The sequence below is a fragment of the Lactuca saligna genome, chromosome 3 (genome assembly GCF_052625555.1).
Source record: "Lactuca saligna cultivar CGN05327 chromosome 3, ASM5262555v1, whole genome shotgun sequence".
Taxonomy (NCBI): domain Eukaryota; kingdom Viridiplantae; phylum Streptophyta; class Magnoliopsida; order Asterales; family Asteraceae; genus Lactuca; species Lactuca saligna.
Genome location: NC_136419.1, coordinates 103885523 through 103947500, shown reverse-complemented (window position 1 = coordinate 103947500; position 61978 = coordinate 103885523). Strand labels below are relative to the sequence as shown.

The 61978-nt window shown below is 38.5% G+C and overlaps 1 protein-coding gene across 1 annotated transcript; it reads right to left on the bottom strand.

The window, feature by feature from the left end:
• Positions 1-20191: 20191 nt before the first annotated feature.
• LOC145037084 (Protein kinase superfamily protein) lies at positions 20192-24565 on the bottom strand. Its single transcript, XM_078985652.1, has 3 exons — positions 23296-24565; positions 21757-21831; positions 20192-21543 (listed from the first exon to the last, which is right to left on the bottom strand). The coding sequence occupies exons 1-3, from the start codon at positions 24032-24034 to the stop codon at positions 20243-20245; spliced, it is 2115 nt and encodes a 704-aa protein (XP_078841778.1). The 5' UTR covers positions 24035-24565; the 3' UTR covers positions 20192-20242.
• Between the last annotated feature and the right edge of the window lie 37413 nt (positions 24566-61978).

Here is a 61978-nt window from a genome sequence, read left to right as displayed (position 1 = left end):
GTTTGGATTTTGGACTAAGAGCTCTAGGTAATGATGATGATGTACGTAACCTATCAAAATATGTGAGTGAGAACAAACTGATAAAAGTGTACACAAAGCATGGAGAAATAACGTTAGTTACATATTTCATGTCCCCAAATGGTCCTAGAAGGGTTATAATAGAAGCGATAGAATATGAGGAACCACCTCAGTCAATATCCTCTACTCTTGGTCCTCACTTGGTGGAATCTGAAGTTTGTAAGGGTAAAGTAGGGTTGACCTTGGCAAGGTATGGGTCTTTCACACCTGATTTGAGTAGGGGCAGAGGTTGGAAACCTACCCAAGGTAGCTCATCATGTAGTAAAAAGCTTTGCTTGGATTGGGTAGACAAATGAGGAATAGGTGTAGTTGAAGGTGGTGAAGTTGACCTTGTGACTACTAATTATGATGTAGAAATGGTTGAAAACTTAGTTAATGAGGGTGTAGAGGAGGGACATCCTACTGCAAATGAGGTTGTAGAGGAGGGGCATACTATTACAAATAAGGGTGTAGAAGAGGGGTGTACTGCTGTGAATAAGCAACAAAAACAACTATAGTGTAGAAGAGGAAATGTTAGAAGATTTTGACCCTTTCTATGGGGTTGAATATAATGAAAGTATTCCAAAAAAATCATCCAACATAGCTGATGTAGATGCAAGTAGTGATGATGATTCAGACAGTAGTGAAGACAGCAGTTAAGATACTGACTTTATGGTTGATGAAGATAACCTAATTCCAGATATTGAAGCAGACATGGAGAATTTTCACACGAGTATAGACAAAGATGCAGAGTACTTAAGGAGTGAGTATAAGTTTCATGAGTGTAATGATGTTGAAGAGGAAATAGAGGATGTAGAGGTTATTAACAATGATGAATGGGATTCTCTGGGTGACAGACAATGATAGGAAAAGAAGGGAAATCATCAAACAGTTAGGCAAGGAGAGAATGTGTTCTCATGGTGAAGTGCACAAGGTGGCCTTCTATGTATGATAGAAATATAACTCAAAAAAAGAACTAAAGGAAAAATTGATATGCATGCATTGGAGACTAGAATAAATATTTATTTTACAAAAAATGACAAAAATAGGTTGACAACTATTTGTAAGGAAACTGTGGTAGTCGATGCAAGTGGGGTTGGTGGACCTACCAGAAAAAAGGTAAAGGGAAATGAAGTAATTGAAGAAAAGGCCAAGTGTACTTGGAGACTCCATGCATCCAGGACAAATGATAATGTGTACTGGGTTGTAAAGACATATAATCGCAATGACATCTGCCTTCAGTCCCTAAAAATCAAATCTTGCACTGCGACCTTCATTTTGAAACAGATTATGGATCAGATTGAATAAAATCCTGGATTGCCAATTCGTGCAATTCAAGAGGAGCTACAGAGGAAGTATGAGGTTAGTATTTCGGGTGACAAGGTTTTTAGGGCTAAAGCTCTCGCAACAAAAATGGTGGTTGGGTTACAAGCAACAAATGTGGATACAACTGTAAAAATTCAAGTGGAGTCTGAGCCTAACTGTGATAACCCAACCAGGCAATTCAAAAGGATGTATGTGTGCTTAGAGATGACTTGGACATGCATGCTAACTCAAACTTCACATTTATCAGTGACAAACAAAAGGTATTTTTGCGGTTAACATATTTTATTAGACAAATAACTTATACTTACATACTAATTTAACTATTTACTTCATGTGAACAGGGTCTCATACATGCTATTACACACATATTTTCTTATGCTGAACATAGATATTGTCTAAGGCATATCTATGAGAATATGAGAAAATTATGGAGGACTACAGATTAGAAGGAACCTTTGTGGAATTGTGTTGAAGCCACAACCATCCGAGAGTTTGAAACACTAATGAGAGAGTTCAGATCCTATGGTGTGGAAGCGTATGATTGGCTTATGAAAATCCCTCCCCGTTATGGGGCTAGAAGCCATTTCTCAGGTAATTACTTATTTGTATAATTTTAAATATTTACATTATTTCCTATTGATTTTACTTACCAATATGTACTATATAATAACAGGTAGGGCAATGTTAGATATGTTGTTGAATAATTTGTGTGAAGTTTTCAACATTAAGCTCCTAAATGGGAGGGATAAATCAATAATATCCTGTTTGGAGCTCATAAGGGAATATCTTATGAAAATAGTATGTAATGTGATGAAGGTGATAAACAAGTGCACAGGTCCACTCACACCTATTGGTGAAAGGCTATTACAGGCAAACATATCAAGTGCTTCACAATACACTACAATATGGAATGGAGTGAGTAAGTACCACGTTAAAGGTCCATGGCATGATTAACATGTTGTGGGCATGTGGCAGATGACTTGCAGCTGTAGGAAATATGAATTGATAGGCATGCCCTGCAAGCATGCAATTGCAACAATCAATGAAATGGCAGACAATAGTGAGAAAGTAGGAGAACTGTACACCTATGTGCATAAGGTGTATTAGCTAGAAACATGGAAAAGCATGTACTCTTTCACAGTCGACCCTATCAAAGGAAGGAGCATGTGGCCTAAGAGTGATTTTCCAACAACCCTTACCCCTCCACCACACCACAAGCAGCCAAGAAGACTAAAAAAGAAACGGAGGCAGACTGTGATGAGAAGAGTGTAAGCTAAAGTCAGAAAGAGAACCCATAACAAGGTCAATGTGAAAGTCAAAAGCTAACTAGGAGATTTGTGAGTGTGACATGTAGTAAGTGTAAGAACAAGGGCCATAATGCCAGGACATGCAAGGGGAAGGGGAAATGGAGGTACCAGTTAAGCAAATGAAGTTTGAACTGTTGCAAGGGTAGGCTACTAGATTTTGTGTTTTATTTGTGGTTGTAATAGTTAGTATTGTTTTAAACCTCTAGTTATTAAGTAATATTTATGCCCTTTTGAACTTGGTTATGTATTATTTATGCACTTTCACCATTACACCATACACCATTATCATAACCATTTCAACTGAGACAATTTAAAACAAAAACTACTGTGACAATTTATAAAAAAAAAAAAAAACGAACACTTTCATTAAAACAAGTTACCATTAACAACATCATTAACTTAAACTACAACATTACTACATTCTTTGATTAATCCTTCCAAATTAGCTTACAAAAACCAAGACCAAAACATAACATTACAACAATCTTCCAAAAACTACACCCTAACATGTAATCCCTAATTCCTAAAGTAGATAACCAAAAGAAGTAGAACCCAACTTATAACCAAATGCATCTTTATTTTTTTGATTCACGTTGCATATTTCCCAAATCCAGCTCATTCCTGTTGATTAATATCATCAATCCTGATATTATAGTTGTCAATCGTGGACACATGGGTGGGGGGGGGGGGGGATCAACCCACCAATAAATCTACATTTTGAATACTACAATTATACAGAAAAATAAATGGATTATTAAATCAAAACCATTGACCTAATTTTGCACAATGTTACCTCTTTAGGGCATGCAAAGAAATGACGACCAAGGTTTAAATTTGTCCAGGAGGTTCGCACAACAACATCTCTTCCACAAAAACATAGTTGTTGCACCATTGTGAGTGAAAAAAGAAATCGATCAAACGAGAAAGAGTAAGAGAGAAAGAGATGTTGTCTCAATGAAGATGAAAGAGAAGAGAGACGTTGAAGGTTGGGTCTTAAAGGAGTTTTCAAACCACAGGGACCAATAGATGAAAATATGAAATTACCCTCACATGGAGGGCACGTGCTACACTAAACAGAAAGAAATAGACGAGAGTTAAGTCCAGGGACTAAAATCATAAGAAATTTCATATTTTGGACCAACCATGCAACTTGAAAACATTTTGGACCTTATCCACAATTTTTGGATAACCAAAGGGACCAAAAACGCAGTTTTGTCTTTATGAAAAGACCAATAGTTTTTAATTGTACTAAATTATTACTTGCAAACAAAACAATTGAAAATCATTATTTGGAATAAACAATTACATCAATACAATTTCAACATCATTTTAAATATGATCCTATTAACACATCAATAATTACCTTATGTATATTAATATAATATGTTTCATATTGTGGATCAAACAAATTATAGCAAGAAAATTAATTATTGGCGTCTGTTTATTTCAAAAGATGATCCTACTATAACTAAGTTCAAAGTCTTGCTGGAGTTACAAGTTTATGAATCACATGGTTTTTTTCATTTAACCTATATGGCACTTTGCAAGTTGATTGAGAGTAGGAGTCTCGTTTGGATAGATCGGTTCTGATCGGATCAAATGAATCTAAATTGATTTCGATTTTCAAAATATGATTCGATTTTGTTAATTTGGTTTTCGTTTGTCAAGATATTTTTAAAAATATATAAATTGAATATCAATAAACTCTATAAAAGAAACTAACACAAATTATATATTTGTTAACTGAAATCTGTAAACCAACTAAGGAACTTATATTATAATTTAGTATTTCTTCAAAAAAAATACTTTTAAGAAGAAATACATGGTAATGTATTATATTGGATGAAACTATCTAATCTATTAAAAAATCATTTAGTAAATTTATAAAATAATGATATATATATATATATATATATATATATATATATATATATATATATATATTAAAGATAAATAATACACATAAAATACTTGGTTCTTGTATTATAAACCAAAAATCCAAAATAATAATTCGTTTTTTTTGAAAACCAATCCAAAATTTTGAATATCATAACCAAATAGTGTGATCCAAATTGTGCAATTGACCAATTCGGTATTATCTAAATATTGAACACTAATTGAGATCACCGTTATGGGTGCTTTGAGGCCCCTAACTTTTGTACGCCTCAATAATGGTTTTTGTGGTTTAAATTTCAATCATGATTAGTCCCTCGTCCATATAAAAGAAATTTATATCATTTATATTTTATTTTAACTAATTTTTTATAACAAATCTTAATAAATGGTTCTTGGGGATTCCTAGAAGGATATATATGATATTTTCAAATTTATGAAAGGTAAATATGATATTTAAAAATTATATTGAGCAAATATGATATTTTGATATTCAAGAAAGACATATACGAAATTCTACCTTAAAAATAAAAAAGAAATTAAAACCCATTTTATATTTACTGCCTCCTTCTTGCCCTCATTATAAGATGAAATGTCGATCAGTTACCCTTCCTTCCTCGTCGAAAGGTACTTCCTTTTCCAGTTTCCCCCCTCTTCGACAAATGAAAAAACACCACAAAAGTTCCCCGTTTCTCAAAGCTTGTGGAGATCAAGACTATAGCTGAGAGACTAGAGTAAGATGGAGATCGACATCGTGAAGGGGTTTTATTATTCAGATGGAGATCGACATCGGGAAGCCGACCTCCATGGATAGGTCTTGTTGTCTTGTATGCTTGCATCGCCTCCGAAAACGCTTATTCTTTCCCTTTATACTCACACAGTTTGTAATTTGTAGTGGGTCTTTCTCAGCAAAAACTTACGATTCTCGGCGTCGTTAACGATTTTGGGGATGGTCTGAAATATAATATGGATACTCCCCCATCGAAAGTCGATTTCTTGATGTCAAAAACAATTTCCCAAGTCTCGTCTCTCGTCTACTTTCAGTTACCCGCACCTTGATATGTATTCCAATTTCCACTTACAACTTTATGTTTTTTGAGTACTTCATGCCTGCTTATTTTCTCCTGATCGCTCCGCCAATGATAAGACTAAACGTTGTTGGCAACGCCCACATTCATTTTTGTGACGTGGCACGGGCATAACGTCATAGTCACAACTAAACACCCCCCCTCCCATTTCCATTTCGTCCGTTACCGTCCGTTTCGTTTCCCTTTGTTGCCCCTATAACGATCCATAACGTGTAAAACGGTTATTTTTTTACCGTTGCCAAACAGCCAATATCTAAAAAAATTAACTTTTATTATTTTAAATATAAATACACATACAAACATAATTTTAACCACACAATCTTCTCTCATCTACATACCATTTTCAACTTAAAAAACATATATTGAACTTCCAATAGTTTAAGTCTAAATAGCAATCCATGATATTTAGTTCGCTTAAACTACTGCTCTGATAGCATTAATTTGAAAGACCCACACTTTTATACTTGAGACATTGTTACTCCATATTACACCAAAACATGCTACATGCATATTCATAAATAATATTTTACATTGATAATTTGATTACAAAAGACTAGATACAAACCGACTATTTAGACTATTACAAAGTGTTATATATTACAGAACTACCCAGGATATTATAGTTTTGGCAAATTAATTTGAAGGAAGGAGTGTAAGACCTTCCTTCGGAACTTGGATGTGAAGACCGGGTCTTCGTGATGGCTTCGGGGGTTAAAACGCAGAGTTTTGGCAAGAGAGAGAAGATAATTGAGCACCTATACCCGAAACCATTGGTTTCTATTTATAGGGTTGAATTTAGAGAGTTCATGTCGTGAGCATGTGTGGCTCACGTCGGGAGCTCAACCTGGTCTTCCCTTGTAAACTTGACAACTCGTTGATATGCTCTGGAACCCATCAGTCATAGGTCCACGTCGTGAACTTCTGGCTCACATCGTGAGCTGCCGGACAGCCTCGAGTTTTATGTCTCAAACTTGTAAAATTTGTAACTTCCGCGTACGAGCTCCGTTTTCAATGTTCTTATATCCATGCGTAGGTGAGATTATGCTCTACAACTTTCTTTTAGACTCCGTCGGCTAATTTTGAATTTATTTTTAATATTATATTTTTAACAGGTCGGGACAGGAAAAGTCCGTTAAAAATCCATAACTTCTTCATCTGGTGTCCCTTATCGTCAGACTTTTTACCATTGCGCTACTATTGTTGAGATCTTTGATTCCCATTTAGGTTGTTTCGGCCAAAAATCCATCGATCTCTATTTTGAGTTTTTAGCTGTCTACCGTTATCCCGAAACTTAGAAAAATCATAACTTCCTCATACGAAGTCGGATTTTGACGTTATTTTTATGCATGTTCACGGTTTAGTATAATCTACGACCTTAGTTTAGATACCTAAGGCTAGAAAGTATTTTATTGAAATTTCCATTTTTACGTTTGTCAGTGTTTTACTGGTTTTGACACGAATTTTCGATTGGTCATAACTTCTTCGTTATAACTTAGATTTTAGTGTTCTTTATATTTCTGAAAACCTTGACATGATAACTATCGTTTTAGGAAACCCAATAGAGAATTTGTAACATTTTATTTTTGATGCTAATTTCATTATATCAAAAGAGATTACAATTCTTGACTTTTTAGCTCATTACATTGATTCGAAATATCGGGTTGTCACATCATCCCCCCGTTAGAGGGAATTTCGTCCCGAAATTTAATGTAAGATAAGTGTTTGTGGATTAGGGAAAGAGATGCGGATACTTTTGTTTCATTTGATCTTCGCGCTCCCAAGTGTATTCAGGTGCCAGTTTTGCATTCCAGCGGGCCTTCACAATGGGTATGCAACTTTTTTTGTTCTTTTAATTTCCTTATCCATGACCTCAATTGGTTCCTCTATAAAATGGAGACTCTTGTTGATTTCGATTTCGTCTAGAGGGACTACAAGGGTCTCATCGGACAAACATTTCTTCAAGTTTGACACATGAAAGGTAGGATGTACGTTATTGAGTTCCTACGGTAGTCAAAGTTTGTATGCTACCGGGCCGATCCTTGCAAGGATCTCGAATGGTCTGATATACCTTGGGTTTAGTTTCCCACGTTTTTTGAAACGTATTAACCCCTTCCAGGTCGAGACCTTCAATAGCACTCGATCCCCAACCTGAAACTTCAAGGGCTTCCGTCTTTTGTCCGCATAACTTTTTTATCTGTCTCTTGAAGCCTTTAGTCGTTCCCGAATTTGTACAATATTCTCAGTTGTCTCTCTTATAATTTCCGGGCCTGTGAGAGGATTGTTGGGTACTTGCCCCTTGGCTAGTTGCGTGTCACCTACTTCAGCCCAACACAGTGGTGATCTGCACTTGCGGCCATAGAGAGCTTCGAATGGAGCAACTTTATTGCTAGAGTGATAGCTATTGTTATACGAGAATTCGACTAGTGGTAAATGAGTATCCCATGATTTACCATAGTCGATTACACAAGCTCTTAGTATATTTTCCAAGATTTGTATAGTCCTCTCACTTTGACCGTCGGTTTGTGGATGGTAAGCGGTACTCATGTCTAGTCTCTTTCTTAGAGATTTCTGCAGCGACTGCCAGAATCGCGAGGTGAATATACTATCTTTGTCGGAGATAATGGATATTGGTACACCATGTAGTCGTACAATCTCTCGGATGTATGTTCGAGATAGCTTCTCCATCTTGTCGGTTTCCTTTATTGGTAGAAAGTGTGCGGATTTTGTCAAACTATCGACGATCACCCAGATGGTGTCAAGCCCACCCGCTGTCTTGGGTAATTTGGTTATGAAATCCATGGTTATCTGGTCCTACTTCCACTCGGGTATTTCAGGCTGTTGTAGTAAGCCTTAGGGCTTTTGGTACTCTACCTTGACTTTGGCGCAAGTCTGACACTTGCCTACATAGGTAGCGATCTCTGCTTTCATGTTCGGCCACCAATACGGTTTCTTAAGGTCCAGATACATCTTGTCTGAACCTGTATGCACTGAGTATCGAGTTTTATGAGCTTCGTTCATGACAGTGTCTCCGAATCCACCAAACTTCAGTGTCCAGATTGGATCCACGAAGTAACGAACTCCATCACCCATGACTTCAAGATTTTTGTCCATTCCTCTTAAGGCTTCACCCGCCACATTCTCTTTTTTCAAGGCTTCCTTCTGAGCTTCCTTGATTTGTGTGGACAGGTGTGAATGGATCGTCATGGTTAAGGATTTCACCCGGCGGACCGAGTATTACTTTCGACTAAGAGCATCAGCTACCGCATTCGCTTTTCCTGGATGATAACGAATTTCGCATTCGTAGTCATTTAATAGTTCAACCCATCGTCTCTATCTCATGTTTAGTTATGTTTGGCTAAGAATGTGCTGAAGGCTCTTATGATCGGTGAAGATTGTGCATTTCGTGCCATAGAGATAGTGTCTCCAGATTTTTAACGCGAAAACGACTGCTCCTAGTTCAAGATCGTGTGTAGTGTAGTTGACCTCGTGCGTCTTGATTTGTCTCGAGGCGTAAGCGATGAAATTTACTCGTTGCATTAACACACATCCAAGACCTTGATTAGATGCATCACAGTAGACCACGAAGTCTTCTGTTCCTTCTTGCAAGGACAATATAGGTGCGCTGCATAGTGCTTGCTTCAGTGTTTGGAATGCAACGTCTTGTTTTTCCTCTTAATTGAAAGTTACACCCTTCTGGGTCAAGGTGGTAAGTGGTTTATCAATCTTTGAGAAGTTTTGTATAAATCTTCGCTAATAGCCAGCAAGGCCCAAGAATTGTCGGATTTCCGTTGGGGTTCTTGGAGCTGACTAGTTCTCGATTGCCTTGATTTTGGAAGGGTCCACGTGTATCCCTTCTTTGCTAACCACGTGACCTAGAAAATATACTTTCCAAATCCAAAATTCGCACTTTGAGAACTTTGCGTATAATTTCTCTTTTCTTAGTGTTTCCAAGATTTATCGGAGGTGTTGAATATGTTCCTCTTTACTCTTCGAATAGATGAGTATATCATCTATGAACACAATCACAAATTTATCCAGAAATGAATGACATACTCGGTTCAATAAATCCATGAACACCGCCGGTGCATTTGTTAATCCAAAGGGCATTACTACAAACTCGTAGTGACCATAACGAGTTCGAAAGGTTGTTTTGGGAACATCTCCTTCCAAGACTCGCCACTGATGATACCTGGATCTCAAATAAATCTTTGAAAAATAACTTGCTCCTTGGAGTTGGTCGAACAAGTCGTCAATGCGTGGTAGGGGATATTGGTTCTTGATAGTGAGCTTGTTGAGTTCCTGGTAATCGATGCACATGCGGAAAGATCCATCCTTCTTCTTTACGAACAGGAATGGTGCTCGCCAAGGTGAGAAGCTCGGTCTATGAATCCTTTGTTGAGTAGTTCATTTAATTGGATGGATAATTCATGCATCTCAGTTGGCGCTAGACGACACGGCAACTTAGCTACTGGGGTAGCTCCGGGAATTAAATTGATTCTTAACTCGACTTGTCGTTCTGGTGGAAATCCTGGAAGATCTTCAGGGAAGACATTGGGAAAATCGTAGACTTTAGGAATGTCTTTGATGTCTTTCATTTCTTACTCTTTATCTACCACGTAGGCTAAGAAGGCATGGTACTCCTTACGTAGGTATTTCTGGGCTTTGACGCAAGAGATGATTTGTAAATTGGCACCGGTTTTGTCACCATAAATGACAAGAGTTTCGCCATTTGGCAAATTTAGACGAGCGACCCTTTCATGACAAAATATCTCGGCATGGTGTAGGCTTAACCAATCCATACCGATGATGACATCAAAGCTCTTTACGATGATCGACATTAGATCGATTTGAAATGAATGTTCGTTTAGAATTAGCGTGCAACCTATGTACATATCGTTTTTGCTTTTTGTTCTACCGTTTGACATTTCTACTGTAAATATATTATTGAGTGATTGAGGGTTCTGTTTTAGTACGTGCTTGAATTTATGACTCACGAAACTCCTCTCCGCACCACAATCAAAGAGTATGCATGTATAAGCATTATTGAGGAGAAACGTACCCGTAACCACCGTGGGATCAACTATTGCTTTGTTCTGATCTATTGCTAGCACTCTTCCTATACCGTCGGCATTCCTCACCTTAGGGCAGTCTCTCTTGTAGTGTCCAGCCTCACCACACCCATAACACGCCTAACCCACACCGATTCCAGGGACTTGGGTGATTGGTCGTGCGGGTGCCCTACAGAAACGGGCAGTGTGTCCTTTCCTGTTGCAGTTGTTGCAGTGCATCTCTCGACAATTTCCATTGTGATGGAGATTGCATTTGTTGCATTTCGATAGGTTCCCAACATATTTCTTTGCTGGTAACAGGAGCAACAACGGGGGTAGTTGCAGCATGGACTGCCATTATTTGTTGTTTCTTGGGAGGTTCTTGTGAAAAATGACTCTTCCTCTTGTTCCAAAATTTGTTGTTGTTGTTGTTGTTGTTGTTTCCTAGGTTTGCTCCGAGGCAGCAGTTGCGAAGCCTTGGCAGATTCCATGGTCAACGAGAGCTTGTGCCAACTATTTGGCACTATCGAAAGTGACTGGTTTGGACGCTAGTACACTTCCTCGAATCTGGGGTGACAGTCCCCAGATGTACCTCTCGATCTTCTTGCTCTCTAGAGCAACCATCCCTGCGTAAAGGATTGCCAAATCACTAAACCTATTGGTATAGGTTGTGATGTCCGAGCCTACCATAGTGAGGCCCCAAAGTTCCTGCTCTAGCTTTTGTACTTCGCCCCTTGGACAATACTCTTGTATTAACATTTGCTTTAGATTCTCCCAGCCCATAGAATTTCCCCACTACCAGAGTTAGTGATGTGACATGGCCATTCCACCACGTCGGACCTCTCTCGGAGAATGTACAAGCAGCAAACTTTACCATGCTCCCTTCCAGACATGCACAGATCTCGAAAACCGCTTCTGTTTTCTCTATCAATTGTGATAGAGACGTTATCCCCCCGGATCCATTAAAAGATATGGGCTTGCTATTGGTGAAGTCCTTGAAAGTGCAATCCCCTGAACGACCCTTGTGTTGGCCATTCGTAGAGCTATATACTCCCCCTCCGGACCCATTATTACTCATCTGTGCCATTGCTGCTGTCATTGCAGCTGTTACATCAGCTATCAAGGCGGCATTATCCGTTGATGGAGGTGGTGGTGGTGGTGGTGTTATGTTGTTGCCACGACGTGGAGATATACGAGGCGGCATTGTGCTGCTAAAGAAATAACATTGAGAGACCATAAGTCTTTGATGATCGAAATCCGAATGTTAAAGGGTTAGCTATTTTCAGTTATTCATGATTTAGGTTAGCTAACACAAGGTTTCGATTTTGAGTCATATTTAGACTCTGTATAATAATAGATAAACTCATGAATTGTAGTGATATGCAAAGGATACTCTAAAGGAATATTTCATTATATATTAAACTTATGCTTGGATTACATTCGAAGTTTAGGAAAAATTGACCTTTCTAATGGTCTCCGATTACAAGAAAGTTAAAGAAAAGTAAGACTTTTAGCCAATAACCTATCCTATATCAAAATTTGGGAGTTTAGCAAGTACTACATGTGATGAGGGTTACGCTTGGAGCTTGACTCTGCATCCGATTGCTTTGCTCCCATAAGACGCCTGTCAAAGGCGGCTTGCTGCTCCTTCATCTATCTTATCTCAAAGAGAGCTGCAGTCAACTGCTCCTGGAGGGTGTCGGTGTGGAGTTGACCATTTTCCTGTAACATGTCTAGGCAACAGATGTTAGCAGTGTTACCTTGAACCTCCACGTTGACTTCGCAAATCCAGTTTGCTTGAACTCCGGATTTGTAGGACTGGTTAGCTAGTTTGCCTACCACTACCGGGAGTGATCTATTAGCTAAACTTCCTCCACTGACCTCATAGAAATCCCGACACATACCGTAGGGAGGACGTAATCCTTGCTGCCGACTCCAATGGTGAATGTGACTTCCCCAGACAGGAGTTGGTCCCTGAAAGTTTCCCCTAAGTGCGGGAGGTTAGGCGACTGGTGGGTTGATTACTTCTGGCTCTGAGTCTGTCCCAGAGTATTCTCCTTCCTCCTCCTCCATGGGTTCCTCATCTTCTTCGGGGTCCTCCTCTACCCATCCTCCATTGCCCTGGTTTAGGTAGTAGGGATCCCCGGGTGGATAGAATCCAACCATTTCGACTATACGAGAATAGGGTTATAAGATTTGTACAAAATTTGAAACATGTAAGTCTAAATATGTAGGTTAAACTATTGCATTTACCAAATACTCTATATTATTTAAATTTGTGTGTTCGATACTAGTGTTATTTTGTTAATTTTTGACTTGTTGCTCACTACGACCATTCCTTGACGTACATTAGTCCAATGTCGGATAAATATAGTTGATCAGGCTATATTCGTCCCAAATCCAATTACATATTTCGAGGACTAGTCGTAGTGTCCAACTTGTCCTAATACTTATTGTATAGTTCTAACTATGAAAATGCCTCGTTGTATGTATGTATTTGTGCTTTTACGACCCAAATCATTTAAGCTAAATGCAACACGGTTTAGGTGTAAAAACGTTTTGTCAAAGAGTTTTAGTCCCAATGCATTTATTGTTTGTATATCTTATGTGGTTCGATATACTTAGTTCACTATAAACAATGATCTGATACCAATCTGTCACACCCCCAAACCAGAACGACGAAATCGTTCGAGGGCGGATGACTTCATGTAGTATCGTAACAGTTGAATACATAGTAAAGAAAGTAAACAACCATCATATATATAATTTAAAAGTTACATTGTCGATTGATAACTGTTCAAAACAAATTACAATATGATGGCAAAATGAGTTTTAAACTAACACCTTAGCGTTGCTTCTCCAAAAGCTAAGGTTTACCTATATTACTAAATTCCTGAGAAATACAAGTAGTTTTGAAAGGGTGTCAACAATTAAGTTGGTGAGTTCATAAGCGTTTATGTATAAAATTTGTAATTGGATATAAAATCACTGAGTTTACTTCTGAAAAATCCAATATTTTCCATGAGTGTGTGGTAGTTTAAAAGTTCCAAAACTGTAATGCATTAGTAGTTGTCATGCCTAGAATAATATATTTATGCATGTATAAAATCACTAAGACATTTGATAACCCCGTAAATCGTTGTGTTTTTAATACTCCATGTGAGTTTTGTAACTATGCTATTGACCTAGGCTACCTGTAACAACGTTCTTCAGGCGTTGGAATGTTATGACCTTTGTCACCCCAGACCTGCTGGTCTAACTATAGCTAACTATTTAGGTGCGAGATTGTCAATCCCGTATAGATCTATACACAAGTATCACGCTCTCCCTACAAGAGATTATGGTATATAATACAGGACTTTAACTGCATACTTGAAAGTACGTGAAGTTGAATGTCTCACAAAACTTAGTATCAAATAGATTTAAGTATGAAAAGTCCATTTGTTCTTGTACACGAAAGTATTTCCTCGATATAGTACTTATAGTATGTAAAATCTCATGATTTCCTTGTAAACTATACTTATTATAGTTTTTCCAAAAGTGTGTTTCGTTTGTATGGTAAACCCTAGTGTAGTGTCGACTTCGTACGTAAAGTATAACATTTGAAATACCATCATTGAACATTTATACTCAAAATATAAATATAAATAAAGTGTTTGATATTTATATAACCACATGTTTCTTTTCAGAAGGACAAAGTGTTATCGTGATATGTTGCATGAGAAAGTTTTCGTATGATAGTTATAAATCACATATGCTTGATTATATAACAAAGAGTATAGCAAAAGATTGATGTTTTTCACACGAGGATAACCGTGTGTTTACTTGTATCCCCCCCCCCCCCCTTAAAAGTGTATAAAAGCATTTATAAAGCATTTGAAAACGTAGTTGTAGGGGTATGAACTCACTTGACATATTGGAGAAGGTAAGACAAAAAGCGAGCAGAACTCCGACTGGAGAAAGTTGATTTCTCAGGATTCTTGGGAATCTTGGTAGTGTAAGACCTTCCTTCGGAACTTGGATGTGAAGACCGGGTCTTCGGGATGGCTTCGGGGGTTAAAATGCAGAGTTTTGGCAAGAGAGAGAAGATAATTGAGCACCTAAACCCGAAACCATCAGCTTCTATTTATAGGGTGAATTTTGAGAGTTCATGTCATGAGCATGTGTGGATCATGTCGGGAGCTCAGCATGGTCTTCTCCCGTAGACTTGACAACTCGTTGATAGGCTCTGGAACCCATCAATCACAGGTTCACGTTGTAAGCTGCCTGCCAGCCTCGAGTTTTGTGTCTCGAACTTGTAAAATCCGTAACATCCGCGTACAAGCTTTGTTTTTGATGTTCTTTATATCCACGCGTAGGTGAGATTATTCTCTACAACTCTCGTTTAGACTTCGTTGGCTAATTTTGAATTTATTATTAATATTATATTTTTAACAGGTTGGGACAGGAAAAGTCCGTTAAAAATCCATAACTTCTTCATCTGGTGTCCGTTATCGTCAGACTTTGTACCGTTGCGCTACTATTGTAGAGATCTTTGATTCTCATTTAGGTTGTTTCGGCCAAAAATTCCTCAATCTCTATTTCGAGTTTTTAGCTGTCTACCGCTATCCCGAAACTTAGAAAAATCATAACTTCCTCATACGAAGTCGGATTTGACGTTCTTTTTATGCACATTCACGGTTTAGTATACTCTACGACTTTTGTTTAGATACCTAAGGCTAAAAAGTATTTTATTGAAATTTCTCCTTTTACGTTTGTTAGTGTTTTACTGGTTTTGACACGAATTTTCGATTAGTCATAATTTCTTCGTTATAACTCAGATTTTAGTGTTCTTTATATTTCTGAAAACCTTGACACGATAACTATCATTTTAGGCAACCCAATAGAGGCTTTTGAACATTTTATTTTTGACGCTAATTTTATTATATCAAAAGAGATTACAATTCTTGACTTTTTAAGTCATTACATTGATTCGAAATATCGGGTTGTCACATACCTGGAGGTCTTTCTCACTATTTATAGGGTGTTGAATCATGATTTAAGCTGGGCGTAAATCCTTATGTATGCGGGGCGTACTGCCCTGATAATCTCTTCGTTGGGCATATACTGCATTACGTGGGGCGTAATGCATTGCGGCTCAGTATGATGGGCGTACACCGAGTATGTTGCGCGTAGCGTGATGCTTGGCATCAGACATGTCGAACCTGCGTGACATGTGTTGTATGCGAAGAAGGTGTTGACGTGGCCGGCTCCGGATCACAAACATGAGTACGCTGGGCGTACTTATGTATCCGGGGCATACACTGATTTTCTAAACTTCTAAAATCCATATATTTTGCATATGAGCTCCGTTTTTGACATTCTTTATACCCACGCGTAGGTGAGATGATACTCTACGACTTTTATTTAGACTCCGTCGGCTAATTTTGACTTCATTTTTAAAGTTATATTTTTAACAGGCAGGGACATGAAAAGTCCGTTAAAAATTTATAACTTCTTCATCCGACGTCCGTTTTCGTCTGTCTTTTTACTATTGTACTACTATTAACGAGACCTTCGATTCTCTTTTAGGTTATGTGGGCTAAAAATCACTCGATCTTTATTTCGAGTTTTTAGTCGTATACTGTTATACCTAAATTTAGAAAAATCATAACTTCCTCATACGAAGTCAGATTTTGACGTTCTTTTTATGAAAGTTATCGGTTTAACAAATACTACAACTTTCATTTAGATCATACAGACTAAAAAGTAGTTTATCGAAAGCTCACTTTTTACGTCATACGGCGTCGTGTCGATTCTATCGCGAAACTTCGATTGGTTATAATTTCTTCGTTATAACTCAGATTTCAATGAGGTTTTCGCCTAAATGTTTCTAACGAGATTCTTTACAAATTTCAATAATATAATTTTAGTTATTCCAACTTAATTTTACATTTTCATAAATTTCAATAGCTGACATTTGATCAGAATCTCATAAGACTTCAAATACTTTCCGAATGATTCTGAACATAATTTTTACTTCAATTCTTGTAAAAACTATCTGTTAGAACTCAACGTTCAAAATCACATAATATTTCATAATATTATTCTTTTTTACAACATGTCGGAGATGAACACGATAACTGAATGTGTATGTTACAATTCAGATCCATGTTTTGAAAACCGAAATCAATTTGGATTCACTTGATTGAATCAGATCAAAGCGATCCATCCAAACAAACACTCCTACTGCCGAATAAGACATTTTATGCCTATTGCTAAGAATAGAGGTTGGTGTGCCCACAACACGTCAGAGATGACTCTTCTCAATCTAATTAAAAGATCAAGAATAGTAGAAAGTAGAAACTTCAGGTGAATGATGGCCTAAATGTGTCATTAACTTAAAAACATTTTGGTAGTGGTAAGCAAAATCAAAAAAAATTTAAAAATAAATAAATAAATAAATAAAAACCGGAACAAACCAAAACTGAAACCAATACAACGTCATTTCGATTTAACTATAACTTTATTTTTTGTTCTTTATTTGCCATTATATTTTAGAAAACGTTTCATTTTCAGGCCTTTGACCGGTCATCAAGTGGTATGATTACGTGTCATTTTTGCATGTTTCTAATCTTGCATTTAGACCCAACATTTATGTATAAGTTTGCGTTTAGCCCCTATATATTTTTTTTTCACCATTTGCCATTGTTTTTTAGAAAAAATTTTCATTTTAGCCATTGGCCAGTCACGAATAGGTATTTTAAAACATAATAACTTAAAATGAAAAAGGAAAAACTAAGATAAGAGTCGAAACTGCGACTTTTCCTTGAGGGCGAGGTGTGTTACCTAGTAAGCCAATGGCTTTCATTTTTGTATTGTCAATGTTTGTTGTATTTATTCTACACCTGTATTTCAAAATGAAGAAAAAATGTCTAGGGTAAGTCTTGAGTTTGTGACATCTAATAAACAATATGTGTAACGCTCTAAATTTTCAAACAAAATTTTCATTTTTAAACCACATAAAACTCAATATCAGATTTTCTCAAAAACCACAATGTATCAGTTGTTAATACACAATCAACAAAATAGGACCCCCCGGTCGATAACTCAAAGCTCAGGTTGGACCCTCTAGTCTTGTATCTTAGTGAAACCCTCCGGTCTCACAGCTTGGGTTAGACAATCCGATCTTGTATATCGGTGAAGACCCTCCGGTCTCATAACTCAGTTTGGACCCTTCGGTCCTACTCAGTAAGGCGCAGAATAATATAGCATATATCACAGACAAAATGCATAATATCACATAACTCAATATAAGCACATAGGACCCTCCGGCCGATAACTCAAATAAGACCTTCCGGTTGTACAGTATTACCACTCAGGTAAGTATAATGAGAAAACGCACCTCGCCTAGTAAGGCAATATATACCACGCTCGAACTGTTGGTCTAGAATACGCCTCTCCATGGTCTCTAAAATCCACAGCTTGACCAAAACCCTAAAGTCAACAGTCAAAGTCGACCCTACTCTTCGAGTGCAACTCATCTACTCATTGAGTTCCTCAGTACTCAATAAACCACGAAAACCCCAATCAACTTGCTGAGTTGCTAACAAACTCGTCGAGTCCATGCAGAGTCCAGAAGAACGGGAAAACCCGACTCGACGCGTTGAGTTGGATGCCCAACTCGCCGAGTTCTTCATGCATTACACTTTTCACTCATTCTAGTGGATTCCAACGCTCCAAACTCTAGATCCAACCTCCTAGGAGGAAGTTACCACGTAAAGTTGCTAACTTTACGATCATGCAAGGCCTTACAAGGTCAAAACACCCAATATTAAGCTCAAGAAGGGTTTAGGACATGAAGATGGGTCAAAGCTTCATAAAGCTTGAGATTTTATGTACATGAAGGCTTAGAGGAGACCAAATTCGCAACTACTCCCCCTGGATAAGCTCAACTCGACAATGGCCCTTATTTTGCACCAAAATACCCATAAACTCACACAAGAAGAGATCTAAGAAATGGCAAGCCAAGGTAAAGACTTTTTACCTCCAAAAAGATGCTACAACTATATGAATGCTGGATCTAAAGACTCCTTCTTGTTCCAAGCTCTTTACTCTTCAAGCTTCCTCCAAGAATGCACACTTTTGGCTTCACACTCAAAATATGGGCTAACTCACTAGGGTTTCTCTCTAGACGTGATATGGTGATGAGGGAGGCGGGGTAATGGAGTTAAAGTCCTTTAAATAGGGTGTAAACCCGAATAATTAGGGTTTTCTCTAAACAACCTCAACTCGTCGAGTCTAGCTCTCCAACTCGACGAGTAGGCTTCATAACTCGCGCATCCAGATAAACTCCTACACGACGATTTGGGCCAACTAACTCATCGAGTAGGCCCTTCAGCTTGCACAAAATCCTCAAGTCCCACATCCAGGAATCAAGGTGTTACAATATGACATGCTAATCTTTGAGCCAACCAAAAATTTTAATTCATTCGTAACTCATCTAAAAATCAACTGATTATTTCTAATGCATATTTATTAAGAAACCAAATATTTTTAATGACATATTTGTTGAGAAACCAAAGAAATGAAAATATTGATTGGCTCAAAGATTAGCATGTCACACCGTTTATTAGATGTCTCGGACTCGAGACTTACACTAGGAGAAGTCATAGTTTCGACTCTTGCCTCTGTTCTTTCTTCTTTTTCATTTTAAGTTATTACGTTTTTAAATAACTATTAATGACTGACCAATGGCTAAAATGAAATTTTTTCTAAAAAACTATGGTAAATGAGGAACAAAAAAAATGTTAGGGCTAAATACAAACTTATACGTAAATGTTGGGGCTAATGCAAACTCAGGAAAATACAAAACTGACACGTCATCATTACCTGTTGGTGACCGGTTAAGGGCCCGAAAATGAAACATTTTCTAAAATATAATGGCAAATGAAAAACAAAAAATAAAGTTGGGGTTAAATCGAAACAATGATATATAAATAATGACTTTTAAGGTATTAAACAAGGAAGAGGCCGCGAAAATATGTTGACTAGGTATATATGAAAAGCGAAGATGCCACGAAAATATGTTGACTAGGTATATATGAAAAGCCTCTTTTAATCTATATGAACAAAGTAAATATCGTTGTGCTTAAAGTTGACAACACGAAATGGGAACAAGAAGTCGAGGAATTTGGTGTTGAGGGTATCCCACATTTTGCATTTATGGATAAAAATGGTAATGAAGAAGGGAATGTAGTGGGCAAGCTGCCCAAAAAATACTTCATAGAAAACATTAATGCACTTGCTACTTCAAGACCATCAATCCCACTTGCCTGAGTTGTCAGTGAGTTTGCAAATGGTGGAACTAAAAAAGTCCACAATGTATCCGACCCGAGAAGTCACGGTTAAATAATTCAAAATATATGTAACAATATAATAATAATTAATTCTTTTATAAAATTACAAAAAAAAAAAAAAAAAAAAAAAAAAAAAAAAAAAAATCAAAGATTTCTTTTCTTTCTTAAATGATTCATTTTACAAGTCACCTAACAATATTTCCTAACAAGCTATTGCTTGAAGGTGAACTCTGATCACTTAACCATGGATCCTGTATAGACATGGGTGAATTATCTTTATCTTTACTCGTATCTTTATTGTCTGGTATTGTTAAACAATCTGATATAACACTAAGCCTCCGGCTACCAATTGCCGCCACTCCTGCCACCTTTTTTATGATACTTCCGCCTATTGATTTCTCACTGGCGTTATACGGCGATGAAGAAACCGATGATAATGATCCAATTGTCATATTATCATCAATCGTGTTCCACCCACTAACTTTAATCTCTTCCAACTCATCTGCCACTTCCATCATCGAAGGCCTCATATCTCTATGAAATGCTAAACATCGGAAAGCCAATTCCGCCACTTTGTGAATTGACGAAAGTGTCCATGCGTCTTTATTCGGGTCCAAAAAGGGGTCAATTATATCATCCACACAACCTTTCCCAATTCTATCTATAGCAAGAGACGCTAAATTTATCTCACTATGATCCCGAGAAAAATCAACCACTTTTAAAGCGGTGATTATTTCTAAGAGAACAACTCCAAAGCTATACACGTCACTTTTATCTGAAAGATGGAAGTTTTGATGGTACTGCGGATCGACGTACCCTGGTGTACCTTGTGGAGCGGTTGAGATGTGGGAATCATCCAACATTCCTAATCTGGAAAGTCCGAAATCCGCGACTTTAGAGTTGTAATTATGATCCAAAAGTATGTTGCTAGATTTGATATCTCTATGGTAGATAGGCGGATTCATAGTCGAATGTAGGTGAGCAATCGCGTGTGCAGTTTCAGTTACGATCGTGAGTCTAACCGTCCATGGGAGACCTTTCCCGCGTTCCCTTTGTAGATGTTGTGAAAGCGTTCCGTTTGGCATGAATTCATATACAAGAATCTGCTCGCCTTTTTCGATGCAACATCCCAAAAGGCGGACTAGGTTAGGGTGGTTTACAGTGGAGATTAGTTTGATTTCATTCATGATTTGGTCGTTTCCGTCTGTGTCTCGTTGTCGGAGTTTCTTCACCGCCACCCATTCGTTGGTGGTTAATTTTCCGGCGTACACCGTACCGTATGCTCCGACACCTAATCGTTGTTTATCGGAGAAAGAGTTTGTGGCGCGTTCGATTTCTTTGTAGGGGTAGAATGGGACACTGAAGCTAGCGGTGGCTTCAGAGAACTGTCGTCTTGCGCTCCGTAGGTTTCTAGAAGCGGCCCGTTTTCTAAGGCAGTAGCAAACGAGCGCGAACGTTGACATAAGAGAAGCTCCGGCGACTATACCTGAGAGTAAGAAATATACACCAAGTGTTTGGTAAAACATCTCACTAATGAAAGCGATAAAATATGTGACCGACTAAAGGGATCACACAAAATGTTTGATAAAATGTTTAACTTGTTAGGGTTTGGTGTTTTATGGTGTAATATTGGAGAAAGAAACAATTTATATTTATATCGATAAATAAAATGTAGGGTATCTATAGTTGCGAATTTTACCTCCAATAAGCACACCAACTCTTGATGTTTCACCGCATTGGCCAGACATGTACCTTGACGCGCCACAATTCGAGACTGTTGCAAGTTGATGTCGACAAATTAAATAAAATAAACTTAAATTTTCATGAGACCCCGAAAAATTATAAAAGGTAATGAAATTTAAATTTTTATAAATCCTAGCAAAAACGAATTTAAAGAAGTTAGTATCCAACTCTTTTAATTTTTGTTCGTTTTAAATGTTCAGTTATTACTTTGATTATGATTATGATTTTGAATTTTGAATTTTCTCAACAAAACAATGATATATCTCTTGAATAATAATAAAAATCAAATGTTAATTCCCCCATTATAAAAAGTCAACCAAAACCATCATAAGAAACAACCTACAACCCACCATCAATCAAAGATTTGTTAAATCAAGGCTACCAAATTACATGGTGGAATCGCATCATTCATGAAGATTAGATTAGATATTCGACTTGTTAAAGTCCAAATATTCATCTCACAAAGAAATAGTCAAAAGTCAAATGCCATTAAATCATCAATCTTTTTTTGCTAATTTGTGTATTAACATTCTAATATATAAATTGATTATAAAATGGAAAGATATTTATGCTACCAACTAAACTAATTTGTTCACATGAAAGAGTTGAGAATTGAGTCCCTTCCGTTTCAATTTTTTTAAATTTCCTACTCATTCCAAAATGACGACTCATACCCTTTGACCAAACCACAAGTAAATCAATATTGGTGGCCCTTCAAAGAAATTCCATGTATAAGAAAAGTAATAAATTAATAATACTAATTAATTAAGGGATTAGTTGATTTTTCTTTTTTGTCATAGTTTCTGACTTTTGTACATTATTTTATCCGAATATAATAGTGTCATACTTCTTTTCTTCTGAATTAATCCATAAATTATGCGTCATATGCACATAATTAAAGTTTATTCTTAGTTTTTCAATTTTCTAATCTACAAGAATAAAAAAAGAGAAAAAGGTATGAAATCAATGTTTGTACTTTGGTTTAGAATATTTAATGAAAAGTGATTATGATTAAATGATTTACTTATTAAAATACACAGTAAACTTTAGAAAAAAAAAAGATTTACATTTTAATAAAAATTCCATCTATAATTTTCTTTTTAAATCATGATTTACCAATTAAAATTGGTTAGAAATAATTACAAGGACGCAATTTATTAAAATGATTAATTGAAGATACCTAAAAAGAAAATGTTATATATATATATATATATATATATATATATATATATATATATATATATATATATATATATATATATATATATATATATATATATATATATATTTTGCCATTATATAAGCATTTGTAAAATTTTACTGAATTTTGGTAGGAAAATAATTATTTATACATAAAAAAATCTTCGTGACAAATTGTTTTGGTAATTTTTCACGTAAAAAGGATTTAAAACATGATTTTTTTTTTTTTTTTTTTAAATTGTCGTAAAAGAAATGATAATAGTAAAAAGTGGTGGTGGTTGGAAAGGGAACTAACCTCTATGGCAACCATCGCCGGCGATGAACCCATCACCGTCGTATCCTTCATTACAGTGACACCGGTAACCCACCGTCTGATTCAAACGAGACACATTCCGGCAAACCGCGTTTTTATGACAACCGCAGTCGCCGTGAACCCACCAACCCAATTCCAACGACTGAAACTCCAACGACACCGGCGATCCCTGTGAGCTGTTCGCGTTCAAATCAATCGTCACCGACGACAACAAAACCTCACAACCGGCGGATTTCAGTTCTGTCAAATCAATGAACTCTTCTCGAGAATTATCCTCAGAGTAACAATTCATGCTCCGATTTATCGCCGAATCACACTGTTGTATGCTGAAACGATTCTCAACTAAATTAGTCGACACTATACAATCATTCAAACTCGCCCTGCAGTCTTCCAACAGCAATGCGTTTCGTGAAGTGAGAGCGAAGTTTGAGTTATCGAAGCGATTAATTTCTTCAAACGAACGACTGCAATTCGCCGGTAGAATAATCGATATATGATCTCTGGTAAAATTCTGAACGGTGTATCCACCAAAACGAATCTCTCCATCGGAACAATCCAGACGAATTTCACAACCATCGCTAAATCCGAAGGGGTAGGAAACTGTATTTCGCCGATCACCGCTTTGACTACTACAAACCCGATTACAGTTTGCTTGAGCAGATGTTGACGATGGTGTTGATATTATTAGAATCACGGAAAAGAAGAGGAGATGAGAAATCATGTTTGAATACTTTCGGAATTGAATTGTGGCAGAAATTTTATCGGGGAACGTTGAAATTGAGAGAGAGAAAATGTTTGACTTTGATAGGTCATTAAAGCGGTTTAGTTGATGTTGTTGAGAAACTTCATGCTTTCCTTCATAAATGCCGAGAAAAACAGAGAGATATGATGATTTCTGGTGAGAACGTTAATTGATGCAGCTCCGAGATATGAAAACCCGGAGAGAGAGAGAGAGAGAGAGAGAGAGAGAGAGAGAGAGAGAGAGAGAGAGAGAGAGAGAGAGGTGATTTGACTTCTGATAAGATACAAATTGAATTCAAGGATTAAAAAGGGGAAGCCATTAAAGAGCTCTAACTGTTCTTCCTACTGGCTGATGGAAAACCAGACGATAAGATCATACGGCGGAGAGAGGGAGATTCCGGGACACTTTCCGGCGAAGTTTTACTTATGGGAAGAATGGAATGAGGGGGAGAAATCTAATAAATGACATGTGATGAAGTCGGGTTAGCGCCTTTTGTGAAATTACAGTTGTACTTTTTGAGATTGGTATTATATATTTCCTTTTTGAGTTAGATTTAGGGTTAATGTGATTTAAGGTAATCAACTATTTAGATGTTCATTTTTAGTCCTTTATAAAAAACAATTAAAATTAAAGTCCTCCGATTTAGATTATCGTTTCCAATCTTGTTAACATTTTAATCGATTGGATTTGAATTTGTAATTGAATTTTAGTTTTAGTATACGATCACTAGAATACATGATACAAGATATCAGAATATCAAAGTTAAACAATAAACAAACTTCTTCTTTACCATTTATGGCTTAATACTAACCGGTATTTGTAAAATCTCATTGTAAATACAATATTTTTTGTTTGCTAGTGGTGGACGAAAACTAAATTGACATTAGAGTTGTTGGTGAATATCGTCCATCATCGATTTGCTTTAAAGAGAGGAAAAGAAATAGACTTATTGCCATTTAAACCCAATATTTATGTGAATTGTCATTGCTTTAGAACAAAGAGAGGTGTTATATTTGTTATAACGAATTAACTTTTAAAATGACACATAAATAGTCTTTCACCGTAGGGAATATATAAATTGGATATGAGATGTGTTCATAGACATTTAAAATGGATTAACCGCTTAAAATGGTTAAATGTATGGTAAAGAGTTACAAAATATGACATTGGAACATATTAACACATACTATATCCAATGATATATTCTCTAAAAATAGCATTGATTTTGCTCGATGCAATATACACAGATAAAAATGATTTCGTGCAATAAGATGAGTGATCGAATTGTGAATGATCGTCTAATGTTATATACTATGAAAAGATGTGTTATGCACTTTTATCAACCATACACTTATAGATTGTTTTAAATAGTGTGGAGTCTAGATAGTTCTTGATATCTCTGTTATCTATTCCTAATGATGGTACATAGACCCGGTTAGAATGACTTTTCACCGTTAAAGATAAACATTTTTTAGATTGCTTTTAGATTTGATCTCTTAATAGAGATAACTTGAACAAAAGGGGTATTGAGTTGAATTAAATATGTGCCATTTATGTCTCACTCATATAGAAGATACACAACATATTCTCTTAGGTTGTCAACTTGTCATGTTAAGTTTGGAATATGGTCGGTGGGTTGATTTGCTATTGTCGAGTTTCCATCACATCATAGTGGTTTTTAGTGGATAGATACTCGTAAATTGTAGGTATATAAAAAAGTTAGGATTGGATGTAAAAAAGTTAGGATTGGAAGTAGTTTGCATGACAAAGATATGGATGCTTTGGACGTATCGAAATACATTGATCTTTGGAGCTAAAGAGTTTCATGAAGAGATGATTTTTGATAAAGTTATGTTTTTTTGTTTAATTTACATGGTCACGGATTTCATAAAGTGGAAGTCAATAACATTAAGTTGTAGTTCCCTTTATTAGTTATTACTTTGTAAGTTCGTTGATATTTTTCTAGCTTCTTGCTAAGTTTTTTTTTATAAATTTTAGCCGTTAAAAAGGAAGACGGTTTTAAAAATATCAATAGTCGTTGTGAACACTTTTTAGAAATTTACTAAAGAAATTATGTTTGATCTTTGTTATTAAAACTACATTTGCCTTACATGTTATTATTTATAACCCGATCCAATAACCAAAAGTTTTCAATCATCATATTGGAAGTGTAGAATCACCTATCATAACTAGGAGACGCAAAATACCGTGATTGGAGATCCCGACCGTAAAAAAAATAATGGACTGAAACGCTGTGCGAGCGGTAATAACAGATTCCGAATAATTTGTTTTTGAATGTTTAAAAAGAATCTTTATCGACAAGTCTGAACCCACAAATCATGACCCTATTCATTTTTTTTAAATCAATTAAGTGTGACATACATGAGTTTGAATCATGAATCCATGATTGCCATACCTAATAACCGTTATAATTTTTTCAAGAATGACAAATGTTAATAATGTCAAGAGCTCAAGTCTCACTAGCAGACAAGAAACATTTCACTTCATATTGGGTTTGGTATAGACATTCTCATAGTCACTCCTTATACACCATTTACGTCTCATACAATCGTACATAGGGTGTGTTTGGCACGGAGCTTTTGGAAGCGTTTGGGAGTTTCTAGCTTTTAGCTTTTGACAAAACACTCTATTTTAAACAAAAAACTTTGTTTGGTAGTACGAGCGTTTACCTTTTAGTTTAAACAAGACGCTTCAAATCTAAAAGCTACTTCATGTCGCGTTTAACAAAACGCTACTGAGCTTTTGAAATCAATTTCCATAATTAGCCTTAAATATATATATATATATATATATATATATATATATATATATATATATATATATATATATATATATAATCAATTGTTTTTTAATGTAATTTTATATATTTCAAAAGGTTTCAGCTACTTTTACCAAACACTCATATAACAAATAAAAGTTATAGCTTCCCGCTACACGCTACCAGCTACTCGCTTCCAGCTAACAACTACTTTTCCAAACACGCTCATAGTGTGGATGATATGGGTAACTTGGGAGTTACTAAAAAAAACTTTCTATTTGAAAGGAAATTAATTTAGTCAGTATTATAAACATGTACTTTTAAAAATAAAATCATTTAACATTTTAACACATCTTATAACATTCTCATTGGCAAATTATTCATGGTCTAAGGTGTTTAGCTTGTTGTGAATAACAAAGAAAAGTTTTTCAGCCTAATGTAAAAGATATATTCAACCTTAAGCTTGTAAATTAACAAGATTCAAGTAACATAATATAATATCGAAAATTTAAATTATGACAGTTTTATAAAATAATACTAAAAATAATAATAATAATAATAATAATAATAATAATAATAATAAATAAATAAATAAATAAATAAATAAAACTCATTTAAGCCGTCAGTGTACAGTGTAGACCGGGGTAGAAGTGGAACAAAGGAAGAAGGAAATCCCCGTTGACCGCGACAAAGTGGGCCGCTAACGGTTCACACCACCGTGATGAACGGCATTTTGTTGAATATTTAGTCCAACATTTTCACTTAGCCACCCTTTACTTTCAAAAAAAGGTCAGTATGATCACTAAAATACATTTTGATTTTTGAGAAAGACAATATATTCCTTAAAACTGTGTTTGAGTTCTATTGTAAATTACAACACTCTATAAATGCTAAGAAAAAATATAAACAACAAAAAATTCTAATATTTTATAATTTATAGGTCAACCATTTTTATCATATAACATTTGACAGTGTTTTACGAAACAAGTTTTTATGTATGTTTAACCGTTGTAAATTTGATAACTCTATGTTGCTATTAAATCTTTTGATATTATTAAAAGAGAACATTTAATTCATCAATTAAACAATCAAGGTATTTGAATGTATTTCAATATTATGTTTTCTACTATTATGTCAAATTGATGATATCATCTTCACTAACCTTTTGTCAAACATCGTTTTTGTAACTTACATTCTTAACTTACGATCATAATCCTTGATATTTTGGGATTGAAATCAACAATCCTTTCCGTTTTCTAATAGTTTCAATCATTTCCATTTTTTAATCGAATGCTACAAGGAAAGAGTTTATTCCAAATCTATTTTTATATACTGCATTTATTCCTTACATAATTGTATTCAAAACTAATTTTTTATTTAATTTAAATCTTTCTAATATTCAATTCCTTAATCTCTTTATATATATATATATATATATATACACACACACACACACACACACACCTCTATCGTTATTTGACAAATTTCGTCTTCAACTACAACGATTGCTTCTTTAGAAGGGTTTTAACCATAAGCTTGGGCTTCTTTACTACTTTTCTTCATCAGTTCATTTAACCATAAGCTTGGACTTCTTTACTACTTTTCTTCATCAGTTCATCGTTTACGCCTCAATAAATAGCACAATTTGTGAGTTCTTTTTTTTTTTTTCTTTGCATATCTTCTTTTTCTTTTGTGAACTATAAAATATGTATTATGTGTCTATGTGTCTTTCCTATTTAGTCGACTTCATCCAAGATACATGTTCCTGGGTGTTCAATCTTCAAAACTTTATGATCTTCGATGTTGGCAGGTGCTTAATCTTTAATTTCCTTCTTAAATTCTACTTTCATTCTTCATCAAAAGAAACATGTAATTGTCTATTCATTGAGTTACACCTTGCACGAATGATTGAATTACATCTCATCATATGAAGTTGCCTCAAATAGCCATTGAAATTTCATTTGATTAAATGTTTTGTATCTTGTAATAAGAAAATGATAAGAAGGATACGAGTTTTGATGATTGTTAAAATGCATACAAGGTGTTTGATTGAATGTTGAGCAAAATTTTATTCACTCACAGACAAGAACAAATGGACATTCCATTCACTTTTTATGAATTTTTTACTATGTTTGAATTTTTGATGAAAATTATTTATTCCTAGCACTTTAAATTTTATTCCAGTATTTGAATATGCTAAAATGTGTTTACTGGTATAGCTTATATTTATCAAAGATGTAATATGCATATGTGGCTATTGGAACACACCTAAAAACGTTGATTTGTCAAAATAACAAGTTGTTGAATGGTTTAAGGATCAAATACAAAGTATCGACATCTTTAATTTGACAGATACCCTTTATTTTCCTCAAAGATCACGTAAATTATCATGTAGTGAAAGTAGTTTGTGGTTGCTTGGAGTAAAAAATCAACTGATTACAGGTAATAGTGAGCCAAAAAAATATGGTAACAAAGAATTATTTCACATTTTTTTGTCCCTGAGTTTAAACAAATTTTTTTGGTTTTGGTCCCCAAAAAAATTGAACTGCAATTTCGATCCTTATTTGAGGATTTTGCATTGTCTTTGGCCTTATATCATGTACTTCCTTTCTTCATTAGTAGTGGGTATAGTGCCTGGACCAAGTTTAAAGTGAGCCGCCAAAGAAGTTCCAGCTGGCTTGGACTGAGCACAATTGAAGGATTGCAGAACTTTCTCAATTTACTTTTGTTGAGAAATACACAACCTCCCTATTTTTCTATCCTTTTGTATCTCCATCCCCAATATCTTTTTTGTTGCTCCCAAATCCTTCATCTCGAACTCATTTTTCAGGGTTGCCTTCAAGTCATTTATTCCAGCCATGTCTTTGGATGCGATGAGCATATCATCAACATATAGCAACAAATATATGTAGGAATCTTGGGACAATTTGTAACATACAGGTTCAGTTATCGTGTATTGTAAATTATAAAAGTGAATAATATTACGAAATGTTATGTAAATTTGAATATTGAGTTCTAGCCGTTGGTTTTTACTAGAAATGAAGTAAAACTATGCTTAGAGTCATTCAGAAAGTATTGGAAGTCTTATGAGATTCCAATTAAAAGGCAAATAGTGAAATTTAACGAAAATATAAAATTTGAAATAAGTAAAATTTTATTATTAGAAGTTGTAGATAATCTCGTTAGAAACATTTAGGCGAAAACCTCATTGAAATCCGAGTTACAACGAAGAAGTTATGACCAATCGAAGATCCGCGACAAAACCGACACGACGCCGAATGACGTAAAAAGTGAGGTTTTGATAAGCTACTTTTTAGCCTTAGTGATCTAAATGAAAGTCATAGTATTCGTTAAATCGAGAATTTTCATAAAAAGAACGCCAAAATCTGACTTCGTATGGGGAAATTATGATTTTTCTAAGTTTCAGCCTAACAGTAGACAACTAAAAACTCGAATTTTAGATCAAGTGATTTTTAGCCGAAACAACCTAAAAGAGAATTGAAGGTATTGTTAATAATAGTACAACGGTAAAAATACTGACGAAAACGGATGTCGGATGAAGAAGTTATGAATTTTTAACGGACTTTTCCTGTCCCGACCCGTTAAAATATAATAATAAAAATGAAGTCAAATTTAGCCGATGGAGTCTAAACGAAAGTTGTAGAGTATATTCGTGCCTAAGCGTGCATATAAAGAACGTCAAAAACGGAGCTCGTACGCAAAATATATGAATTTGTGATGTTATTAAATAAAAATAAATGAAAAATCGAAATATTATCCGGAGCCGTACGCCCAACGTACGAGCCTACGCTCAGTGTAGGTGTGCGATCCGGAATTAGCCATGTCTCTCACTCTTCGCCCTATGTACCACGTCTGAGCCATGTAACTGAACAAGTGACACCTCGCATGTACGCCCTGTGTACGAGGCTACGCCCCACGTAGTTGGCCACCTCACAGTACGCCTAGCGTACCGAGGACTTACGCCCAACGTCATGCGAGCCTCGGTCCCCTATAAATAGAAACTGAGGATCTCCGGATTTATGTTACAAATTATATATCCTTTCACCCTCTTTCATCCTTTTAGCCTACTTTTAACCCCCCGAAGTCCCGATATAATCCCCGACTGACGCTCTGAAGTTCCCGAGAAAATCATATTTTCTAGTCGAAACTTTGCCCGAGTAAAGCCCGGTTTTTAGCTAAAAATCCCGGTTTCATCACAGAAAGTTATATTTAGAGCCGAAGTGCTGCCCAATTTATTATTTTAGCCCCCCCCCCCCCCCCCCCCCCCCCCGGGTTATTTCACGGTGAGTTTAATATATAGGAATAATTTTATGTGTTATATGTGCTATGTGCTTTTCAGCGTTATTATTTCGGGTTATTTTCCATGTTATTTTTATTTGCTATTTTAATAGCAAAGATATACCTTTGACCATGTGATCAGTGAAATGACTTAGATTCACATTGATACTGGTATGCAGCCTCTGGCCATGTAGAGCCTGTCTCCGTAAGAGAATGACTTCTATTCTATGGTATTGGCATAAGGTTAGACAGGACTATAAGCCTGAAATCTACCAAGATGTAAATAAGAAGCTGTATGTCATCTGTGCCATTTGGGCCAAAGCTTTATTGATGTATATCAAATGTGGAAATTTTTATGTCTCATTGATTGTATATATTTGAATCAAATCAATGATTGATATGGAAAGTTTGTCATATGATTCACATATGCCTTTGTTGTTCCTTGTTCCTCTTTGCTTTTGTCATATTGAAGTATATATATGGCATAATGTTATATTGTATCTACTATTGAACTCACTAAGCGTCACCGCTTACCCTCTCAATGTTTAACAAATTGCAAGAGATAAGCATCTAGTATAGTTATATACTGATAGAAGATTTTTGAATAGTTTGAAACTATTGTATTTTGTACTCCCATATGTATAAAAACTATAGAATCCTGGGAAGTTATGTTATATATAACACTTTGAAATAGTCAGTTTGTATCCAGTAGTTTGTAATCACTTTATCAATGTAAAATATTGTTTTTAAGAATATGCATGTAGCATGTTTTGGATTAACAATTGTCAAGTACGAAATTTTGGGTCTTTCAGAAATATGAAAGTTAGGATCTTTCACAATTCCTTTGAGTAAACATAATTGTCAAACTGGTTCCAAGTGTAGCCATTCGAGATCATTAATGAATCAAATCTCTTGTACCGTTGTCATGGAGACTGCTTCAAACCACACATGGATTTCTTCAACAAACATACATGGTCCTTCCAAGCATCAAGGAACCCTTTTGGCTAGGACATATAAATCTTCTCTTCTAAATTTCCATGAAGAAATGCAGTTTTCACATCAAGCTGTTCAAGCTCCCGATCAAATGCACTCACCATGGCCAAAAGAACCTGAATTGTCTTGTGCTTCACGACGGTGAGAATACTTCGTGATAATCAATTCCTTCTTTCTGAGAGAACCATTTTGCCACCAACCTTTCCTTGAACCTAGCAGGTTCAACTCCTAGTATCCTTTCCTTCTTCTTAAAGATCCACTTGAATCCCACTGCCTTTGCTCCCTTTGGTAATGGAACAAGATCCCATGTTTCATTCTTCTCTAACTATTGAATTTTCTTCATTCATGGCCATCAACCAGTCATTTGCTTCTTTACTCGCCACAACCTCTTTATACGATTAAGGCTCCTCGATGTCAATGTCTTCTCCAGTTGCTAAGGAAAAAGTAATAGAGTCAAGTTCACCTGAGTTCTCACATCCCACATATCTGTCAGGTTATTGAATAACCCTCTTTGATATTCTCTTTGCTATAGATTCAGACCCATCATCTTTCCCGAAATTAGCACTACTGGACGAAGATCCCATGTGTTACTCTTGGCTTTCATCTTGTCCAGGCTATTCACTGCCGCCTTGGTCTTTGTCACTTATCACAACTTTGTATGGAGTTTAAGATGCAAACTCCACCTTCTAGCTAGCACCCTGATCTTTGTTCCCTGCTTGACTTGTTTCACCTCCTGACTGGTTACCCATGGCAGATTCATCAAAGGTCACATCTCTGCTCATGATAAATTTAGGAGTTCTTCCTTCTTCTGTACACCACAGTCGATAACCTTTTACTCGTGTCGTATATCCTATAAATATGCACTTCATTGCCCTTAGCTCAAATTTACCATCATTCACATGAGCATATGTGAGGCATCCAAATATATGTAAACCAGAATATTCAGAGGGTTTCCTGGACCATACCACTTGAGGAGTCTTCAAGTCTATTGCAGTTGACGGTGATCTGTTCACCAGATAGCATGCAGTGTTAACTGCTTTCACCCCGAATTGCTTGGATAAGTTAGCAAATATCCGCATGCACTTGCACGCTGCATGAGTGTTTGGTTCATACGTTCTACCACTCCATTTTGTTGTGGTGTGTGTCGTACAGTGCGGTGCCTCACTATACCTTCTACCTTGCAGAAATTGTCAAATGTAGTATTGCAGAACTCCAACCCATTATCTATCCTCAGATTCTTGACCTGTTTTCCAGTCATTTTCTCAAGAGTAAATTACACGAATGGTCCCTATGGTTATGGGTAATTTGCACGTTTGGTCCTTAACTTATTTTTTTTAACTCGGAAGGTCCCTACTATTTTTTTTGTTACGCGTTTGGTCCCTATCTTACCTAAAAAGACTATTATGCCCTTGATTTTTTTAATTTATTTAAATAAACACACCCCTAATCCCACCCCCTCACCTTACCTCACCTACCCCATCATTTTTTCCTTTTTAAATAATAGTCTTTTTAGATAAGATAGGGACCAAACGCGTAACAAAAATAAACAGTAGGGACCAAATGCGTAACAAAAACAAACCATAGGGACCTTCCAAGTTAAAAAAATAAGTTAGGGACCAAGCACGCAAATTACCCCAAACCATAGGGACTATTCGTGTAATTTACTCTTTTCTCCACCACGGTCTTCCACTCCTTGAACTTCCCAAACACGTCATCCTTCTTCTTCATAAAGTACAACCAAGCCTTCCTAGAATAGTCATCAATGAACATCACGAAGTATGAGCATCCTCCTTGAGAATTCAATGGTGCAAGACCCCACAAATTTGAGTAAACATACTCTAGAATTTCCTTGCTTGTGTGTTGACTGGTACCAAACTTCACTTTACGATGCTTTCCCTTGAGGAAAGCTTCAAAAAACTTTATCAATCTAGTAGCCTCTCCACCAAGCAGTCATTGTTTACTTAGAACTAACATGCCCTTCTCACTCATGTGCCCCAACCTACGATGCCACACGCGTATATTGTCATCACCTTCATTCAAGGATTGGGAGATAGTTATCATTCCTATAATCGTACTGCCTTCTAGGATCCCTCCACAATTCATATTCCATTTCATTATAACTAGATAGCCTTTGGTCACTTTGACCCAGTCACCTTCACTAACGTACCTCATCCCATTCTTAGTCAATGTGCCAAGAGAAATTAGATGCATCCGAAGTTCTGGAACATACCAACAATCTAAGTTCCTGACCATGCCATCATGCATATTGATCTGGACCGTGCCACTACCTTTAATACTGCTCACCCAATCATCACCCATCTTGACTGTACCATCCCACTCTTTGAAGGAGTCGAACCAGTTACGATTATACATCATGTGATAGGATGCTCCATAATCAAAGACCCAAGAATAAACAAAACTTGGTGTACACACAGTTAGTACATCACCATCATCCCCTTCATCAGAACTTTCCTGAACCACAACAACAATGTTATTGCTACTTGATTCACTCTTGGACTTCCCATTCTTCAGCTGTGGACAACTTCGCTTCAAGTGCCCCTTCTCGTTACAGTTATAACATTTCATGTTTGATGAACCTTTAGACTTTGATTTTGAACGTGATCTCCCTCCGTTTCCCCCTTTCCTCGCTTTGATCCTCCCTCTCCATGCAAACAAACTGGAACTGGACACCTCTTATCCCCCCCAAAAGTTTTCTTTTCAGTTCCTTAGACATCAGAGAGTACTTCACATCATTCACAGTGATTGTTGTACTACCATAAAGCATGGTATCAATGAAATTCTCATATGAGTTAGGAAGCGAACATAAGAGAATGAGCGCCTGATCTTCATCTTTAATCTTCACATCAACACCTTATAGATCCAAGATGACGCGATTGAAGTTATGCATATGATCTTTCACTTGGGTACTTTCAGACATTCTGAGAGTGTACAACCTTTGCTTCTGATATAACCTGTTCGTCGATGAGTTGTTCTGGTACTTGTCACAAAGTTTATCCCAGATCCCAGAAGCAGTTGTTTGATCCACAACCTCCCTCGGTACTTCATTTTTCAAGCTCAATAGGATGGTACTATGTGCCTTTGTCAAAATATCCACCTTCTTATCAGTCACCATGTCCTTTGGTAAATTTGCTTCTCCTTCTAGTGTCGACGCACATCCTTGTTGAACCAGAAGAGCCCTCATCTTCACCTTCCACAAAGTGAAGTCATTTGAGCCATTGAACTTCTCTAAATCAAACATGTGAGTAGATATCTTCAATCATAGGAATACAAACCGCAACTCTGATACCACTTGTTAGGAAGTAAAGCGGATAAAAATCAAAACCAAAAGCACACAAGACACAATATTTACGTGGTTCGGTCTAGGAGACCTACGTCCATGAGCAGGAGGGGAGTGGTCACACCCCCAAACCAGAATGGCGGAATCATTCGAGGGTGGATGACTTCATGTAGTATCGCAACAATTGAATACATAGTAAAGAAAGTAATACAACCATCATATATATAATTTAAAAGTTTACATTGTTGAAAGGTACTTGTTTCAAAAACAAATTACAATATGATATCAAAATGAAATTAAACTAACACCGCAACATCCCTTCTTTAAAAGCTATAGTTTACCTGTATTACCGAATCCCTGAGAAATACAAGTGGTTTTGAAAGAGTAGGTCAGCATTTAAGTTGATGAGTTCATAAGTATTTAGTGGCAATGTTTGTATGAAATAGAATGAAAATGGTTTGTACATGTTTAAATGTTCCTAGAAAATCCCATATTTTCTACTATAGTAGATGATAGTTTAATTGTTCCAAAATTGTGATGCAATAGTGCTTTTCATGCCTCAAATAGTAGGTTTATGTATAAATCGTCAAAGCATTTGAAAAACCCCGTAAATCAATGTGTTTTTAATACTCCATGTGAGTCTTATAACCATACTATTTGACCAGGATACCTATAACAACGTTCTTCAGGCATTGTAAAGTTATGACGTTTGTCACCCCAGGCCTGCCGGCCTAGCTGTAGCTAACAGCTTAGGTGTGAGATTGTCAATCCCGTATAGATCTATACACAAGTATCACGCTCCCCCTACAAGGGATTATGGTATATAATACAACACTTAAAATGCATACTCGAAAGTACATGAAATGTCTCACAAAACTTAGTATAAAACAAATTTACGTATGAAAATATTCATTTATTCTTGTGTATGAAAATATCTCTTTGATATAGTGTTTCAAATATGTAAATGTTCATGATTTTCTCATAAACTATACCTATTATAGTTTTTCAAAGTGTATGTTTCGTTCATATAGTAAACCCTAGTGTAATGCTCACTTGTTATGTAAAGTATAACATTTAAAGTGACATAAATGATCACATATACTTAAGGTATAAATAAAGTGTTTGATTCGTATTATATATAAACATGTTTTATTTCCAAAAGACAAGACATTATCGAGAATATATATTACATACGAAAGTTCTCATGTAGTAGTTATGAATCACATATGATTACTAGATAAAAAGTTTATATAGTAAAACTTTAGGTTACACACGATGATAACCGTGTGTTTACTTGCATTCCCCCCCCCCCCCCCTTAAAAGTGCATAAAAAGCATTTATCAAACACTTAAAAGCATATTTTATAGGGGTATGGAGTCACTTGATAGATCGAAGAAGGTGAGACGAAAACCGAGCAGAACTTTGACTTGAGAAAGCGGATTTTTCTTGGGATTCTCGGGAATCTCGGGAGCGTGAAGTTCCTTCGGGGCTTGGGTATGAAAACCTGGGCTTCGGGATATTACTTGCACGCAAAACAAAGTAAAAATTCAAGAAAGATCAGAGAAAATGAGCAATTTCCCCGGAACCCTCACATCCATTTTCTAAGGGCTGGGAACCGCCTCGTTACGCTGGGCGTATGCGGTTACGCTAGGCGTACGCGTATGTCATGCATGACCGCATCCTCAGCTGCCGGAGCTCGGATGGGATGGGACATAGCGACATAGAGGGGCGACGTGGACGTTCCGAGGCCTAGTCCTCGAGTAAGCTGGGCGTACGAGGGTACGCTGGGCGTAACTCGGATTAGCCCGGTGACTCCTCCTTCGAATAATACCGAATTTATATTTTAATTATTTAGTAAACTTCAGAAATTCATATCTTCTTCATACGAACTCCGTTTTCGACGTTCTTTATATCCACGCGTAGGTGAGACTACGCTCTACAACGTTTTTGTTTAGACTCCGTTGGCAAATTTTGAAGTTATTTTTATTATTTATTTTTAAAAGGTCGGGGTAGGAAAAGTTCGTTAGAAATCCATAACTTCTTTATCCGATGTCTGTTTTTGCTAGACTTTTTACCGTTGAAATACCATTGTCGAGACCTTCGATTCTCATTTAGGTCGTTCCGGCCAAAAGTCGCTCGCTCTCTGTTTCGAGTTTTTAGCTGTCTACTGCGATACTGAACTTCGAAAACTCATAACTTCCTCATACGAAGTCATATTTGGATGTTCTTTTTATGCAAGCTCACGGTTTAATGCTATATAACATAGTAGGTAACCAAATAGACACTTTTGTACATTTTATTTTCAAAGTTAATTTCATTATTTTCAAAAGTGGTTACAATACTTGGCTTTCCAAAATCTCTCGTCAGGTCTACCAACTTATACTCTTGTGCCATTACCTGTAATGCAAAGAAAACTGAGTGAGTCAGGCTTGGGAGCCTGGTGAGCATATAGGGTTTTCAACCCACAATAATACATTTATTATATTCAATTATCAAACAATTAACCGAAATACCAATCCCCATATCTCATTTATTTTCTCAATGGTTTACCTCAAGAATCCACTATCCTTTATTCATTCATTCTTAAGGATTTACCTAAGGAATTGGCACAAAGTCAATTGCTGCCAAGGCTTATCTATCAGATAGTAAATCCATAGTTATCAGGCGCTAACTCCATAGTCACCAAGGTTTATACAATAGGCACGAAGTCACATCGTCACCAAGGATTATCAATAGGCACTAAGTCACATAGTCTCCAGGGTTTACTCTATAGGCATAGAGTCACATCGTCACCAATGTTTATCAAATAGGCATGAAGTTGCATCGTCACCAAAGCTTACTCAATAGGCACGAAGTCACATCGTCACCAAGGCTTACTCAATAGGTACGAAGTTGCATATTCAGCAAGGCTTTACTCAATAGGAACTACGTCTTATAGTCGCCGCTATTTCATCTACCCATGTTCTACCCGACACATTTGTAGATATAAAATACATATATAGTTTAAATCATTTAACACCCGTATAAAAACATCAATTCCAAGCCCATCTCAAATAGACAAATAGTATATAACACATAACACATATTTCATAGCTAATACTTTATATTTATGTGTTAGAAGAAAGTAACTATACACTCACTTGATTAGATGATGCTCGGATAGCACTATAGCTCTTCAAGTAGAACTCTTCGGTGAAACCGGGATGTCTTCACACACTGGGTTTCTCGCTGACAGAGTTTCGGCTCGGAAACTCTTTTCTTCTCGGGATCTTCGGGCTTTGAGACTCGCTTCGGGTCTCAGGATGTTATCGGGGCTTTGGGGGTATTTATTTGCACGCAAATCGATGCAATACAAGTGAGAGATGAGAGAATGAGCAACCAAACTCAGTTGGCCCTTCAAATCTATTTATAGGGCAAAATTGGCCCTTGCCACGTCTTGGCACCTTTTTCCATGTCGTGGGCTTGTTTGTCACTGCATGCGTCATCGTCCACTTGCTCTGTCAGGCTCCAGAATGTGTCAGAAGTCATGCCACATCATGGCCACTGTTGCCACGTCGTGGTCTCTGACACAACTTTGGGGTTTGTGCCCCGAACTTCATAAATTCATAACTTTCGCATACGAACTCCGATTTCGACGTTCTTTATATCGACGCGTAGGTAAAAACAATATCTACAACTTTCATTTAGACTCCTTCAAATAATTTTGACTTTATTTTTAATATATTATAAATATATTACTTATATATTATTTTTAGTAGGTCGGGACAGGAAAACTCCGTTATAAATTCATAACTTCATAATCCGACGTCCGTTTTTGCCAATCTTTTTATCGTTTCACTACTATTAACGAGATCTTCAATTTTCGTTTAGATTGTTTCGGCTAAGAACCGTTCGATCTCAAATCGAGTATTCGGGCTGGATACCGCTAAGTCAAAACTTAGAAAAATCATAACTTCCTCATACAAAGTCAGATTTGGATGTTCTTTTTATGCACTCTCTCGGTTTAACGAACTCTTCAACTTGCCTTTAGATTACTAAGGCTAGATATCGTTCTATCTTAAATTCGTATTTTATGTCATTCGACGTCGTGCCGGTTATGTCGCAAAACTTCGACAAGTCATAACTTCTTCGTTATAAGTCGGATTTCGACGTTCTTTATATGTACGGAATCCTTGTAACATATATTATAAATTAGTTAAGATTACTCATTCTAAATAATATTTCATCAAAAAGTTATTTTTGATGCTTATCGTCTCTAAATTAACTAGCCCTGATCTACGGACGTTACAATTATCTCCCCCTTAGGATGATTACGTTCCGGAGTCATCAACGAAATAGGGTTTGCATAATGATTCCACATGTTATTTCTTCATCCTAGGTAATAACCGTAACTTCTATGTTTCTTTGAAATAGTGTTTAACTCTATGTCTTTCTTGACTACAGATAATGCCCAAATCTTGCATCTACTTTTCATACTATGTTGTACTTTCAATCATAACTTCCGAGTTACCAAATAAGTACTTATTGTGGACTCCTTCTTCTTCTTAGGATAAATACTTTCCTTTATCTATTGTAACAGACCGATGGGTCGTGTCCCGATGACCTCTCATCATATTCGGACTCAATTGATATGACCACTAGGGTCGGAATAACAACCATCTTACTAGTCATTACCGAAACAATGGTAATGACATACTTGAATAAAACGGAATCAATTACTAGCTTCTTGGTAACCTTGCGAATTTGCATGATCCAAGCGTGAGTCATGTGCTTCCGGTAGTATAGATCTCTACTACCATTCACACCCACTCATACTCGTCCCATGTAATGTCTCGCAGTTAACCAAGTCACCATACATAAATCATATAATAATTCAACACATCAGATAACAAAACCAGGGTTTATATTAATTCTTGAAACTATTACACAGAAGTTCAAGTTCACCCTATACTATGCCTTTAACAGGCTATGCTTCCTGATACAAACTTTATATATTAATATGAAGTCTTCATCTTTTAATCCTCCCATCGTTTTCTACTTCGTCGAGGAGCATGTGGAATGCCCTTGGCTGTGGCGGTGCGTTTTTCTTTAGGTAGTCTCTAGAAATATGCCCTTCTTCGTTACATCCGTAGCACACCTTTTTGTTAGCTGCGCATTTGTTGGCGAAATGCCCCGTCTTCCCACATTTGTAGCAGGTCGTCTCCTCGTTACACTTCCCGAAGTGTTTCTTTTTACACTTCTCACATCACTTAGCTTCATCTCTTCCTCCAGATTTCCATAATTTTGTTTCTTTGTTGATCATTGAAGATCCTTCATGTTTCCTTTTCTCTCCAACTTCAGCTCTCTCCAGACCCTTTTCTTTTATTTGGGTCTCAACATTTTTGGCTGCCCAGATGTTGGCTTTCAGAGTGCTTTCTTGTTTGACTATCAAACCAAAGTTCGCTGGTAATCCATTGGCAAACTTGTTGACCTTGGAAAGTTCCGTTGGAATTAGGTATGGAATAAGCTTCATCTTCTCCGTAAAGCTTGTAGCATATTCAGTGACGCTCAATTTTCCCTTTTTCAGATTCTGAAACTCATTGTTGATTTCCAGAAGATCCTGCTCAGAGCAGTATTGCATTTCCAGTTGCACCACGAACTCTTCCCAAGACATCTTGCTAGCTTCCCCTTTGGGCATCGAACCAGCCAGTAACTTCCACCAGCTTAGTACTCCAGATTTTAACAGAGGAATTAGAAGAGCGGTCTTCTGTCTGTTGCTACACTCACAACTTTCAAACATTGTCTCCATCTCGGAGATCCAGTCCATAACTTGCACCGGTGTCGGGCTCCCAGAAAGACATGGTGGTTTCGATGCCATGAAATCCTTGTACTTGCATCCACGTCCGTCATTTCCTCCATCCTGGTTGTTTTGGAAAACTATTGGTGGGTTGGCTTGACCAACGGTCCCACTGTAGTTTCCTTCTTCAGACTGCCCTCCATTTACTTCGGGCTCTTCAACTTGAATTGACAATTCTTCGCGATTCTGCCTAATCAAACGTCCGGTTTCTTCCATCTAATGATCCAACATTGCCTGGATCATCACTTGAACTCCGACCATTGTCATAGGTTCAGGTGCTGCTGCTACAACAGGTATTTGCTCAATCACTGGTATTTGATTCCTGTTTTCAATAGCATTTCCAACTCCACTCCTCGTTCTCACCATTTTTGTTCTATACACCAAATAAGGTGAAATTAGATCCTCATTCACGATAGATATTCAAATCATCCTTATCACTCCGAAACGTTTACATGCTAGTTCTAATATCATATATGTACATTTAGAATCCTACACACATAAGGTTTCCAGATCCGATCGGCAACAGACCATAGATCCGAACAAATAATATCATATATGGAAAACATATAACATTTAGCACATCAAAGCATTTTAGGCAATTTTCCTAAAATATACTAGTGCTCGTGTCTAAAATATGATAGACACTCATCTCACAATTATCGCTTAGCATTCTAAGTTTAAGTCTAGAAATCCTACAAATCACTAGTCCGCTTAAACTAATGCTCTGATACCAACTATGACATCCCCAACTTCACGGCCAGAAAAGACCGATTTGTTTATGCTTTGTTTTTATAAAATTAGAGTAATCCTTTAATTAAAAGAGTTGCAGAATTTGTTCCCAAAATAAAATATGATAAAATAAAATTTATCAAAGCATTTCTTAAATAAATCTATTTTCATTAAATAACAAAATCTCAGGATGTCATGTTCCGATACAGACCAAAAGCATAAACAATATAAAATAGACCTTATAACAGTTATTTATAACTACTGATCTATAATCCAAAATCTCTCGTGACGTCCACCAACGTATATTCTTGTGCCATTACCTGTAATGCAAAGAAAACTGAGTGGGTCAGGCTTGGGAGCCTGGTGAGCATATAGGGTTTTCAACCCACAATAATACATTTATTATATTCAATTATCAAACAATAAACCCAAATACCGATCCCCATATCTCCTTTATTTTCTCAAGGGTTTACCACAAGAATCCACTATCCTTCCTTCATTCATTCCTAAGAATTTACCTATGGAATTGGCACGAAGTCCATTGCTGCCAAAGCTTATCTATCGGATACTAAATACATAGTTATCAGGTGCTAACTCCATAGTCACCAAGGTTTATACAATAGGCCCGAAGTCACATCTTCACCAAGGATTATCAATATGCACTAAGTCACATAGTCGCCAGGGTTTACTCAATAGGCATGAAGTCACATCATCACCAAGGTTTATCAAATAGGCACGAAGTCGCATTGTCACCAAAGCTTACTCAATAGGCACAAAGTCGCATCATCACCAACGCTTACTCAATAGGCACGAAGTCGCATCTTCACCAAGGCTTTACTCAATAGGAACTACGTCTTATAGTCACTGCTATTTCATCTACCCATGTTCTACCCGACATATTTGTAGATATAAAATACATATACAGTTTAAATCATTTAACACCCGTATAAAAATATCAATTCCAAGCCCATCTCAAATAGACAAATAGTACATAACACACAACACATATTTCATAGCTAATACTTTATATTTATGTGTTAGAAGAAAGTAACTATACACTCACTTGATTAGACGATGCTCGGACAACACTACGACTCTTCAAGTAGAACTCTTTCGTGAAACCGGGATATCTTCACACACCGGGTTTCACGCGGACAGAGCTCCGACTCGGAAACTCTTTTCTTCACGGGATCTTCGGGCTTCGGGACTCGCTTCGGGTCTCGGGATGTTATCGGGGCTTCGGGGGTATTTATTTGCACGTAAATCGATGCAATGCAGGTGAGAGATGAAAGAACGAGCAACCAAACTTGGTTGGCCCTTCAAATCTATTTATAGGGCAAAATTGGCCCTTGCCACGTCGTGGCACCTTTTTCCATGTCGTGGGCTTGGTGGTCACTGCATGCATCATCGTCCACTTGCTCTGTCAGGCTCCAGAATGCGTCAGAAGTCATGCCACGTCGTGGTCTCTGACACAGCTTTGGGGTTCGCGCCCCGAACTTCAGAAACTCATAACTTTCGCATACGAACTCCTTTTTCGATGTTTTTTTTATATCGACACGTAGGTAAAAACAATTTCTACAACTTTCATTTAGACTCCGTCGGATAATTTTGACTTTATTTTTAATATATTACTTATATATTAATTTTAGTAGGTCGGGACAGGAAAACTCTGTTATAAATTCATAACTTCTTAATCCGATGTCCGTTTTCACCTATATTTTTATCGTTTCACTACTATTAACGAGATCTTCGATTTTCGTTTAGATTGTTTCTGCTAAAAACCGTTCGATCTCAAATCGAGTATTCGGGTTGGATACCCCTAAGTCGAAACTTAGAAAAATCATAACTTTATCATACGAAGTCAGATTTGGATGTTCTTTTTAAGCACTCTCTCGGTTTAACGAACTCTTCAAATTTCCTTTAGATTACTAAGGCTAGATATCGTTCTATCTTAAATTCGTATTTTACGTCATTCGGTGTCGTGCCGGTTCTGTCGCGAAACTTCGACAGGTCATAACTTCTTCGTTATAACTTGGATTCCGGCGTTCTTTATAAATACGAAATCGTTGTAACATATACTATAACTTAGTTAAGATTACTCATTCTAAATAATCTTTCATCAAAAAGTCATTTTTGACGCTTATCGTCTCTAAATTGACTAGCCCTGATCTACGGGCGTTACAACTTTATGAACGTTTTTACGTATCATTCGGGTCATATATAATAACTTTCATTTGTTAACTTAAAAAACTTATTATCTTCGAATTTGTCTTCTTTTCAACATATGTTTTTTTAACGTGTTTATGTTTAATTTTATGTACGTTTCACACGTATGACTCGGGTCACATATAATACATTTTTTATTATTTGAAATTTTTTTTTTTAGTTTAAAAAAATCTTACATATTTGTTTTTATGTACGTGTCAATATAAATTTGATGTTTTTTGTGACATCCCCAATTTTCACGGCCCAAAAGACCTTTTGTTTATACTTATTTTAAATATAGAGTAGTGTAGAATTTCTCCCATAAAAGTATTTTTGAATAAATGTTTATCATTGATTATTGAAACTTGGGAAGTTATAACTAATACAAAACATAAGCATAAACATTACAAGCCTTACATTAACTTATTGTAGTAATGCCTTATACTCCTCGAATCTCTCAGTTGATTGTACCTTCGTACCGTTACTTGCGATACAAAGAAAATGAGTGTGTCTAGTTGGGAAACCTACTAAGATACATAGGGGTTTCAATCTCACAATGATTTAATAATATATATCTTAAAAACATGTAAGATCAACGTTTATCATTAACACCGATATATCTCATATAATCAATCTACCCCACCTCGTCGATCCTCACATATTGATCCTATACAATGACTTTACAGCATTAAACGACAAGGGTTAATGTGAACACCAGTTTGAATATGTTGCTTCCGGGAGTCCTTAAAAATAGACGAGGATCAATAAAAACAACAAAGGAAGAATGGAATACTCAAATTATTATACCTAATCCATACCATCAGATTGGTGATGAATGACTGTACCCATACTCTCAGATCAAGAATGAATAACTATACTTATTCCAGACTCTCGGATCAGTGATGAATGGTTATATGTAATCCATACTTTCAAATTAGTAATGAATGACTATACCTAATCCATACTCTTAAATCAGTGATGAATGACTATACCTAATCCATACTCTCAGATCATCAATATCAGAGTTCTACCATCTGTTCACATCTCACACGTACTCTTAAGAAGATGTTACCTAATATCCAACTTAATTAAACATAAGCCTTTATAACGTCCCAATGAAAAGGTACTTCTAATTTTAACCATATATTTGAATTATATTGCATTTTGGTCCTTAATTAAAAGAAAGTGTGTATTGAAGGCCCTAGTGCCATTTTCGTAAATTGGGAAGTTGGAGAGTACGCCATGCGTACGTGTGTACGCTTAGCGTACTATAGCGCGCCCTACTATGCAGGGTGTATGTGCCATACATGCAAACCATAATTTTTAAGGTTTGGCTCATATTTAAACCCCGTTATAGCCTTATTTCCCCTCACCTCATCAGCTTCCACCCTTTTGATATGTTTTTGCAACCTAATCCACCTTGTGAAACATTTCTAAGCTTGAGTATGTGTGTGTGTGTTGTGCTTTTGAATAAGAAGGAAGGAAGAAGAGACCACCTTAGAGGAGTGAAGCTCTTTAAATCCAAGATCACACCACCTTTTGGCTCCATTTTGAGGTATCAAGTTCTGAACATGGTAAAGTTTCATTTACATCTTGTTTTGGAATAATTTTTGGTCCTTTTTGTCCCAAATATGGAGACTCATGAACATAGCATGTTCTTGACCCATTATGCTATCCTTTCAGGCCTTTAGAAGGGTCTCAAGTCATAAAAATGGTTCCAAACGGTTAGTTTTGCTCGATACATCATTTAGAAGGTCTTAATGGATTATGAAGTTGAGTTAAACACTTAATGGGCATGAAAAGTCATAAAGTTGGAAAGTTTATGACTCTTGAGTGTGTTTTAGCCATGGATCTGAAATATGGACGTGAGAGCTTAAGCCATTAAGCTCTTAATAGAGTTTTGGGCTTCTAGGAGTACGCCCCGCTTACCTAGAGTATTCCCCGTGTACAAGGTCAACTACCCCAAAGGTGATCAACGTGCATGTACGCCCATCGTACATAGGGAGTACGACCCACGTACTCACTATGTGGTGATTAGGCTAGGTTGACTTAGTTGATTTGACCAGTTTGACTTTGACTTTCACCATGTTTGACTTAAGGGTATTTTACGATTTTGATTTAGATTGGTCATTTGGTTGGATAGGTGACGGTTAGAGCTGAGATTCGGAATTGATACCTCATCAGTTTTTGTACAGTTTGTATGGTGACTTTTCCTCACTTTATTTATGACTCAAAGGAACGAAGGTCGGTCCATTGGTTTAATATCTTTCTATTCACTGATATGCTAAGTATGGAATAGATATGCATGGTTATGCTAGTTACCAATATGCTAGTCTAGTAGTTTTGTAGGATTACATGTGATTCTGTCTACATGATTGTCTATATATGTTGTTATCTGTTATATGTCGGCATATTGTGGTAGGTTGAGGTTGTACTGCTTCGTGTTGTGGCCCACAAACCCTGGAGCATACCAGATATGAACTGCGGGCTGAATAGGGCATGCTAGACTCATACTGAGGGCTCAGGAGCCTTCTAGATACGAGCTGAGGACCAGGTGGTATGTATGACAACCCGATATTTCAACTCTTTGTAATGGCCTAATAGGTCAAGTATTGTAAACATTTTTGAGTTAATAAAATTAACTTTGATAATAAAATGTCCAAAAAGTTTCTATTTAAATTCTTCTATGTTTAAATCTCATTAAACCATGATCGTACGTAAAAAGAACGCCCAAATCCGACTTCGTATATTGAAGTTATGATTTTTCCAAGTTTAGCTTAGCAACAGACAGCTAAAAACTCGAAATGGAGATCGAGCGACATTTGGCCGGGATGACCTAAACGAGAATCGAAGGTCTCGACAATAGTATTTCAACAGTAAAAAGTCTGGCAAAAACCGACGTCAGATAAAGAAGTTATGAATTTTTAAAGAAATTCCTTAATCACGTCATTTTAATAAATAAATAATAAAAATAATTTCGGAATTTGCCAACGGAATCTAAACGAAAGTTGTAGATTGTAGTCTCACCTTCGCGGGGATATAAAGAACGTCGAAAACGGAGTTCGTATGAAGGAGATATGAATTTTTGAAGTTTGATAAATAATTTATATATAATTTTTATTAAAAATTCGGTATTATCCGAAGAGGAGTCAGCCTAGGGCCGAGGTACGCGCCGCGTACCCTCGTACGCCCCGCGTACTCGAGGGCACGGCCTCGGATCGTCCACGTCGCCCTATGCGAAGCTACCCGACCCGCCGTCCCATCCGACCCGCTCCATCCGAAATACGTAAGCGATGACGTATGGGTACGCGTTGCGTACGCCTGTACGCCCTGCGTTCGGAGACGGTTCAGCACCCCTATAAATGGGATGCGAGCCTTTCCGAAAAAGTTGTTCATTTTCTCTCTTTCTCTCACGATCTCGCCTCGATTTATGTGCCCGTTCAAACCCGAAGCTCTGGTCTTTTTGCTCAAGTCCTGAGAGTCGATTTTACTCCCGAGATTCCCGAGAACCCCGAGAAAAATCCGTTTCCTGAGACGAAACTCTGCCCGATTTTCGATCTCGCTATCTTCAAACTCCCAAGTGAGTTCATACCCCTTTATTCAGCTTTTGAAATGCTTTTAAATGTTTTAAATACTTTATGGGGGGGGGGGGAATACACGTTAAACACTTATAGTTATTGCTTCGATCACATGTGATTGCATTAATCACATGTGATTAATAACTAGGAAACCAATGATTTTATCACTGTTCAAACTGTTTTACTTCAAAACGTTTTACAAACTCTTTTACTTATCAAATGCTTTATTGTAAACTTTGTTTTACTACCTATAAATTTGCATGCCCATATATGTATAGTTGTATAAATAATGTTTAAAGGGCTTAGGAAAGCCACCTGTCCTATTTCCTTTTCCTCGATTTGGATGTGGTCTGGTGGAATTTCGGGTGACCATCCGAGGGTCGTTTCAATATTAGTTATATATCATATATACATGTATTGACATAAAAGTACTTCCATATTCATACTTATCAGCACCTCGTTAGTAAGTTACCATCGGGGTAACACGGGATCATACTACTACAATTTCTAGATCAACGAGTCAGTTCATTCAGGAGTCAATACTTATTACTAAGAGAACATATACAATGATACTAGAACAAGTAACATTATATTGCATATACACGAATACGTTAACAATTGTGATCCACTGTGTGGGAGCATGTCTTAATTGACATGACCCGAGTTGTAGCCAGAGTCTCTTGGAGGGAGAGCGTGAGTTTGCGTATAGATCTATATTGGATTGACTATCCTACACCTCACTGCTAGCTACAGTGGGACCGACAGGTCTGCGGGTGCCAAACGTTATACCTTATTTTTCGACTATACGTTGTCGATGTTACCAGTCGATAGTGTGGTGCAATTTATCACACGATACCTTAACATAAACCCGGTTTAAGGTAGTTAGTACAGCAGTAGTTCATATAAAACAAAACTACCGTACTACAATAATTTACCCATTACATTTTGGTGATAACCTCACTTAAACTTTAATGTACAAACTATATTTTGTTAAATGATAGTTACACTTGGGAAATTACACACTTTTACATCAAACAAGCATACAAAACAGTTAAGCCTTGGTAGAGGGCTACTTTAACAGAAAATATAGGTTTTTCTGAGAGATTCAAACTTTTACAAACACTTACATACATTTATAACTCATACTTGCAACAGGTTCAAACGTTTTGATAACAAACCTCGACACTAAAATATTTATGAATTCACCAGCTTAATGCTGATAAACTCTTTCAAAATAACTTGTATTCTCAGGTCATCAGTAGTCAGGTACCGATGCTAGCTATTGAGAAGATGGAGCGCATTCAAGACTCATCATACTATTTTGATTTAAATTATATTTTTGGTGTCTAAAACTGTACGGAACACGCTTGTATTAAGATTTTATATTTAACGCAATGGATGATGTTGTTTGCTTATTTACATTTACTGTGTTGTGATACTTTACATGACGTCCTCCGCCCCAGAACGTTTCCGCCATTCTTGGTTTTGGGGTGTGATAGTATGCCAGACTTATACTGAGGGTTTGATGGTAGTTCGGTCCAATGACTGATTTGGTCAGGCAGCAAGCCAGACATATGTTGTAGGCCCCAAGGGCAAGCCAGATTTATGTTGTGGGCTCATGGGTAATCTAGTCTTTTAGTTGTGGACCCAGTACATGTTGTAATTTTATATGCTACGTGTTTATGTGTTACTACTTCAGGGAACTCACTAAGCATTGGCTTATAGTTTTAAGTTATGTTTTCAGGTACTTCAGATGACCCCGGGAAGGTGAACACGTGACTGTACACATTCTCTTGTTATGAATTATGATTTTCGGAGACTGTGATGTTTGGAAAATGTTTTTAAAACTATGATAAGTAAACATTTTATGCATTTGAGTTGATTTAAAAAGTTTAAATTTCTTGTGATTTTTATGGATATTACAAGTTGGTATCAGAGCCTTGTTTTGAGTGAATTGGAGGAACACTCGAGTGAATCCAATCTCAAACTAAGTCTAAAGGTTTTAAAAATGATTTTCAATTGGTTTTCAATATAATCAAAGAGGATGCGATGTATACGATCAGCTGGAGCCAGTAAGTAGACCCCAAATTACCACATTATTATTTGATATTATGATATGTTAGAACAACATGCTAGTGATAGGCTAGGGATCTTCAGGAATTACATGATAAAATTTCATGATTATATGATGCCTAGTAGCCTAGGGTTTCCTTCTTATATGGAATTGACATCATAATTGTAGTTGCTTAGTGTATGCATCAAAGTTGTGCATAACTAAGATTCTATAGTTTGAGAATGTTTGGTTTAGCCTTATTTACTGTTCTTGTTTGATGAAGGGTTTCGGGTAGAATCAAGTATTCGACTATCTATAGGATCTAGTGTTATACATGATTAGCATTCACGAGTGTTGCAAGGTTGGTGGAAGTTTCATGGATGGTTTGTGTGGGGTCAGCTGATCAGTCGCGTAATGTTTAGCCTTCGTCTAGGAAGTAAGGATTGAGTGTATGCATATGATAGTGTGTATTGTTAGGGTTGTTGTGATGATCCTTTGAGATAAACGCGATTAGGTGTGGAAGGTAGTATGGGTCCGTACTAATGGAAACACATGACCTGTACGCGTAGTAGGGAAGTCACAAGCCCTAGGGCTTTGTTGGGAGTTGGTTACCCTAGTATGGTATGTGTTTTATCTGATATCTCCCTGGTTTATTGTGACAACCCAAAGTTTGCTCCATCGCCGTAACCCGTTTCCATTCATAAAATTCATTTTTTCAAATTGTTTCCGTTTAAGCTTTTAAATTAAGTCATTATTTTTTAGACTTCTATTACGACTTAATTGGTATCCAAACACGTTAGAAACTCATGAAAACATCCCAAATTATTATTTAGAAAATTATTAGTTACGACCACGTTGAGTTACGGAAAATTAATCGGGTACGACCAAAAGCTCCGTTTAACGTCGGTATCGGGTAGAATTTCTTGGGGACATAAAATCAACCCCTATATAAGGTATTGAGTGACATCATTTTGAAGCTTTTTCTTGCTCTTAAAACACTTTCTCTCACTACTCTCTCTCTCTCTATAAACTCGAGTTTGATCCAAAACCCCCCTTTCAAGCTTCAATTTGGTAAGTAATCTATCCTAACTTGTTGTTAAGCTTTCTTATCATGAAAATTTATGTTCAAATCACCCAAAACAATCAAGAACATGTTTTTATGGTTTAAGAACCCTTCCAAAACCGTGAACACCCCTAAAGAGGGTTTTGAAGCCCCAAAACCCTTCCAAATCACTTCTAGTGCTTAGATATGGCTTAGAAACTTGCATGCATGAGCTTAGGACCCCAAAATCTCACCAATTGAGGTATGGACATGAGATTACGGCCCAAGAACATTCTTGGACCGTAAAACCTCATTCATGGACCATAAACACCTTTTTAAGGTGTTAAATTGCCCTTAAACACCTCCAAAGGCTTATATGAGCTTCCATGAGTGCATAGAACCTTATATTCCTTCATGAGATGCACCAAAACATACACAAATGAATCAAACTTGAGTTTACGGACCAAGAACAGTCTATGACCGTAAAAAACCCTCCTTAGACCATAAACACCCCCAAAGGGTGTTAAAGTGCCTTTAACACCTTGTATGGCTTGGAATTGGACCTAGAACTTTGTATGGTTAACCTACAACCACTAAAACCCATGAATCATGGATAAACATGAGTTTATGGTTGTAAACTCATGTGTTTAAGGTACTAAACTCCCCAAGAACATCTTTATAAACCATAAACTCCTTATCCAAGGTCATTTCAAGTCCCGCTCACTTCCTAAGCCATGGAATCAACCCTAGAACCTTCCCGTGTGCATTGTAAGACCATTTGGCATCCAAGAACACACCACCCATGAGTTTACGGTCATAAACTCATGGGTATATGATCATTGGACTGTAAACTCTCTTAAGGGCTTATTCTTGAAGAGTAAACTCCATAATTAGGCCCTACACACCCTTAGATGCCACCCGGGTCACTCCGAACACTTGATTTGAAGTGTTTTCACGCCTTGGAGTGTTTATTCATTTTAAATAGTAGATGAAGGTCTAATTAGATACATTTTATGTATCTCTTCATATTACATAGGAATCTTGTGCATTTGCAATTTGCAAGCCCCGAACTGACGTTTAGCATCCGAACTGACATGTTCCTCGACTGGTGAGTTCATACCCCTACTGTTTTTCCGTGTTTTTCAAATGTTTTCACGGGGGGAATACAGGAAAAAGTACAAGGAAATATTATAATCAAACTTATTATTTCAGTTCAAATGTTTATATTATGTATGTTTTTTTTAATATCGAAAACCGTATTAGCCAATAATTCGAATTGCAGAGTTAGCTTTCAGATTAATCATAGATTTCTTGATAAAGTGTTATCATCTACGTTATATTTCATAATCTACGAAGAATTCATACTAATCATTAATTAGGATTAATACTAATAAGATACGTCCTCAGATAGTAATAGAACGACGAAAGTACAACTAGGAATAAAACGAATACGAATAATACGAATACGAATAATGCTAATACGAATAAAACGAATACGAATAAAACGAATACGAAAGTAAGCCTTGGGATATCGACAGAGTTTAGAAAATATTGCTAAGTAAAGTAGATATTCAACATTCAAGTGTAGGATAACTAGGATAACAAAGTACGTAATTAATACGACGAGTATGATAGATACTAGTACATAGCATTCCGAACCAAGAACTAACCACGACTTTTAGGAAAATAAGGGTTTTTCCTGGGATAACGAATTGTTCCTAACGAAACTGTAGAATAAACGAATAACAAATTTACATATAGGAAAATAAGAGTTTTTCCTGAGATAATGTAGCACCTGGTTCCTGGTACGTGAGTTATGTTTAAGTATTTTGTGTTTTTGGCCGTGGACTCGGCGATTTGGAGGCCCGACTTGCCGAGTAGAGACGAGACTTTGGGGCGCGGTTAAGATGGCGACTCGACGAGTCCATATTATGGACTCGGCGAGTCCACGCTGTCTGATGAAACCCTAAGTTCCAAGGGTTTGCACCCTATTTAAACAACCACTTGCGCCCCAACTTCACCCCATTCACCCTCAGAAGCTCTCCATACGTTCTAGCTCTTGTTCTTATGAGTTTGAGGCATTTTAATGTGTGTTCTTGAAGATTTTGAGAAGGAAGTGGAGTGGATCAAGAGGAAGGGAAGGAAGCCAAGCATCTTAGTGTTATCTCAGTGATCTCTTTGAGGTAAAACTCGTTTTCCCCCTGTCTCTATGCTTATTACTCCATTAAAGTCTTCCTTGAGCTGTCCCCAAGCTTGTATTTGCATTATATTTCATAATAAGTTGATTGGCCTCTAGATCTAGGCATGGTTGAGCTCCAGGAGCTCAGATCTACTACCTTTATGGACCCATGTTGCATGAAGACCTTAGATCTACTCTTTTGGTGCATTTTAAACCCTAAAACCCTCATGGTTGAATATTTACATGTAAAGTTGGAAACTTTACATGTTATTCATGCTCTAGGAACCTAGATCTATGAATGGTATGGATTGGATTCGAGCAAAATCGCGTATATGGCTCTTGCATGAAGCAGACTCGGTGAGTCGCTCATCTGACTCGGCGAGTCTAGTCGCGAGTCTCCGAGTTGTCCCCTTTTTCGTTGTGCTGAGTTGTGTAGTGAGTCCAGGGTGGACTCGGTGAGTTGGAAGCTAAAACTCACCCATAAGGGAACTCGGCGAGTCCATGCCCAGACTCAGCGAGTTTAAGGCAATCTCCTTAGATCAAGATCAGACTCGGCGACTTGTTCATACAACTCGGCGAGTCGCAGCATAAGTGTTCATCGGTTGAAGATGAACTCGCCGAGTTGTTCATACAACTCGGCGAGTAGGATGAAGGACTTGAACATCAGTTTGGAAGGAGAAATCGTCGATTCAACGCCTAAGTCGATGAGTAGAAACAGAATCCAGGCCAGTAGATTGGACAGGGACTCGGAGAGTTGGCGAGCCAACTCGGCGAGTCGGGTCAACTGAAAGTTGACTCTATCTTTGACTTAGGGCATGATAAGGGGTAAAATGGTCTTTTTACCAAAGGACAGTTAGCAATGTTTGATTGAGTATGTTGTGGGAATTACAGCCGGAGGATTTCCGGAGTAGCAGCAGCAGTAGTAGACAGTCAGTTCCCGATCATATCAGCAGCTACTCCGAGGTGAGTTGCCTTCCAGTAGCGGTGGGTCTAAGGCCACAATGTCGGCCCACCAGTAGGAGATGTATGATATATGATTGTCTTTGTGATATCATCTAGGTTTGCTACTACTTGCTATGTTATATGCTAGCATGATATGTTGTATGTGATAGTAGTAGAGTTCGGTTGTTAGGACCGAAGGGTAGTCAGACACCCCAAATATGTCTGATATTATGTTTGTGTTATGATATATGTGATAGTAGTACTAGGGGTGAAATTGTCCCTGAGGTTCGGTTGTTAGGACCGAAGGGTAGTCAGCACCCCAGAATAGCTCGACATGGGTAGGTCAGCGCCCCAGAATGGCTTGACACGGGTAGGACGGCACCCCAGAATGGCCGCACGGGTAGTCGGCACCCCATAATGGCCGTACTGGGTAGTCAGGCACCCCAGAATAGCCTGGCAGTATGTATGTTATGTATTGTATGGTATGTGGTACGATGAGGGAACTCACTAAGCTTTGTGCTTACAGTTTACAGTTTTGGTTTCAGGTACCTCTTCATCAAAGGGGAAGGAGCTGGCACGGTAGCAGCACATCATGCACACACACTGGTTTCCGCATCTATTAGATTTCTCCGGGATTTATACTTTGATATTTCGATTGGTTGTATGATTTGGCTTTTAGACATGTTTTACGTTATGATGTAGTTTGATCAAACAATGTTTTAATTATTAACGTTTTCTAAAGTAATGTTTTAAAAACGAAATTTGTGGACGTGAAAATTGGGTCGTTACAAGTTGGTATCAGAGCCCTGGTTTGAGGGATTTGGACACACCTTCGAGGGTGTTTGAACTCAAATCGAGGGGATTAAAAGATTTTGGAAAGAGAAAATGTTTTCTAAAAGGCTAAGTAAAGGGGTTTTAAGAAAGAACAAAGTGTGTGATGTGCGCGACCGGCCGAGCTCAAGTAAGTATTCCCCAATGTACCCATACAAGTTTATTTATGTTTATCAGTTTCTGTAGTAGAGCATACTAGAATAGGACTAAGGATCTAGGAGTGATGCCTTATGTGCCTGCTTTATGTGCTTCAATATATGAAAGAGTTGCATGCTAGAGTTGAGTAGACAACAGTAGGGTAGCCTGTTTAGGTTATTCCTGATAGTACGGGTTTAGCATTGTATGCTACTTCAGTTCTCTCTACGATGATAGAGTTGCTTGAGATTGTTTTCCTTATGTCCAAATGCTGTTTTCTTTGTGCTAAGTGGGCTTTAAAGTGATGGGAGTTAACTGTTAGGTGAATACGTTAAGTCACATGTGATCAGGGTTGAATAATCTCAGAGTGTTGGATTTGACTCTATTGCGTAGCTCTTGTTTGAGTGCTAACCGTTGTAGAGATGAGTCCCTTACTCGAAGGATTATCCGAGCCTCATCACATGTGATTGTATTCAGGTAATAGTTAATTGGTATCACCAAGAGGCCTGCAGCAGCTGAGGACTGGATAGAGTAGAGTCAGAGATTTCCCTAGGGCAAGCCTAGGATGAGTATAGCAGTGTTCAACCATAGTAAAAGGGATCTGGTGGAGTTGAGGTAGTCCTTGAAGAAGGTACGGATAGATGTGGAAGGTAGTATGGGCCCGTACTACTGGAAGTAGAGGATCCGTACCCGAACCAAGGGAGGCCAACATGAGACCAGGGAACTTGTGGTAGATGTGATCCCTCAAGAGGTAGTAGTATCACTAACAGCTATTATTTCTATAATGCAGAATGGTGGTACTACGATCGAGGCCAGCAGTGGGCAGTTCAGGTTCGGGGCCGGGTTCCGAGCCGGTAGACGAGGGACTACGTAAGTTCATCACGTCAGAGATTACCAGAGGCATCCTTGAGTCGACCCCCATTATCTTCGGGTCAATCAAGGAAGGGATCATCGAGTTGATGGAGGATCGCCTCAGGGAGTTCCGGAGCGACATGGCATCTGGCCAGTCGGGATCTCGCACGCTGTCCTTTAAGGACTTCAGGGGCAGTGATGCGCCGGATTTCCACGGGGTGAAGGGCCCCATTGTTGCCAGGCGATGGATTGCAGACATCGAGTCTGCACAGTTGACTAGCTTCTGCCCCGAGGGGTTAAAGGTGAGGTATGCAGTAGGGTGTTTACGAGACCGAGCTCAAGATTGGTGGGAGTCAGTGGGTGACTCTTTAGGAGCCTCAGCTATCGAGGCTATGACCTGGTCGGACTTTGTGACCAGGTTCAGGGCAGAGTTTGCACCGGCTGTCGAGCTTCAGTAGCTGGCCAGGGAGTTTTTGGACATGAGACAGACGACGGAAACCGTGGCGGAGATCACCGCCAAGTTCCGGGAGAGGGCACTATTGGTGCCCCAGTATGCAGGTGATGAGGACATGAGGAGGACCCGCTATCATGACATGCTCCGGGCTGATATCTGGGAGTACGTTAGTTTTTCAGCTTGCCCCACCTTGGAGCATATCTGGAAATGGAAGTCAGAGGAGGGACAGTCAGGAGGGGCTTCGGGGAAGAAGCCCAAGGGATTGGATGGTAGGCCGAAAGGCCAGTCAGGACCGAGCCGCTGCAGGAAATGCGGCAGACCGCACAAGGGGGCATGCAGGATGGGATCATCAGGCTGCTACAAGTGCGGCAAGACTGGGCACTAAAGCAGGGATTGCACTGCTCCGGCAGCAGTTATTTAGATATCGGAGTTGCTGTGTTTCCACTGCAACCAGAGAGGCCACAAGAAGGCCAATTGTCCCCAGTTGACAGCTACAGCACCGGTGAAGGCGCCAGCTCCAGCAACCCTGCGGATCACAGGGAAAGGAAGAGGCTCCAGTGGTGAGGAGCCGGACATTTCAGCTGACCATCGAGGAGGCACGCGCAGCACCCGATGTGGTGACAAGTATGATTCTTTCCCTCTCGTTTATTTATATGATGTTATGATATTGGTATGTGCTTGGTATATGTATATGTGTTAGGATCGTTCCATGTGAACGGTATCCCAGTTCAGGTGTTGTTCGACTCGGGTGCATCCCGATCGTTTGTTTCCCTTGCGCTTAGCAAGAAGTTTCCTGAGTCTTCGGGCATGTTGGATTGCCCTTTGGAGGTAGAGATTGCTGATGATCGATCGGTGTGAGCATCGATGGTGTTTTGGGATTGCGTATTACGTTTGTTCGAGGAGCGCTACTTGGTAGATTTGGTTCCCATTCCGTTGCGTGGGAACAACGTGATTATAGGCATGGATTGGTTGAGCCCTAATGGGGCTGTGATAGATTGCGCACAGCATCTAGTGCGAGTCCGGACCCCAGGTGGGGGAGAGTTAGTGATTCATGGCGAGAGGCCACAGTGTGGACCGTCAGTCTGTTCAGCAGCGAGGGCTAGATGGTACCTTCAGCAGGGATGCGCAGGGTATGTTGCGTACGTGATGGATACCCGGGAGGCGGGTAAGGTGACAGTGATGGAGGTTCCGGTGGTGCGTGATTTCGCAGATGTCTTCCCAGAGGAGCTTCCTAGGATACCTTCGGAGCGACAGGTGGAGTTCAGGATTGACCTCGTTCCTGGTGCGGCTCCGATAGCCAAGGCACCATATCGGCTGGCTCCTCCTGAGATGTAGGAGTTGTCTACGAAGCTGCAGGAGCTGCTAGACAAGGGATTCATTAGACCGAGCAGTTCACCCTGGGGAGCCCCGATTCTGTTTGTGAAAAAGAAGGACGGGTCGCACCGGATGTGTATAGATTACCGGGAGCTGAACAAGGTAACGGTGAAGAACCGTTACCCACTCCCGAGGATTGATGACCTCTTCGACCAGCTTCAGGGAGCATCTTGGTTCTCCAAGATTGATTTGCGTTCGGGTTATCATCAGGTGAGGGTCAGGGAGGAGGATACGCAGAAGACCGTGTTTCGGACGCGCTATGGCCACTATGAGTTCGTGGTGATGCCGTTTTTGCTCACCAATGCTCCTGCCACGTTCATGGACCTCATGAACCGCGTATGCAGACCGATGCTGGATCGGTCTGTGATAATCTTTATCGATGACATCTTGGTTTATTCCAAGACGCCGAAGGAGCATGAGGAGCATCTGAGAGAGGTTTTGGAGACCCTGAGGAGGGATAGCTTGTATGCCAAGTTCTCCAAGTGTGAGTGCTGGTTGCGCGAGGTGTAATTTCTCGGACACCTTGTCAACCAGAACGGGATTCTGGTCGATCCGGCCAAGGTTGAGGCCGTGATGCGGTGGGAGGTTCCGAATTCTCCATCTGAGATTCGGAGTTTCCTAGGATTAGCAGGCTATTATCGGAGGTTCATTCAGGATTTCTCCAAGATAGTCGTACCCCTGATGCGGCTGACGAAGAAAGTCGTAGTCTTTCGGTGGGGACCCAAGCAGCAGGCTGCATTTGAGACACTGTGACAAAGATTGTGCGAGGCGCCGATCTTAGCCCTGCCAGAGGGCGTAGAGGATTTTGTGGTTTATTGTGACGTGTCTATTTTAGGGTTGGGCGTGGTACTGATGCAGAGGGGGCATGTCATTGCCTACGCTTCGAGGCAGCTCAAGCCTCACGAGGCAAACTACTCGATGCATGATCTAGAATTGGGGGCGGTGGTTTTTGCCCTCAAGATTTGGTGGCATTACCTCTACGGGGTTCGATGTACCACTTACACGGACCACAAGAGTTTGAGGTACCTCATGGATCAGTCAAATCTGAACATGAGGCAGCGTCGGTGGTTGGACGTGGTGAAGGATTATGATTGTGAGATCCTCTACCACCCGGGGAAGGCCAATGTGGTGGCCGATGCGCATAGCCGCAAGGTACCGCCGATCAGTGACATTTGCTTGAGGATGACCGTAGTGACTCCCCTGTTGGAGCAAATTCGGGAGGCTTAATAGGAAGCTATCAAGGAGGAACATTGGAAGAGCGAGCGAGTGGTGGGTTAGGTTTCCTCCTTCGATTATGATAGTCGGGGGTTATTGACACTGCACCGTAGGGTGTGGGTGTTGTATCACGGAGGCGTGCGCCAGATCTTGATGGAGGAGGCGCACAAGTCCCGATTCTCTATTCATCCCGGGGCGACGAAGATGTATAGGGATCTTCGTCTAGATTATTGGTGGCCCTGCATGAAGCAGGATGTTGCATGGTACGTCGAGTGGTGCTTGACCTGCAGGAAGGTCAAGGCCGAACATCAGAGACCGCATGGGAAGATGCAGCCGTTGGACATCCCGTTGTGGAAATGGGAAGATATCACGATGGATTTTATCACGAAGCTTCCCAGGACCGCGTGTGGAGTAGATTCGATTTGGGTCATCGTGGATCAATTTACCAAGAGTGCTCACTTTATCCCGATTCAGGAGAGTATATTGGCCGATAAATTGGACGACATCTATATCAAGGAGATTATGGCGCGACACGGGGTGCCAGTATCGGTTATCTCGGACAGGGATGTGCGTTTTACTTCCAGGTTTTGGAAGAGATTTCATGACGAGTTGGGCACTCGTTTGCATTTTAGCACCGCCTTCCACCCACAGACGGATGGTCAGAGCGAGCGGACCATCCAGACTTTGGAGGATATGTTGCGGGCATGTGTGTTAGATTCCGGTGGTAGCTGGGATACTTATCTTCCCTTGGTTGAGTTCTCATACAATAACAGCTACCACACAAGTATTGACCGTCCCCCATTCGAGATGTTGTACGGACGGAGGTGCAGGACCCCAATATGTTGGGGTGAAGTTGGCCAGAGGGTCATGGGGAGCATCGAGGTGGTGCTCAAGACGACCGAGAGGATCCAGCAGGTTCGGAGCAGACTTCAGACTGCTCAGAGTTGGCAGAAAAGTTACGCCGACAAGCGTCGATCCGACTTGGAGTTCCATGTCGGGGATATGGTTCTCCTGAAGGTGTCGCCTTGGAAAGGCATCATTCGATTTAGGAAGCGGGGCAAGTTGGGCCCGAGATTTATCGGACCGTTCAAGGTTGTAGCCCGGGTGGGCAAGGTGGCGTATAGGCTGGATCTGCCGGTCGAGCTCAGCCAGATCCACAACACTTTCCATGTCTCTCAGCTCCAGAAGTGCTTAGTGGATGATTCGGCAGTGGTGCCGTTGGAGGATATTCAGGTTGATGACAGCCGGAATTATATTGAGCGCCCGGTCGCAATCCTCGACAGGAAGTCGAAGGATTTGAGGTACAAGAGGGTGGAACTAGTGAAGGTGCAATGGCAGCACCGCAAGGGTTCGGAGTGGACTTGGGAGCCGGTAGAAGATATGATGGAGCATTACCCCAAGTTGTTTCAGGATCGAGCGGCAGACTTCGAGGACGAAGTCTAAAATAAGTGGGGGAGATTTGTAGCACCTGGTTCCTGGTACGTAAGTTATGTCTAAGTATTTTGTGTTTTTGGCCGTGGACTCGGCGAGTAGGACGCCTGACTCGCCGAGTAGAGACAAGACTTTGGGGCGCGGTTCAGAAGGCGACTCGACGAGTCCATATTATGGACTCGGCGAGTCCGCGCTGTCTGATGAAACCCTAATTTCCAAGGGTTTGCACCCTATTTAAACTACCATTTGCGCCCCAACTCCGCCCCATTCACCCCCAGAAGCTCTCCATACGTTCTAGCTCTTGTTCTTGTGAGTTTGAGGCATTTTAGTGTGTGTTCTTGAAGATTTTGAGAAGGAAATGGAGTACATCAAGAGGAAGGGAAGGAAGCCAAGCATCTTAGTGTTCTCTCAATGATCTCTTTGAGGTAAAACTCGTTTTCCCCCTGTCTCTATGCTTATTACTCCATTAAAGTCTTCCTTGAGCCTTCCCCAAGCTTGTATGTGCATTATATTTCGTAATAAGTTGATTGGCCTTGAGCTCCAGGAGCGCAGATCTACTGCCTTTATGGACCAATGTTGCATGAAGACCTTAGATCTACTCTTTTGGTGCATTTTGAACCCTAAAACCCTCATGGATGAATATTTACATGTAAAGTTGGAAACTTTACGTGTTATTCATGCTCTAGGAACCCGGATCTATGAATGACATGGACTGGATTCGAGCAAAATCGCGTATATGGCTCTTGCATGAAGCAGACTCGGTGAGTCACTCATCTAACTCGGCGAGTCTAGTCGTGAGTCTCCGAGTTGTCCCCTTTTTCGTTGTGCCGAGTTGTGTAGTGAGTCTAGGGTGGACTCGGTGAGTTGGAAGCCAAAACTCACCCATAAGGGAACTCGGCGAGTCGATGCCCAGACTCGGCGAGTTTAAGGCAATCTCCTTAGATCAAGATCAGACTCGGCGAGTTGTTCATACAACTCGGCAAGTCACAGCATAAGTGTTCATCGGATGAAGATGAACTCGCCGAGTTGTTCATACAACTCGGCGAGTAGAACGAAGGACTTGAACATCAGTTTGGAAGGAGAACTCGTCGAGTCAACGCCTAACTCGACGAGTAGAGACAGAATCCAGGCCAGTAGATTGGACAAGGACTCGACGAGTTGGCGAGCCAACTCGGCGAGTCGGGTCAACTGAAAGTTGAATCTGACTTTGACTTAGGGCATGATCAGGGGTAAAATGGTCTTTTTACCAAAGGACAGTTAGCAGTGTTTGATTGAGTATGTTGTGGGAATTACAACCGGAGGATTTCACGAGCGGCAGCAGCAGCAATAGACAGTCAGTTCCCAATCAGATCAGCAGCTACTCCGAGGTGAGTTGCCTTCCAGTAGCGGTGGGTCTAAGGCCATAATGTTGTCCCACCCCTAGGAGATGTATGATAGATGATTGTCTTTGTGATATCATCTAGGTTTGCTAATACTTGCTATGTTATATGCTAGCATAATATGTTGTATGTGATAGTAGTAGAGTTCGGTTGTTAGGACCGAAGGGTAGTCAGACACCCCAGATATGTCTGATATTATGTTTGTCTTATAATATATGTGATAGTAGTAGTAGGGGGTGAAATAGTCCCCGAGGTTCGGTTGTTAGGATCGAAGGGTAGTCAGCACCCCATAATAGCTTGACATGGGTAGGTTAGCGCC

What these genes read in the sequence shown, in the direction of transcription:
- LOC145037084 (XM_078985652.1), bottom strand. Translation starts at nt 24,034, where the DNA reads ATGATTTCTCATCTCCTCTTCTTTTCCGTGATTCTAATAATATCAACA. An exon ending in CGGCGATGGTTGCCATAGAG is followed by an intron (nt 21,832 to 23,295) that starts GTTAGTTCCCTT and finishes AACTTGCAACAG; the next exon opens with TCTCGAATTGTGGCGCGTCA. An exon ending in AGTTGGTGTGCTTATTGGAG is followed by an intron (nt 21,544 to 21,756) that starts GTAAAATTCGCA and finishes TCTTACTCTCAG; the next exon opens with GTATAGTCGCCGGAGCTTCT.